Source organism: Mustela nigripes, chromosome 1 (assembly GCF_022355385.1).
Source record: "Mustela nigripes isolate SB6536 chromosome 1, MUSNIG.SB6536, whole genome shotgun sequence".
Lineage (NCBI taxonomy): Eukaryota > Metazoa > Chordata > Mammalia > Carnivora > Mustelidae > Mustela > Mustela nigripes.
In genome coordinates, this window is record NC_081557.1 from 205,278,768 (window position 1) to 205,348,636 (window position 69,869).

At 57.6% G+C, this 69,869-nt stretch overlaps 1 protein-coding gene and 1 pseudogene across 5 annotated transcripts; one reads left to right on the forward strand and one right to left on the reverse strand.

Annotated features, from left to right (window-relative positions):
• Positions 1-3,386: 3,386 nt before the first annotated feature.
• Positions 3,387-51,606, reverse strand: SH3TC1 (SH3 domain and tetratricopeptide repeats 1). 5 transcript variants are annotated; one of them, XM_059380142.1, is made up of 18 exons: positions 51,473-51,606; positions 32,023-32,235; positions 31,043-31,117; positions 29,042-29,169; positions 27,769-27,874; positions 26,892-27,038; positions 26,088-26,298; positions 25,214-25,290; positions 24,354-24,549; positions 22,528-22,661; positions 20,660-20,701; positions 17,425-19,089; positions 15,223-15,403; positions 14,142-14,292; positions 12,928-13,050; positions 12,093-12,243; positions 11,689-11,885; positions 3,387-4,565 (listed from the first exon to the last, which is right to left on the reverse strand). In XM_059380142.1, exons 2-18 carry the CDS (start codon positions 32,186-32,188, stop codon positions 4,308-4,310), a joined length of 4,008 nt encoding a protein of 1,335 aa, XP_059236125.1. In that variant the 5' UTR covers positions 32,189-32,235; positions 51,473-51,606; the 3' UTR covers positions 3,387-4,307. The 5 variants fall into 5 exon arrangements, 4 of the variants coding, with proteins under 4 accessions (XP_059236125.1, XP_059236116.1, XP_059236132.1 ...); XM_059380133.1 differs by lacking the exon at positions 51,473-51,606 and adding an exon at positions 37,349-37,528; XR_009400415.1 differs by lacking the exons at positions 12,093-12,243; positions 15,223-15,403; positions 51,473-51,606 and adding an exon at positions 37,349-37,528 and having other exon boundaries at positions 4,476-4,565.
• Positions 51,607-54,048: 2,442 nt separating this feature from the next.
• On the forward strand, positions 54,049-54,850 carry LOC132008181 (non-histone chromosomal protein HMG-17-like; annotated as a pseudogene).
• The last annotated feature ends 15,019 nt before the right edge of the window (positions 54,851-69,869 follow it).

Below are 69,869 nucleotides of genomic sequence, written 5' to 3' on the forward strand. Positions count from 1 at the left end.
TTTCCCGCATAGAAACGCAGGAAATACTGGGTTAGGCCTATTCCCCGATATCTGTGTATATTCTTGATACTGTGAACTGCAGGGGTTTTAAAGTGCATTTCCCAGCTCAGTGCTGCGGGTCTGTAAGATCGGGGTTCAGCAGGACCATTTGCTGGGAAGCCTTCCTGTTCATCCCAGAGGCTGCGGGGACTGGGGATTTCTGTGCTAGTGATCGGACCATCTGCGGATAACGTCTGCTCCTTTCTTCTTTATCAACCCTTTGAACCTGTCTTTTTTCCTTGGTTTGCTGCTTTTCCAGGACCTTCAGGATCATGTGGACGGGAAGTGGGGGGCCCCGCCCAGCCCCCTCCTCGGACTCACAGGGACCCTGCTCGGGCTCCACGGTGGGCAAAAAGCCCTTGTCCACTGAGGCGGGTCTGTTCCTCACTTGCTGGGAATGTTTATCCCCGATGTCCATGGGAGGGCGCGGAGGCCTCCCCACATCTACTCCGTGGGCCTTGGGGTTCTCTTTGGGTCTGCCCCATGGTGTCGGCGGAGATCGGGGTGCAGACACATGAGCGGCTGAGCTCACAGCACTTCGCCCTCCCAGCAGGACCCTCCTGGCACAGGGTGGCCTGTGCCCCAGTACCCAGCCGAGATGGGAGAGGACCCTCTGGGCATGTCCAGGAATGCAGACGTCCTTTCAGTTGGGGCCCGTCCAACCTCTCACTGAGCTCCAGGATCCAGGCCGGGTAGGGAACGGGTGTGTCTGCCGTGCTGGACAGAGAAGCCCGGGGTGCACCAAAGGGGGCGACACCCTGCAGAGTCCTCCGTGCTGGCCCGCAGGCCTCGGGCCTGGGTAGGAGCTGGCTCAGAGCACGCTGCATGCGGGAGCTGCCCCACGGGGTGGGGGCTGGGTGGGATGTGAGGAGAGGGGCCTGCTTCCGGCCTGGCCAGTCCTGGAAAGAGATCTGCCGCCCCCGCCCTCCTTCCCCAGGGGTGGGGCCCATTCCCGAGCCTGACACAGCATCGTATCCCTCCCTTGGACTTCTTTGGAAGCCCAGCCCTGTCCTCCCCTAGCCTCACCACCTCCCCAAATTGATAGGTCCCCAGAGATGTCTCCCCCACCCTGCAGACAGCAAGGCCAGACCCATCACAGACACGGAGCCCACCCTGTGTGTTCTGGAAGGGACATGCTCTTTCCCGGAGACACCCCTAGCGCCACATTCCCTCTTCCCGGGAGGCTGTGTGAACGCTGACCAAAGCCACAGAGGTTGTGAAATGTTTCTGGTTCTGGCTGGAGGTGAGGGCTGGCCTGGGGAGCCCAGCAGTGAATAGAAGAGGGAACGAGGCTCTGCAGAGCTGCCCAGGGATGCAAACCCGTCCAGGAGATTGCCCTCTGCTAGGGAAGGGAAAACCTGCAGCTGTGCAGGAGGCTGGCCCAGAGTCTAGGCTCCTGATGTCTGGATTTCCCTCTCTCCATCCTCCCACATGCCAGGAAACCGAGCGCACAGGGGACAAGGCCCAGTGGCACAGGAAGGGAGTCCTCGCACTGAAGAGGGCCATGCCTGGAGAGAGCCCAGCTTCCCAACAGGCACACCTATGTCTTGCGCCCCTGCCCGCCCCCCTTTTGGAGGCCGTGGGGCTACTGGTGCTCCATGGAGGTGATGGGGACACATGCTGAGCATCCTTGGGACCATCACCATCCCTCTCTCTGCATTTCCTTGTCCAAAGCCGGAGGCCAACCTGGACTTGGGTGAACATTTGTCACTCGTATGAAGCTTGTGCAGAGAAAGTGGTCTCCAAGGAGGGTGGAGACAGCCATGCTGGGGTGGAGCTCCAGCACCCTGACGTTAGGAAGTGGGGCTGTGTGACCCTGGGCAGGTCACTTTCCTTCTCTGTTTGGGGAGGCAGATGAGAGAGACTCCAGGGACCCCCGAGAAGGGTCAGGGGCTCATCCTAGAGGGTCCATTCCCCCCTCCCCACATGGCTCAGGCCTAAGCAGAGTCTGCAGTGGTTAACGGAGTAAGTGAATAGTTCTGCTCCACTGGGGTCAGGTGAGCCTGCATGGCCTGCATGGCCAGGTTACCTGATGGGCCCAATAGGGCCGCCTTCTACAGCAAGGGCCATGGGGCTCCTAGGCTGAGCCTATGCCTGTTTGGCGCATAGGAGCCAGGCACCGGCCCATTCCACACCCACTCTGCTGACAGGGGCTGTTGCCTAGGGCTCGGCCCACCCCCTCCTTGCCTTGGCCACAATGAAGGGAGTGACTGCCTGATTCTGTGAGCTCCCCCCCACCCCATTCCTGGTACATTGTCGCTCCTCCTTCTCAGGACCCTGAGGTGGGTTTTGTCTCTGGTTACAGATGAAGAAGAGACTGAGGGTCTGAGAAGCTGGGCTACTTGAGCAGATGATTCAGCCTTCAGAGCTCTGCAGCCTGTGGCTGCTGGCGCTCTTCCGCAGTATGAAGTACATCGTCAGAAGCAAATAGGCGAGTCTCAGCCCTGATCTGGCTCTGAGGCCTCTGCTTTGCGGACCTTCACTCCACACCCCCGCACCGGGGTCATCAGTCGCATTTAAATGCTGACCACACTGGAGCTCAGAGAAATGGACTCACCCCAGGTCCCCAGGGTGGGGATGACCGCAACTCCCCTCAGACTGCCGGGTCTGCTGCCCCGGAGCCCTAGGTCACAGCCGGTGGGGGGTGGGGGCAGGAGCCCTGGGCAGGAGCAGTGGGGGTGACAGCTCCAGGAAGGTCAGGGAAGGTGTGAATTCCCAGGCAGGCGGTGGGCCCCAATTGGCCTGGCCAGCAGGTCCCACCCGTCACGGGGTGGCTACAGGCCCAGGCCCAGGCACTGCCCAGCGGTCAGTGACCTCAGAGATCTGTTCTGGGGTCACTGTGCCGGCCATGGCCTCCACACCAGCGTGGGTAATCATATTGTCCTGTTTTCAATTACCTTGAAGCCTCCCCCTCTGCGCCCAGCCCAAGAGGGCAGGTTGGGGTCATGACTGAGCCAGCTTTTGGGAGGCTCTCTGCTGCACCCTGGCGGGAGTGGCCAGGATGAGGCCTGCAGGCCACCTCTGAGCAGGGCAGGAGCTGGGGGCTCCCTGGACCCCAAGGGCAGGAAGGCCGGTAGAGAACCCCTGTGCCCCCTTCCTTGGGGCCTTCCAGGGTCTGTTGTCTCTCCTGGGCCTGGAGCCAAACCCAGAGCTCTGCGCCCCCACCAGCCAGTCCCTCTGCTGGCCTCAGTTTCCCCTTCTGCTGCTGGAGGGTCTCACAGAGGGGGAATGGGGAGTGATGTTTTTGGGGCACAGGTTTCCATGGGGAAGTGAGGAGGTTTCCCAAACAGGCAGAGGGGGAAGTTGCTCTTCACCGTAAATACACAAAATGCCGCTGTACAGTCCACTTTAAATGGCTAATATTATGTGTATTCCACCTTACTTAACAAAATAAATAAAGGAAAAAAAGAGGAGATTGAAATAACGCCGTGTGGGTGACAGGCATCCAGGAGCTCCATGGCCTGTTTGAGTTTCCTGCGTGTAAATCAAAGATTCCTGGTGCTTGGCGACCCCAATGACCTGGAAACAGGCTCAGCAGCAGACCCCTCACAGACCTGGTGGGGCGGGCCAGCAGACACTCAGGTCGGGGAGCGCTGGGACCACCTTCCCCCTGCCCTGTTTCTGTTGCCTTCGGGACACAGACAAGGGGTGGAGGGTCACTGACGTCTTAACACCCTCTTCTCGGACCCACCCTTTGTGTAGACCCTCTGTGTCCCACCGTGGACACATCCCTCGAGGCAGGCGGCCCATGATGCTCTCTGCCCCACCTACAGGTGGTGTGATAGTGGGCTGGGCACCTACCCTCTCTGTGCCTCCATCTCCTCCACTGAAATGGAGACACTAACAGTCCCAACCGTGCAGCCCCTGAGAGGTCAGCCTGAGGACTAGAGGCAGAGCCAGAGCCGGACACATGGTGACAGCAAGGGCAAGGGAGAAAATGCCCAGAGAATCCCACAGCTGGCTTCTGCTTTGATGCAGGGGAACTGGGGTGTTGGGCCAGCAGAGGGCCCTGGCCCGGGTCAGTCCTTCCAGTTCATGGCCACGGACGAGGTGTAGCAGCAGGGGGGGTTCCCGGGACGGGGCCTGGTCCCTGGACTCTGCCCTGGAGGCGGAGCAGGGGACGGGGCCTTGCAGGTACGAGCACGCTCCCGTAAAATAATGGACACAGAGTACTGCGACCCCCGGCTCTGTGCCTCCATTTCCCAGAAAAGGAACCTCACAGAGATACTAGGAGAGGCAGGCAGCCCACTCTCATGGAGACAGGGACCTCAGGGTGGGGGGCCAGAGACCAGCCAGGGTGCTCGCCCCCAGCACCGCGCTGGGGCCAGGTTGACTCTGCGGACATTGAGCTCAGTGGCAAAGGTCCTGGCCTTCTGGTAGAAGAAGAGGGACTTCTCTCGGTCCAGCAGAAAGTTGTGGTAGATGATGGCCAGGCGCGTGTAGATCTTCATCTGGGCCTTCTTGTTGCCCAGGTCCACAGCTGCTGCCAGCGCCAGCTGGTAGTACCCGGCTGCATCGAAGGGGTCCTAAAGGAGAGAAGGCGTTTAGCCACACTCCACACTAATGCACAGCTGGGTGCGGGTAGGGGAGTGCGAGTCTGCGCCCCGCCTCCCCGGCTGGCCCACCCCAGACCTTCTCCAGGAACCACTCTGAAACCCAGACCCTACCCTTCCCTCCAACCCTTGAGATGGCTCCCGGAACAGAGGACAAGCCCAATGTTGGCAGCCCTGGCTCCTCACTGCCTTGCACGGAGAGGATTCAGGAAAAAATCAAAGCAGGTATACGTAGTGATTCGTCAAACACTCCCAATCTCCCACCAGACACTGGACCCTGTGCAGGGCGGGAACCATGGCTGAGTCTTGGGGCGACATTGACCACTGGGTGACCAGCAGCCTGTGGGAGCACCAGGAGGCTCCTGAGTCAGCCTGGGAAATAATGGAGGGCTTCCTGGAGGAGGGGACACCCCAACAAAGGAACTGGCCACAGCAGGCAGCTGGATAGTGGTGTGTACTTGTGTACATATGTGTGCATGTCTGCTCCATACAGGGGTGCAGGAAAGACCTTCTTTCCTTCCTGGGTGTCTGCTGGAGGTGATGAAGTCGACCCGTGGCCCCCTAAGACTGGCTCATGGTGAAGACAGACATGGTGCTGATGGAAGTCATGGCACTGAGAAGCCCCTTGACCCCAGCTTCCTGGGCCCAGAGACCTTTCCTTCCTGCCCCATGAGACCGTAGAAGGTTAAGGTCCCCAGAATGCCCCCAGAACCTGGGCATGAGGTCAGGTACTTCTGGGCCTGGCTCCCTGACTCTCATCTTGGACAAGCTTATTCACCTCCCCAGCCTCAGTTCCCCATTCTTCCGCAGAGTTACTTAGTCATTAATCACAGAGAACCTGGTGTTCTAATCTCTGTGTGGTTCCTTCCTCAGATGACCCATGGGTCAGGAGGACAAATCACAGATCACTGCGGGTTCTGGGTATAAGGAGTGCAGGTGAGGTGGGCCACAGTCATGCCAGACCCCAGCCTCTGCAGCTCCTATTCGGGGAAAGGTCCAGCTCAGAGCCTAGCCTGGGACAGCATGCAAAGACATGGAGCATGCAGGATCCCTGGGTCAGAGGGGATTGTAGGTTCCAGGATCCCAGATAAGAGCCCAGATCAAACAGAGCATGGGCCACATAGAGCCTGAATCACCCACAGCCTAGATCACACAGAGCCTGGATCACACTGAGCCTGAATCACCCAGAACCTGAATCACCTAGCTCCACAATCACATAGAATCTAGATGGCAGAGATCCTGGATGTCATTGAAACCAGATAAAACAGAGTCAAGATGTCACAGAGAAGGGATTGCACAGAGCCTGTTTGTCATAGACCCTAGGTCACACAGAATCTGGATCACACAGAGCCTGCATCACAGAGTCTAGACATCAAAGAGCCCGGATCACCCAGGGCTTAGATCAAATCAAGCCTGAATCACCTAGATCCTGGATCACACAGAGCCAATATGTCACAGAGCCAGGATCACAGAGAACATAGATGGCACAGAGCCTAGAACATACATAGTTGAGATGCAACAGAACCTACATCACATAGAGCCCAGATGTCACAGAGCTTGGATCACACAGACCCTGAATCACTCAGAGACTGAATCATCCAGAGCCTAGATCACACACAGTCTGGATCACACAAACCCTGAATCACCCAGAGCCTGGATCACACAGAACCTAGATCACACACAGCCTCAACGTCACACAGCCTGGATCACACAGACCCTGAATCTCCAGAGACTGAGTAACTCAGAGCCTAGATCACACAAAGTCTGGATAACTCAAATCCTGAATCACCCAGAGCCTGGATCACACAGAACCTGGATGACACAGAACCTGGATGAAATAGAGCCTGAGTCACCCAGAGCCTCGATCACACAGAACTTGGATGGCACAGAGCCTGGAACACAGAAAACCTGTATGGAGCAGAGCCTGGATCATGCAGAGTCTGGATGTCACAAAGTCTGAATCACACCAAGCCTGGATGTCACAGAGACTGTATTGTACAGAGACTGCATGTCACAAAGCATGGATCATGAATAGCTTGTATATCACAGACCCTGGAAGTCACAGAGCCTGGATCACACAGAGTCTGATGTCACAGTGCCTGGATGACACAGAGTATGCATGTTAAAGAGCCAGGATCATACAAAGTCTCAATCACACAGACTATGATGTCACAGAGCCTGGATCACACAGTACCTGCATGTCACAGAACCTGGATCACTAAAAGTCTGAAATCAAAGAGGCCATTTGTCACATAGCCTGGATGACACAGAGCATGTTTGGGACAAACCCTGGTTTGCGCAGTCCCTGATTCACACAGAGCTTGGAACGAACGCACAGAGCCTAGATCATACAAAGCCTGGATCACACTGAGCCCGCATCAAACAGAGCCAAGATGTCACAAAGAAGGGAAAGCACAGAGCCTGGATATCACAGAACCTGGGCCACATGGAATCTGGATCAAACAGAGCCTGCATCATACACAGCCTGGGTGTTATAAAACCTGGATTACACAGACTTTGGATCTCATCCAGCCTGGGTCAACCAAAGCCTAAATCATACAAAACTGGAATCACACAGAGCCAAGATTTCATAGAGCTTGGATCACACATACCCTGAATCACCCAGAGACTGAATCTCCCAGCACCTAAATCACACACAAGCTGTATCACACGAAGCCTGAATCACCCAGAGCCTGGATCACACAGAACCTGCATCAAAAACAGCCTAGGTCACCCAGAGTCAATCATACAGAATCTAGGTAGCATAGAACCTGGATCACACAGGCCTGTATGGAACAGAGTCTGGATCACACAAAATCTGGATGTCACAGAGACTGTATCACACAGAAACTGGATTTCACAAGCCTGGATACAAATAGCTTAGATATCAACAGACCCTGGATGTCACAGTGCCTGGATCACTCAGGCCATGGATTGGACAGAGTCTGATGTCACAGAGCCTGGTTGACACAGGGCCTGCATGTCACAGAACCTGGATCACTAAGAGTCTGAAATCAAAGAGGCTGTTTGTCACATAGCCTGGATGACACAGGGCATGTTTGGGACAGACACTGGTTCGCACAGAACCTGATTCACACAGAGCCTGGATCAAACCAGCTTCAGTCACCAGGAGCCTCAATCACATAGAACCTGGATGGTCTAGAGCCTGGATCACACAGAACCTGCATGGAACAGAGTCTGAAACACAAAGAGCCTTGATGTCACAGAGCTGCATGTCACAAAATCTGGATCATATTGAGCCTGGATGTCACAGAGACTGTATCGCACAGACTAGATGTCACAAACCCTGGATTCAAAGAGCCTAGATAGAACAGATTCTGGATGTCACAGTTCATGGAGCACTAAGACCATGCATCACACAGAGTCTGATGTCACCGATCCTGGATGACACACAGTCTGCATGTCACAGAGCCAGGATCACACACTGATTGTACAGAGCCTGGATCACACTATACCTGCATGTCACAGAACCTAGTTCACTAAGAGTCCAACATGAAAAATGCTAGTTGTCACATAGCCTAGAGGGCACAGAGCATGTTTGAGACAGACACTGGTTTGAACAAAGCCTGATTCACACACTGATTGTACAGAGCCTGGATCACACTGTACCTGCATGTCACAGAACCTAGTTCTCTAAGAGTCCAAAATGAAAAATACTGGCTCTCATATAGCTTAGAGGGCACAGAGCAAGTTTGAGACTGACACTGGCTTGAACAGAGCCTGATCCACATAGAGCCTGGATTGCACAGAGCTAGATCAAACAGAGCCTGGATCACACTGAGCCTGCATCATATGGAGCCAGGATGTCACAAAGAAGGGATCGCAGAGAGCCTGGATATCACATTGACTGAGTCTCTCAGAATCTGGATGGCACAGAGCCTGCTGAATATACAGCATTGATGTCAAAGAGCCTGGATCACCCAGAGCCTGGATCACATTGAGCCTGGGTCACCCAAAACCTAAATCACCCAGAGCCTGGATCACACAAAAGCTGGATCACACAGAGCCCAGATGCCACAGAGCATGGATCACACAGATCCTGAATAACCCAGAGACTGATTCACACAGAACCTACATGACACACAGTCTGAATCACATGAAGCCTGTATCACCCAGATCCTGGATCATACAGAACTTGAATGTCACAGATCCCTGATATCACACAGAGCCTGGATCACACAGAGCCTGAATCACCAGAGACTGAATCACCCAAAATCTACATCACACAGTCTGGATCACTCAAAGTCTGATCCACCCAGAACCTGGATCACACAGATCCCGGATCAAACAGAGCCTGGATCACGCAGAACCTGGGTCAAACAAAGCCTGAGTCATCCAGAGCCTTGAACACACAGAACCTGGATGGCATAGAGCCTGGATCACACAGAGCCTATATGGTGAACAGAGCCTGCAGGCCACAAAGATGGCATCACACTGAGCCTGGATTTCACAGAGACTGTATTGCATATAGAGACTGGATCACTCAGTACCTGCATGTCACAAATCTTGGATCACCAAGAATCTGAAATCAAAGAGGCTATTTGTCACATAGCCTGGATGACACAGGGTATATTTGGGACAGATGCTGGTTTGCACAGAGCCTGATCACACAGAACCTGGATCTCACAGAGCCTAAATCAAACAGAGCCTGGATCATACTGAGTCCACATCAAACAGAGCCAAGATATTACAAAGAAGGGATTGCAGAGAACCTGGGTATCACAGAGCCTGCATCACCACAATCTAGATCACAAAGAGCCTGCCTCATACACAGCTTGGATATCACAGAGCCTGGATCACCCTGAGCCTGGATCACATCAAGCCTAGACTACCCAAAGCCTGAATCACCCAGAGCCTGAATCACACAGAACCTGTATGGCACAGATCCCTAATATCACAGAGCCTGGATCACACAGAGCCTGAATCACCGAAGACTGAATCACCCAGAATCTACATCATATAGTCTGGATCATTTAAAGCCTGAATCACCTAGAACCTGGATCACACAGAGCCTGGATGTCACAGAGACTGCATTGCACAGAGACTGGATGTCACAAAGCCTGAATCACAAATAGCTTGGATATCGCACAAAAGCCCATATATCTGGATGTTACAGAGCCTGGATCACTCAGGCTGTGGATCACAGAGTCTGATGTCACAGTGCCTGGATGACACAGAGCCTGCATGTCACAAAGACTACTTCACACAGGATCTGGATAATACAGAGCCCAGATATCACAGAGCCTGGATCACACAGAGCCTGAATCACCTAGAATCTGTATCACACAGTCTGGATCACTCAAAGCCTGAATCACCTAGAACCTGGATCACACAGAACCTGGATGGCACAGAGCCTGGATCACACAGAAGTGGATCACACAGAGCCCATATGTCACAGAGTTTGTATCACAGAAAGCTTGGAAATAACAGAATCTTGATGTCACAGAGCCTCGACTGCACAGAGTCTAGATCACACAAAGCCCATATATCACAGAGCCTGGATCACACAGAACTCACTGACACATAGCCCCTATGGCAGACAGCCCGGATATCACAGATCCTGTATCACACAAAGCCCAGATCACACAGTTCCTGGATGTCCACATGTCCCAGAGCTTGGGTTACACAGATTTTGTATCACACATAGCCTGCATCACACACAGCCTGGATCACATCGAGGTGGATGTCACAGAGCCTGGATCACACAAAATGTGGATGTCACAGGTCATGCATGGCAGAAAGCCTGGATCACACAAGAATCTGGATTCACAGAGCCTGGATGTCCCAGAGGCTGTATGTCCCAGAGTCTGGACCCCATAGGTCCTGGTTCACAAAGAGCCTGGACCACACGGAGCCTGGATTGCACAGAGCCTGGATCGCACAGAATCTGAATTTCAAAGAATCTGAATCGCAGAAAGCCTGGATGATAAAGAGCCTGGACATCACAGAGCCTAGAAGGCACAGAGCCTGGATGTCAGAGCTTGGATCACACAGATTCTGGATCGCACAGAGCCTGGATCACTAGAGCTTGGATTGCACAGAGCCTGGAACACACAAAGCCTGGATCACACAGAGCCTTAATCATGCAGACTGGAAGGCAGTGAGTCTAAGTTGCAGTACACACCACTGCCCACAGGCTCCCCAAGAACTATGGGACTCTAACAGTGACTCTAACCGCAGTGACCACCTCTGACCACAAGGTGACACTAGTGCATAGCCAAGGCTGTCCCAGGCAGGGAGTTACCGGTCTTCAACTGGCTGGGGTCTTCCAAAGGCACCCAGCTCCTCGTTGCCATTCAGCAGGGAGGGGGAGGGGAAAAAGTCAGCCCTGAGCTGGGGTGCCCCCCACTTCAGCAAACACGGAGCAGGGACACTGTGCAGTGCAGTGCTGTATCCAGGGTGGGGCGATAGGGCAGCAGCCTGTGTAGGGGAGCAAGGGAGACCCCTCCAGGCTCTGGTCTACGTCCATTGCTAGGAGCAGATGGGAAAGGGCCCAGCTCCAGCTCCTCCAGCTCCGACAGGGCAGGGACTAAGCCAAACCCCACAGGTTGTACCCCGTCCCCAGCCCATTTCCCTCTCTGGGATTCAGGATTCCAAGAAGGAATTGCTCTGCCCATAAGGGCAGGCTTCCCGGAGGAGGTGCCAGGATTTGGGTAGCACCTTTCAGCGTGGGTCTCTGGGGATAGCACTGACTTCTGCCCGACGCCTTGGGATGTCCCTCTCTCCCTCCTGCTTTAGGGGGTTAACTCTGACTTGATGCTAAGACTTAACTTTGCATTGCCTCCTCCAGGAGGCTCCCCTGATTACATGCTTTTTTGTTTTGACCCCATGGTGGCCAAAGTCTGTTCACAGATCAGCACCCCAGGGACGCTGAGCTCTGGAGGACAGGGCCTGGCCGGTATGGGAGTTCAGACAGTGTCTGCTGACCGTGCCTGCTCCTCTCCGCCTTGCCTGAGCTCGGGGACACACTGGGGCCAGCTCTAGTGGAGGGCAGGACCCTGTCCTGGGGGTCTGGGCTTGAGTCCATGCCAAGAGGGACCCCAGTGCCTAAGCCTACCACCCGACCCCCACCCACCTTCAGCTCGTAGAAGAGGATGTCACCAAGCACCAGATACACCTTCACGTAGTACAGGGTTTCCTCATCGAACTGCAGGGGTGAGCCGCACAGCGACAGCGCCTTGAGGTAGAAGTGCTCCGCCAACTCGCTGTGGCCCAACCGCTGGTGCAGGACAGCCAGCCGGTGGTAGGCCACACGCTCGTTCAGCCGGTCCCCTAGGGACGCAGGGGAGAGGGCACATGTGAGAAACCCAAAGCTTCCCCCTGGGGCGGATTCGGGGCCAGTCAGCCCAGCCCCCCCGCAGGGGAGAGGAAGGCTACAGCCCCAAGCAGCTCTACAGGCTTCCCGAGCTGTCCCCTTCTGCTCCCACCCTGCAGGGGTCTGAGGCCAAGGCCCCGCTGGGTCAGGGATGCAGGGCTCACCCCGGGTGATGCTGAGTGCCAGGGCCATGTGGGCAAACTCCAGGCCCTCGTGGGGCAACTCCAGCTCAGCCAGCAGGGCCACCAGCTTGTTGCACAGCCGCAGTTCCGCCTCCTGGTTCCCCGTGGTCACGGCCAATGGCAGCGCCCGATCCTGCCACACAGGCAGCGGGTCAGGCCTCACCCACTGCAGCCAGCCCCAGCCCAGAATCCCCAGAGAGCCCCCGACGTGCACAGGGAGCTCCCACCCCATCATCCTGCTGCATCTTATTCAGCTCCGGTCCCTGGAAGAAAAGTCAGCTTGGAGTGGCCCTGATGGCCCCAGGGCTTCTGGGACATTAGTAAGCTGTGGTGCAACCCACCGCCCATCTTGGGAACCTCAGCCCAGCTCCCCACCCCTGGGCGATGAGAGTCTGACTGGGAGGATCCAACACCCACCCCCTACCGAGATCTAAAAATGCGTTTTTCTGTCCCCAGGGCAGAGCTGCACGCCAGGAGCTGGGCGGGTAGGGAGAAGCCGGCCTCTTTGGGAGGCTCCTACAGTTCAGAGCCCTGGGGCCGGTGCCCCCACTGACAGTGCTGTCCTGTGCCTCCCTTAGCTTTGACTTCCTCATCGGCAAGATGGAGCAGGGTTCACCTCCCAGCTGTTTGAGGGCCTGGAAGCCTAGAGCTGTGTCTGTCTTTCAGATGGTCCCTCCTTTCTCTGTTCCTCCCAGGTTGGGGGTGGAGGGGTGGTCAATATCACCCCAGGCAAAGGCACCCAGAAATGAAGCCCCACTCCTAGGCCCCAGCCTGTGGGGGGCCATGCCCCAGAGCCAGTCCTCATCACCCAGCTCACCCGGTAGAAGGACACGGCTTTCTCCCGCTCCCAGGTCCCATTGAAGAAGATGTCCCCGGCTGCCTCAAACAGCTCCAGCCCCAGGTTGGGGTCCCCCGTGTACAGGGCCGCATTCTGTGCCACCTGTGGGCATGGAGAAACTCTCATGAGACCACAGTGATCGGTTGCAAGCTCACGGCCTCCCTAGCCCGCCCCCAGACCCTCAAGGGCATGCCGAGGATGCACTGGGTATCTCCTTTCTCACACCTCTGTCCCTCAGCGGGGACTGGCCTGGTTCCAGACCCTGTGCAACTGGAGACATCAGCCCACAATATCCTGGGGGAGCACCATCCAGCTAGGGCCCTGAGTCTGAGACTCTGCGACTGAGCTCAGAGGGGGCTCTGAGTCCTGCCAACCGCTCCCAGACCCTGGCATGCTCCCTTCCATCTTCCTCCACTGCCCTTGGCAACACCTGCCCACGCACGCCTCCCGTCTCTCCCATCCTGTCACTCCCCTTGCTCAGGATGTCGCTTCTCTGCTGGGCCCAGCAAGGTGCTCAGCAAATACCATGTGAGCAGACAACAGTGGACTAGGCGCCGTGGGCAGTCCAGACCTGTCACTCCCATGCATGTCTGGCTTTTGCCCCTGTGTTTCCCACCACTGGGAGCCCCTCCTCCCAGGTGGGCACTAGCCCCACTCACCCTGCTACAGAAAGCAGCCTCTGTTCACCCTCCCTGTGACCCCTGTCTGCACCACCACACCGCTGCCCACACCCCCGAGCCACAAGCTGTCAAAACTGCCGCCCTCTCTTAGCCGCCAGCTGCCGACTTGCAATCCTGGACCCCTGTCCCAGGGAAGTACACAGCAGGTGCTCAAAAATGAAAACATTCATGAGCCTCATGAGCCTCCCAGTTTACTCCAAATCATGTCATGTGTGGGAACGTGGCTCGAAACAGAGCTCCCATGATAAATGCATTTTTTAAGAAGATGGGCCACATGCTGCCGACGCAAGTTCTTCTGTGTGTCAATCAAGGGAACGCATCACTTGTGCATCTAGGAAGCACCTGCTGTATACCAAAACGGTGGCGGGCAAGCAGATGAGGGCTGGGATTATTGTGGAAGATGCTGGGTGCTGGGGGCCCAGGGCGGGGATGGCAGAGGTGGGCTGGCACACAGCAGGTGCCCACAGCGGGTCGGGGATGGAGGGTGAGTGAACGCATGCCCCACCCCGGCACCTGGATGTAGAGGTCCACCAGCTCGTTCTGCTGGAGGATGTAGTAGATCTTCCCTGCCTGCAGCCAGGCGTGCGCCTCCTTTTCCTTCCTCTGCAGGTCGATGAAGATCCCCAGACTGCGCTTGGTGTAGTCCAGTGCGGACTTGTAGGCCCTGGAAGCAGAGCCAGCCGCTCAGAGCATGCTCCCAGGCCAGGGCGGCTCCTCCCAGCGCCTGAGTGGGGACCAGGCTCTCTGCAGGGCATACGGAGGGGGAGCGGGCCACCCTGTCTCTGCACCCCCCTCGCTAGACATGGGCATGCGAGCTCTCCGCCCATAGCTGGGACCCTTAGCAGCAGGCGGAGACTCAGCAAACATCTAGCCAGTGGTTCTCACACTCGGCCATGATAGTACGGCCTTGCTCTCAGTGGGTCTGGGCTGGGGCCTGAGAAGGTACGTTCTCGGGAGACTCCCCTGGGATGCAGCTGCTGCTGGTCTGGGGACCCCGCTTTGAGACATATCGATCAAGGTCACTGTCCATTATACCTGCCATGAAACTGAGGCCCAAGGGTGTGGGGTGGAGGCCGAGATCAGCGGAGAGGCTCCTTCCCTGCCTCTCAGGGAGTCCCCAGCTACAGGGGGTATGGTCAGAGGTCTCCCCGGGCCATCCTGTCACCCCACCTGCTCAGGATGCTCAGTGTGGGTGTCATCCAGGACACGTGACCCTGGAACTCTGCCCACAGGAAGGTGGGCCAGCCAGCTACCTCTTCAGGGATAAGAATCCTTCAGGTCCACATGGCCACCGTCCTGACATCTGGAGGGGGTACTGCTGGGGACAGGCTGTCTGGCTCAGAGGCGTGCTGGCCAGAGGAGACTCAGGGCAGGCAGCAGTCAGCTTATAAAAGCCATCAGGACGTGAAGAATGGCCCAGAAATTCACTCTTCCTCCACTGGGAGGTCAGGAGGTATGTGGGCAAAGGACATCTGTCCCGGGACCTGTGAGCCATGACAACCCCCCAGGCCTACTGGCTCACAGCCTGACTGACACTAGGAATGAAACAGTCCCCCAGGAGAGGCTGCCCCATGATCGGGGCTGGCATCCTCACCGCTCAGTGCCCAGAGACAGGTAGAGCTGGCTGATGGTCTCCAGGAGCTGGCCCTCCAGCACCTTGTCGGCCACCCTGCGGGCCAGCGAAAGCTGGAACTCATGGTAGACAACACACTGGGCCTCTCTGGGCATGACGGTCCTATAGAAATGACATAGCCGCTGGACGGCTCGCAGCTGGCCTGGGCGGGGAAGACAGGAAGAGGACATCACTGTCCTACACTGCAGTGACATGGGATGTTTGCTGAGCTCAAAGGTCCCTGCTCTGTGCCTGCTCCTTCTGCGCCTCCAGCTGGGGTCACAGCAGATGGGGAATCTGAGTCCAGACATGTGAGGCCACCTGCTCAAGGTCACACACTGTGATAAGCCTGGGCAGGACCTGCCATAGACACGTTGCCAACCACTTCTACAATTCTTAGGCCTGGGGGTCCTGGCCTGCCTTTCTCTGCTTCCCAAAACCCCTCCTGGCCAGACAGGGGCTGTCTTCACACCATGCTGACCAGGCAGGGATCACTGGCCTCCCCATGCAGCAGGCAGGCACATGGAGTCCGAAGCAGAGTTCCGAGTCTGGGGCACACAGCACATGGCCGGGCTGGGACTCTGACCCAGCTTCCAGCTCCTTCACGAAGCCAGGATCCAAGCCCACAGCCTTACTTGCCTTGCCTGAACTGGGGGCTGAGAACCGTCAAGCGCTTTCCCGACTAAACTGATCCAGACATGGAAAAGGACACAGATGACCAGAACAACCCCGTGGCCATGCGATCTTGTGCGTCCTGTTGTCCGGATCCCAGCGCCACTCTCAAGACTTGTGAAGGGACAGACGTCTTATATAAAGCATGGAATGAGACCAGGAATCAGTAGGAAGAAAGTTCGGGAAATTCCCAAATAGGCGGGCATGAAGAATGGGCTCCTGGGCAGCCCACGGCCGGCAGAAGGCACCACAACAGGAATCGAAGGGTTTTGGACATGAGTGGAGATATAAGGACAACATACCCAAACTTACAGGATGCAGGATGGCAGCGTTTAAAGGGACTTTATAGCTATAAACGCCTATGTTAAAAAGGAAGAAAAAAAAATTTCAGATAAAAAATGTCCACCTTAGGGAACAAGAAAAAGAGGGGGTTACTAGACCCAAAAGGAAGGAACAACAGAGGCCCCAGAGCAAAGATAAATTAGTAACAGGGAGAATAGAAAAACCGAGAGAAAATGAAAGAAACCGAGCAATGAATCTTTGGGAAGATGGGCAAAGTGGGCTTCTCTTTAGCCAGACCAGAAGTAAAGCTGTCAATTGTTAGAATCAGCAGTGAAAGGGGGACCTCAGCATCAATCTTACAGAAATGAAAGGATCACAGAAGAAATGGGCGATCGATGCTGACAAAGGTCAACCTCGATAAAACAGACAAGCCTCAGGAGACACAGGCTACTGAAACCAGCTCACAGAGGATTCAGCGTGACTCTCAGTGTCCCCGAGGTTCAGGGGGGACAGAAGCCTTGTGAGCATGGCCAGGACCTGCCTGAGGCTGCAGGGCACATCTGGGGACCCAGCTCTTGGTTCCTCCTAGGTCCTGAGGGTCCCCTTCCAGGCTCAGTGAGAATCCTGTATCCCTCAATGGCTTCCCAGTGCTCTTGGGGAAAATTCCAGGCCACAGTCTGGGTTTCCTGGCCCCTGCCTAACCCTCAGCCAAGGTTCACATCACCCACCATCCAACACACCCATCCCAAACACTGTATTCCCCTACATGGCCCAGCCTACTCACCCCAGAGCCTTTGCACAGATGGCACCTTCTGCCTGCCCTCCACCCCATGTGTGGCTCAACCCTCAGGTCCCAGAGTCAGGGCCAGGAGCCTCCTGTCATCACAGGGAGTACCCCCCATTGTGCCTCCTGTGACCTGGGCATCAGGTTCCCACACTTGGCCACCAGCCCATGTGGGTGCCCTTTCTGGCAGAGCTGGCATGGAGCCTGGCATACTCTGAGAGCCGCCGCCCAGTCAGCCTCACAGCAGCTGCAAACATCTGCAGGTTTCCATCAGTCAACACCCTGGATGGTGGAGAAAACCACCGCTTGCCTCTGGGTCGCAAACCCCGGGAGGGTGTGCTCCAGGCAGCAATGGGAAGAAAACACGTTATCTCCCAGGACACCAGCGTGCACAGTCAGGACCTGGGGAAGCGTGGGGCCAGGAGCCAGGTATGGCGGACGCTTACCCTCCACGTGGTCTGTCTCCACAGCAACCAGGAAGGCCCACTCGTAGCAGCACTTGGCCTGCCGGGCGAGGGCCCGGCGGGTGTACAGGTGGCCCAGCCGCAGAAGCACCCAGGTGAGGTCCGGGCCGCACTCTCTGCTGGGCAGCCGTGCAAACAGCGTCACAGATTCCCGGTGGTAGTGCTGGGCCAGGCTCTCTGCGCCGGCCTGCAGGCACAGGGCCCCGAAGTTGGCTAGGACCACCGCCTGGTTCTGCAGCTGGCCCTGGGCCCGGGCCACCCGCAGGGCACGGTAGTAGCCCTCAGCCGCCTGCCGGATCCTGCCTGTCCTCCGCAGGGCCACGGCCACCATGTTAGCGATCACGCCCTCCTGGTCCATGCTGGCCACGGCCATGTCCAGGACGGACTCAAGGATGTCCAGGGCCACCATGCTCTGGCCACAAAGCACATACAGCCAGGCCAGCGCCACTATGTAGTCCACGGCCAGGTGGCTGCCAGCCCCCATGGCCACGTCCACGGCCTGCATCATGAAGGAGATGGCTGTGTCCTGCTGCCCATGGCGGCTGTGCAGCTGGGCCAGACTGGCACAGAGCAGGCCACGCAGCGCCCAGCTCGGGCTGGGGGCCACAGAGGCCAGCGCCTGCCTGAGGTAGAGTGCCGTCTGGGCGGGTGGCCGGTGCAGCCGGGGCGAGTTTCGGAGGACCAGGTCCACACTCCGGAGTGCGCTGCCCGGTGAGCCCCGGGCCCGCAGCGAGGCCCCCCGGACGCAGCCGAGTGCCAGATGCGGCAGGCACTGGCGGCTGTAAATGTCTGCCAGGAGCAGGTAGCAGTCCACGGGCCATGTGGCCTCTGGAGTGCCCATGGCCCCGTGCAGCAGTAGCAGCCTCTCCAGGAAGGGCAGGGCCTCCTCCAGCTGCTTGAGGCGGGTGTGGTGCTTGGCCAGCAGGAAGCAGGCCCGGGCCTCAGCCTGGGGGCTATGGCAGAGGATGGCCCGCCGCAGGGCGAGCCTTAGGAGCGGCGACTCTGCCTCAGAGCTGCACAGGTGGCTGGGCGTCCCCAGGAGCAAGGCCAAGGCCTTGGGGACCACCTGGGCACACCTGTCCCTGTTCTTCTGTTTGAGATGGACGGTGGCTAGGTTGGCATACACGGCCACCACGAGGAAGAGGTCGCCAAAGTGACCACCCAGCGCCCCCAGGGCCTCCTCGAAGTATACGCGGGCCTGGGACAGCTTGAGCCTGCGCACGCACAGCCTCCCCAGGAGGAAGCAGAGCCTGGCCAGAGCCATGGGGAAGCCGGCCTTCTTGGCCGCCCCCCGGGCCTGTGCCAGGTGCTCAGCCAGCTCCTCCTCGTCGGTGAAGCCCGGGAACAGGGTGCTCAGCCCCGGCAGGGAGAGGTCATATAGGCCACGGAAGCAGGCCTCATACCCAGGCGCATCCAGGAACAGCAGCAGTGAGCCCAGCACCTCTGGGTGGGCCCAGTCAGCCCCCGAGTCCAAGCAGAAGGAGGGCTCCTCACTGTGCGGGGAACCTGTACCACTGGACGCCATGCACAGACCCCAGGACACTGGCTCCTCGGGGCAGCCCTGGCCGGACTTGCATTGTTCTAGAACATTCTTCACCTTCTGGAGGGTCTCACATGGATCTGGGTGCAGGCCAGGCAGAGGCATTTCTGCAAAGCACCAAAACCCCCAGATGGATTAGAGTCTGGGTCTAGGCTGGGGTAGAGACAGCCCTCTGAGCCTCAGGATCCCTATCAGGTATTGCCTGAGTCTCCCCTACCCAGGAATCGAAATTTACATGAAGGGTTGAGCCCAGAGCCCAGCACCCAATGCTCAGTGGGAATTCAGTCATGGTTACAAGAATAGGGATCCCTCTGGCTAAGCTTTATACCCAGTGAACTCCTTCCTATGCTTCTCATTTGAAAGCACTCTGAGTGATCACTCAGAGTTCTTTTCCCTCCAGAAAGAATTAAAGCCACTTAACGGACAGAGATGTCCACCTTCCCAGCTACAGCTGCCTCTGAGGGACTTCCCAGTGCTTGGGGTGGGGGGGTGACTCTTGTCAGGTGCAGGACCCCCATGTAATCATTACCAGCCAGTCAGAGCAATAGGTCAGCACATGTTCAAAAGCCACCCACAGAATGGATGAAACCCGTACCGCTGGAGGACAGTGACATCTGTGTCCCTCTGTCCCACTGGCGCCTGGGACCATGTCTGGCAGGAAGGTTGAGGAATGGCTCCCAGACACCCCAGTGTTCCCCCTGGCTGGTTTGAGAATATGAAGCCCACAGCTACTAAAGGGATGAAGTGCTGGAGAATCTGGGGGCACCCGCTGCCTCCAGTGCCCCCCTGCCAGACTGGTGGCCTTGGATGGAGCCAGTGCCCGGAGGCATTTCCAGGGCCCAGGAGCTCAGAGCTAAGCTTCCTGCTGCGAAAACACGAGCTTAAAGGGGAGTATGTTTGCGAAGAAGGAACCAGCATCGAAACACTCTTCTCTTTCACATTCACTTACAAAAAATATGTTCAGAATTAATTATCTTAGTTAAAATAGAATTGAATGAATAAAATAGAACTAAACGAGTAAGAAAGAATTCAGTGTGGTTCAGGGGCAAATGTCTGACCCAACTACCTAAGGCGTGGCTGTGAATGCGACCCTAGCCCCCTCAATGCCACCGGGTCCTGCCTCCCCTCACTCAGCCAGCCCCAAGCTGCAGGGGGTGCCAGGAACAGCCCAGGAATATCCAGAACATTCCTTGTCCATTACCCAAAGTGGCCCTTCCCTGTTTCCATCTCAGTGGACCCCATGCCCAGGGAACCCCAGTGGGGCCTCAGGCATTCAAGTCCCCAGGATCTCACTGATCAGACCGTCTGGGGAAGGAGGGGGATGGGATGGAGGTGTGGAGGGAGGAGGGGTTCTCCCTTAACCAGCTCCCAGGGGAAGAAGAGGCGGGTCCTAGAGGGGTTTCTGCAGCTCAAAGCTCCAAATCCAGGCCCTACGCCCCTTACCCTCTCCAAATAGAGATTTCAACTGGTCTAGGTTTCAAGAAAGGAACCCCTGGTCAGGCATGGGCTCAGGCAATGGAGGGGATGCCCCACCTGACCATCCTCCCCCACGGAGGTGTGAGGTCCCTGCCCAGCACCCCATTCAAACCCAGCTCTGCATCTCTGCCTTCATCATTCGGGGAAGCCCTGCCCCATCCCCATGGGGACACAGGACTCTGCCCTGTGGGAAGAACTTACCTTGATCTCCCAGCTGTTCAAACTCGGCTTCTTCTAATCTGTCTGAAATTGGAGAGAAGAAAAGCGTCACCCTTGGCTAGCACCCCAGGAGAGGCCATGTCAGGAGGAAGCAGTGACTCAGGGACAGGAACACTGCAGCAGCCTGAGGGACTGTGGGGCTGGAGCCTCCCCTGGATGAGGGGATGAGAATCCCCAACTAGCAGGCTCTGCCGGCCCCTACCCTCCCCCGAGACTGCGTGCTTCTGCGGCCACTGCTCTGGGAACAGGGGCGCGCTCTCCATCACAGGCAGCCCTCAGCCTCATGGGCTCTCCCTAGGAACCGGGGGAGCTCCACCTACATCTCCATCCTCCTCGTGCCAGGGCCAGGCCTTCCCGAAGCCTTGTTTTCCACCTCCTGAAAATGGGCTGATGCTAGCAGTTGGCTGGGAAACGTCCTATGAAGTGTGACATCAGCTATGACAAATGTGCATGCTCACGGGAAGCTCTGTGGCCCCCTGCAGAAAAGGTCCTCTCCCCCAGTGCGCCCCCCCCACCAACTGACTGGTGCCGAAGGCCTTCCTGAGAGAAGAAGACATCATACGCCGGCCTTACATGCTCAGCTGAGATCTGAGTTTGCCTTTCAAGGAAGAGAAACCAGTCCGTGGGAACCCAGAAAGGTTAACTCGGCTGTTGGTGGAGAAGTTCCCACGGCGCACGTCAGCATGCACACCGTGAGAAGTGTGTGTGTAAATGTGCATTGCGATGTGTGGTGTGTGTGTACGCATGTGTGTTTGCACATGTATGTGCACGCATGTGCGTGCATGGTATAGAGGTGTGGTGTGTGCATGTGTGCACGTATGATGTGTAGGTGCGTGTGTATGTGTGTGATGTGCAGGCATGTGCACATGCGTTTGCACACATGCTGTGTTGGTGTGTGCATGGATATGCATGCACGGTGGACAGGTGTGTGATGTGTGTGCGTGTGTTTGCACAAGTGATGTGTAGGTGTGTGCACCTGTGTGTGTGTGTGTGTGTGTGTGTGAGCACACATGTACTCCCCTCCATCTGCGGGATGAAGGAACCGGTGACCACAGCACCCCGGCCATCGACCAGCGAGTTTGCTCTGGCGCCATTTCCCCTGTTGCTGCTGACGTGCTCCCCACCTCACCCACAGCCATGGCTCCCCTGAGGACAGGGTGGTGTGGTCAAAGGGAGAAGCATTATCTTCAAGGGATGGCAGCCCTGGGGTCCAGCCCTGGCCCCCGCAGAGGTCAGGCAACCCTGCCAGACCCCAGCCATACGAGCCCAGGCCTGCCCTGTTGCAATGGGAGAACGGTCGCTCCCACAGAGACCATGGGAAGGGAGGCCTGTGGGCAGTGGGCCACCCCCAGGCCTGCATTCTACCCCCCGCCCCCGCAGAGGGATAGTAGCTCCTAGGTCATGCTCCTCAGGCAGCAAGGAGCCTCAGGGTCACTTGGAGGCATCTCCGGGCCCCTTTCTCTGTCCCTCTCTCTGTGTCTGGTCTGTCTACTGCCCCAGAAGCCCCACAGGCAGCAAGAGCATCTGTTGGTCACTTTTAAGTGCCCAGAGGTTGGCATTCATGCACTCTATGGACCAACGGAGGAAGCTGGGCCTCCTGGAAAGGGAACGGATACGGGGGTTACCGTGAACAGTGCACAGAAGCCAGAACAATCCCACTCCACTGAGGGGACAGGGGGACGCCCATATCTGGGGCTGGGGCGCTAGGGCTGGAGGCCACCAGCCAGTGAGGCCCTATGGGAAAGCAGTCTGGCTCCAAACCCTCCCCTGTCCTTCTGGGAATCTTCCCACAGAAACCGACCTGGGCACCTGGCTGGAGGGGGCGGCTGGCTGCAGGTCTTGTGACCTACCCAAGCTGTACACTGTGCAGATGTCCATACCAGAAACCCTCCTCAGCAGCTGCCTGGCGTCTTCCTCAGAAAAGCGCCCTTCACTGCTGAAGAATGACTTTTCTTCCTCATTCAGAAAAATCACATTTTCCAGACTGGAAAAAAAGAAGGCGCTTTACTTAAAATGGCACATTTCCTAAGGAAGACCCATTTCCACTCTCTAGTGAGCTTCTAGGCAGCCTGCAAGGTCCCACTTCAATTGCCCCTTCCCCTGCCAGGCGGGTGGTTGACAGCTGTGGACAGAATCAGTCCCTCCCCATCCTGAGCTCCTGCGGCTCCAATTACGGCCTGTGTGGGTGCTCCCTACGGCACCCCACACAAACACCAGGCACGAGCCTGCTCCAAGTCAGAGAGACAGAAAACGGGAAGCAGAGCAAGGAGAGAAGGAAGAGGCGATCTGCACCTTATAGGACTGAATTAGCAGCATAGTATGAAACTCTGAAAAGCACTTTGAGACTGGAAGGAGCTATTTTGAGATGCTGCAGAAAATCTCATAGCAGCGTCTGAACACCCAACCAAACACCAGGCCTGTATTCCTCAGGGGCGGGCGTCCCGAAGGACAAGGAGATGAAGGACCTGTCTCTGATTCAAGAGAGCCTGGTGCCACGTGGTCTGGAACTTTCTCTGGGTTTAGAGGGCAAGGACTGGGATGCTGGCACAATCTCAGCGTGGTCCGCAGAGAGCAGCTCTGCAGCAGGGTCATCTCCCGATTGTGGGGACACAGCAGAGTGCCCCGGTGTTGGGGATATGCCACCCCACTCACCAGGAAAAGAGGCAGCATGTTAGAGCCAACTTGCGTGGGGTTCATACGCAAGGAAATGGGGGAAACTGTCATTAACACACTCATATCTGGGCAATCTGGCTGAAGAGATGAATTCCCTGCCCTCTTTGCAACTTTACCCTAAGTCTGAAATAATGCATGAGAGTGGGGGAAAGCTCGGCCACCAGTTTGCTCACTGAACAAAGGATGAAAACGCAGGGTCTGGAATAGACAGGATGGATATTCTGTCAACACATGCTGAGCGAACAACAACGTGCCGGGCTCTCCACCAGCCCCATCACCCTGCAGTCAGGGAGGGAACAGACGAGCTCATCCAGCTCAGAGCCTGGACAAGGTCAGGGTGGGTTTAAGCCATGCAGAACCCAGCCATCAATGCAGAAGTTGTGCAACCCCCGCCCCCCCACCCAGAGACGTGACAGGAATCGTCTAGACCCAGGGTCCCCAGGCAGGACTCCAAGGAATGCCAGCTGTGAGGGCTGGCAGAGAGAGGGTCCTGAAGGTGAAGTTAGTGCAGAAACACATTTCAACAGAGAGAGGAGGTCAGACTTTGCCGCACCTTCCTGGTGCTGGGAGTCCCCGTGGATGGCCAGCCAGGCTCCCTGTCTGAGGCCTTCACCATAGAAGCTCAAGGCCAAGGGAACAGAAAGGCACCACAGAGGGGCGCAGCAGTGCTCGTGGATCGCTCTCCAGGATGCCCCTGCTGCTGCCTGGGGCCACACAGTGGGGACAAGCAGAATTCAATAAAGGGTCTTTGCAGGTGTAATTAGCTAGGATGAGGTCACACTGGAGGAGGGAGGCCCTGAGCCAGTGCCTCATGTCCTTCTAGGAAGACCCAAGGCGGGGGTGGGGGGCACAGGAGGATGGAGCAGAGAACTGGGCCAGAAGAGCTCTCTACGTTCTCAGCCCTGACAGTCACGGCAGCACGAACACAATGGGATTTCAGGGAGCAGCCCCCCACCAGGGCACAAGGGCGGGCTTAGGAGGGGGCAGAGCCTCAGCTACTCACTCAGATACTTGGCCCTGCACACTGATGAGACTCGTCCGCACAAACCCGACCTGGCCTGAGGCCGTGTGCCGGCCCAGGCACCAGGGCAGGCCGGGCACCTGGGCGCCCAGGACCTCGATGACGTCGCCGCTGCAGAAGGTCATTTCTTCAGGCCCGGAGCCCTGGTCGTCTGCCACCGCTGTGGCCAGGCCTGTGGCTGCGGGGGGAGGGGAAGGGGATGGGGAGGGTCACACGGTCAGCGCTGGGGGCAGACCCAGGGGGCTCTCTCCCAGGAATGGGTGATCAAGGTTGCGATGAAGCATGGCCTCTGCACCCAAGGGGCTGGGCCTCTAGTGGTCCCTGGAGGGGGCACTTGATCCCTACACTGAGGAAAAGAAACTGAGGCCCAAGGGTGCCCCCCCCCACCATGGTCAGGGATTTCTCCTCTGTCCTATGCTGGTGAGGTCAGGCCAGGAAACCCCCCAGGGCAGATGCAATAAACATAGGTCCCTCTTCCATGGGGCATTATATTCACTGAGCAGGTACACAAGGCCATCCCTGCAGCAGCCAGCTTGGGGCAGAGCAGAGAGCACTGGACCAGGAGCCCCAAGCCAAGGGCCCATGCTGTCTTTTCAAGAGAAAACCTAAGAAGCAAGCCAGGGACCTGCCCTGGCTTCACTGTACCACGTAACATGAATTTAGACCAACCCATGGGATCTCTCTGAGCCTTAGCTGTTGCAGCACCAACTGGACAGGAGTCTAACCACCTCCTCCAGCTTATGGAGGATTCAGGGTGAACACAGAAGCTTCCAGAATGCTGGTGCCTGCCCCAAGTCGACCACCCCTTTTCCCAGGGCAGAAAGGCCAGTGAAAGCATTTACCCATCAGTGAGATATCTGATGTCACAGGTCCACTCACAGAGTCGTCGATGGGGTCCCAGGGGACCCTAAGAGCCCACCTGGAGAGGGACAAGAAAGGATTTCAGGGAAAGTTCAAACTGTGTCAACTGCTCAGATCAGCCGCCCCCAGGGACCCGAGCAAATTCCACTACCTGACCGATTAAACACACACACACGTCAGGCCCATGCATGCAGCACAACCTGCAGGGATCCCTGTGCTGTCCCACTCAGGTGCCTCCTGCCGCCCCCCCCCCCGGCTGGCATCCTGGGGGCCCTCCCTTCATTCACCCAGGACAGGAGCTGAGCCACTGCCTCTTAGTTCACAGCTTCTGAACTTCAGGTCATCGAGTTTCTCTCTTTGCTTTGGCTGCCAGGAAGCTCCAAGCCCTGTTAACACCCCACATTCAGCATGTGAGGAGTGTCTGTGCTACCCGTCCTCACCCTCCCCAGACTATCTGCCTTGTGTCTACACATTACGCAGCTAATTCCCTCAGAAGCTTTCTAGAACAAGCCAGAGTAGGGGTACTGGGGGGCTCCAAAGGGCTAAGCGTCTAGCTCTGGATTTCGGCTCAGGGCTTGATCTCAGCGTCATGAGTTCAAGCCCCGCATGGGGCTCCATGCTGGGCATGAAGCCGACTACTTAGAAAAATAATAATAATGAGCCAGAATATGAAGCAAAAGCTCTGTACGGTATCCTCCTGCCCACACAGCTCCATCTGGGAACAACAGCCTCCTCATGCAGGTAGGAGCCCACAGCCACACAGTAGGAGCCACAGAACAGGAGCATACATGGGTCTCCATGAGCCAGCAACCCGTGGGATGGGCAGGAAGCAGAGAAACAAAGGTCGGTACCTACTGATGAAATGGAATCAAAGTTTCTGGAGCAGCTGCCGCTGCCATGTCCTCAGAGGACGTGCTGGAGCCAGGAGCAGAAGGGTCCACTGCCGGGGCTGCCTCTCCCTGGAGAACCCTCGAGCCTCGCCTGAGTGCCTGGGGGCCGCTCCCTGCACCCTGGGGGCTGGTCTTCACCCGCACGCGGTGGTCAGGACACAAGACGAAGAAAGGACCTTTAGAGGGACGGAGACCGTCCTTCAGTGTGGCTGGACAGTCCTCCAAGTGGGACCCGCCAGTCCTGTCAGGTGACATGTGTGAAGGAAGCCCTGCTTCGGGTCTCCCCGGCCCCAGGCTCTGCTCATTCCTGCTCCGCATGCCTCCCCCAGCCTCAGACCCTCAGGGCCTCAGTTTCCCCGTCTGAAGGGCCCGACCTGCGATCTCAGGGATCCTGTGTGTGTGGACCTCTGCTGAGAGCCTGGCCTCCTCTCCTCTCTGAGGCCAGGCTAAGACAGGCAGCTCTGGGCTCCATCTGCTGCTGAATCACACCCAAGGATGAGGCCACCTTGGCACTCAAAGCAGTTTCAGGTCAGGACCTCGGGGTGGGCATGCCTCTTCAGAAGCACTTTCACTATTATTTCCCCGGGAGCCTGATCAGGTCGTCACAGCAGAATGACGAGGCCTGGGGTCGCCCATAATTACTTCTCCCTGCATGATAAGGCCCCATCAGTCTTCCCAGGTGCGCCACAGCCTCCAGGGCCCTTCCCCACCGGGCATCCCCCGCAGAGCATGGAGCCAGCCGATGTCTCCGTCTCCATGCGGCGCTCACCTTCCTGGGCGAGGAGGCTCTCGTGCGTCCGTGTCAAGGCCTCCTGGTCCACGTGGACGTGGACAGCTGTCTCCTCGTCCTCACTAGGCGAGAGCAGCCAGAAGACCTGGTCCACAAGCAGGTTTTCTAGGCAGTGATGAGTGAAGCCTGGGGGGCCAGATGGACCAGGTCACCAGCAGGCTCCAAAGCAAGGCTTGGGGAGCCCTGTTCTGCCTTGGGACTCACGGGACATCTACAACCCAGACAGGCCCCTGGTCTGACCGTCAGGGCTGTGTGAGACAGCCTGGACTTCCCTGTGTCCTGGCAAGTGTGGACAAGGACAAGTCACCTGAATGACCCTCAGTCTCCTCACCCACAAGATGGGGCAGGAGCATTCAAGGCGAGCACATGCGCCGGGGGTTGGCACGGGCCCAGCACAAGACACTCAAGACACTGTCACTCTTATTTTCCAGTCTCCCAGCCTCGGACCGAGGTATTGGAGCAGTTCCCCAGAGGACGCAGCCAGACCCCACAGACGCCGCCCAATGGACAGAACTGCTTTAGAAAGAAAGCTCTTTGGGCTGAAAACCACCATGTCTGTGCTCAGCGGGTCTGAGCTCAGCCTCCCTCGGGGTCTGGCTATGCAAAGTCCTGCACCCAGCTCAGCCCGAGAAGGACTCGGAAGGCGGCCCACCTTCTGGCACAGATTCTGCACGCCCCCGCCTCCCATCACACCACCGCTCCCCAAGCAGGTGCGCATGGACTCCCGAGTCCCACTGCTCCGTGTGAGCCATCCCTGGCTAAAGCCCGATTTACTACAGTAATCGCCTGGTCAGTGTGTGACAAGTGTCCTCTGAGTGGAGTTCCCACAACTGCTCTGAGAGGGGTCCCACTTTACCAAGAGCGTGGTAGGTGGAGAACTTCCAGATTTCCTCAAAAGTCTTAAAGGTCACCACGATCCGTGCCTGGTCACTGTGGATAGATAGCAGCCTGGCTGACAACTCCTAAGGGGAAAAAACAGTCCCGAGTAGGGGTGTTTGGGCATCTGATCACCCAGAGGACAGAGCCACACAACAGAAACATTTTGCACAGGTGACCAGGCGGGGGTGGAAGTCCAGAGCCAATTCCTTTACGACCCGAGGGGGGCTCTCAAGCCAGCCATGGCTCCCCAGTGCCTGTGCCATGCCCTGCTCCTTCCTGGAGCCCCTGGGGGCTCCATGCTCCACCCCACCCTCCATGACAAGCAGGTTCTCCCAGCAGGCTGGACTCTTAGCCCTACGCAACCCAACCCTGCCTCCCAGCCCTTCCCACAGCACTGATGCGGGGACTGTCCGAACTCCAGCGCCCCCTCCTCTGACTCCCATCCCATGAACGCCCAGGGGGCGATCGGGCATGAACTGAACACCAGCATTTAGAAGGCACAGGGTACTTGTGCGAGGGAAGGGTGCTAGTCTGGGGTCTGCTTGACAGACCGGAAACTAAGGCCACGTTTCTTATCTGGGGTCTGACCCTTAGTACATGGCACAGCTGCGGTTCTGCCCCTGGCCTGGCGTCACTCAGGGCGGCCCCGCGGCAGAGCACTGGGCTGAGATTCCCGGCCGTTTGCAGGATCCACACCTCACCAAATATCCCTGACGGGTGGCTGGGGAAACTGGGTTTACAGAGGCCAAGGTCAGGCAGGCTTACTACAAGGTCACCTGGTGGCTGCCCAGCCCAGCGCCCTCGTGGGCCATGGTCCTGCCTGAAAGTCCACTGTGCAGAGGCCAACAGGGGCCTGGCCCCCTCATCAGAGTAAGATCAGCACACGCCAGTCCCTTCCGTTCCCCATGACAGAGACATTAAGAATCTCAGCAGGGTCGGGAGCACGGAGAAAGAGAGGAGACCCTGGGAGCACCATGGGCCACATGTGGCTGGATCTGCAGGTGTGATCAGTGGCTCCCTGACCCAGACATCCAGGAGAATAGCCAGGGACAATCACAGTGCCACCACGTGGTGAGTTCTAGGGGCGTCTTCCCTTTTTGTGGCCTTGGCCCCTCAGCAACAGAGAGCTGAACATCAAGAGCCCTCCTCCTAGGTCCACCCCGTCCTCTGTCCCCCTTCTCAGCTTTGGAGCCCCTCCAAGGGGCCCCACCCCCTCCAACCTCCCAGGCCCCCCGGGAAGCCGCACTCACCCCCAGTGCACGGGCCACCTCCCGGCTATCATTTTCCAGCAGGCGGAGCCGGCTCCTCACGGTCTGCTGCAGGCCGGGGTCCAGCAGCCCCGTCTTCCTCCGCACGGCCAATAGCTGCAAGGTCAGGTCTGGGAAGGGCAGCACGGAGCTAGCACTCAGCAAAGCCACCAGAGTCACTGTGACCTCCAGCCCCGACCTCCCCACCACACCAGACAGGGGCCTTCAAGCACCAGAAGATCACCCACAGGCGTCCCAGGACTCACCATCTTGTCCTCTAAGCCAACCCCAACCCCACCCTGTCGTTCCCATTTCCAAAGGGGGCCCCAGCCCCCACCTGGTTCAGACCAAGGACACCTCCCTGCACCACATAGCACCTGAGTCCCCCCATGAACTGCAAAACCAGGTGAACCCACAGTGGGCCCCCTCTCTGTGGCCCAGGTCCTATAGGTCTGCCCCAGGCAGCTGTCCAGGCCCTGCCCTCCCACCACGCAGTCCTCTGATCCACGGAGAACCCCAGGGCCCCCTGACAGGGAGCTCTGGCTGGCTGCACGCCCTGCTCTCAACCCTCCCAGGCCACCTCCAGCCATGTCGAGCCTTTGAGCTCTGGAAATATGGCCAGTGCAACTGTGGCAATCAGATTTTTCATTTTATTTAAGTTAAATGAAAATATAAACTGTGTGGCTCCCATACTGGGCGGCATGGATGCAGGCTTTTCCTGCTCAGGGATAGTAAGATGCAAGCTCTTTCTACCTTCCTACCAGCACAGCCTCAAGCCTCTGGCTCTACTCTGCCCCCATCACTTCTTCTCTCCCTCCCCTCTACGCTGGGGCCGCTCCAGGCTCTCTAGGACATCCCTCCCCCTAAGACACACACTGCCCCAGGGCCTTTGCACATGGTCCATGTGGAGCACTCTTTCCAAAACAAATCTTGGCCTCCAACAAGGCTGCTCTACAGTTCACATCTACGCCCCTTGCCCGCCTGCATCCCTGCCCCCTAAGAGGACCCCCCAACTGTGTTTCTGAGAGCCCCAGAGCATGAGCTACTCCAAAGGGGTGGAGGGGACATGGGAGAAGGGAGTGGGAGCAGGAGAAGGGAAAGGGGAGGAGAGAGATGGGAAGGGAGAGAGGAGGGGGGAGAAAGAGACCAAGGAGGAGGGGGAGGAAGAGGAGAGCAGTATGGAGACCTCTGGAGTCTAGAATCAGACTCACTCCCCCAGCAGGAAGCAAGCCCAACATTTCACAATTGGTTCTGAGACATGATGCCTCCTTCTCCCGTAAGAGGGCGGGCAGCATTTTCAGACCCAAAATAATCTGCTGCTTGCTCAATACCCCCTGGTCATCGTGAGTGGACCACAGGCAGCACCGGGTCCCCGGAAGGAAGTGGGAAGACAGGCGGGTGTCAACACCAAGGTGAACCGCCAGCAACAGTGGGGTTTCTAGGCCACCCCCACTGGGGGCCGCAAGTGGGCTCTCAGGGTCCGGGGGCTTCTAACCGCCCCATCTTCCTTTACCACACAGGGCTGCCTCCCCTCGTGTGCGCCATACAGAAATCCTGCCAATCCTCGGAGCCCCCTCCCCAGATGCTGTCCTGGCCACCTCTCCCAGGGGCCCTGCCCCTCCCTTTGCACCCCCCACAGCCCGCCCACAGCACAGTGAGCTGGTTGGTCTGGTTTTCCCACACGTCCCACATGCGACCCCTCTCCAGAGTCTCGCCCCTTCATGTGGCCCAGCCTCTGGGGCAATGGACTCAGCCTTCAGGCCCCCAGTGGAAGTGCAGTCCTGGGCCCTATCTCGCAGCAAGGCCAAATCGGAACCTGGGCGCGGGACCTGGCCATCTTCATGTTAGCATCCTCCCCTCCCCCACAGTGATCCCCAGTTTGGGGGTCTGGGGACTAGACATTCCTGAACCTGCAGTGGGAAGGGGGCACACCCAGGGAGCCCACATTCACGGCTCCACCCGGACTAAACCCTGCCACACTCTGTGGTGCCCACGCAGGTCTACCTGTGGGGTAGGTGCCCATCTGGACTGGAGGGGTCCCAGAAGCCAGCCCGGAGCCACCAGGGGGAGGAGTGGCATCTGTAACAGAGCACAGTGGGGTCAAGATCAGAACAGGCAACTCTGGGCTGTGAGGGCATAATGCCCCTGGTAATCTGGAAGAAACAAGGTGTGTCCACACCAGTACAAACCCCCACCCCTCACGTCCCTGCCCCTAGGTCACAAAGGCCCAAGGAGGACACAGGGGGTGTGAGGCTCTCCCTGGCTCTAACAGACGACGCTTGGAGGCCTCTGAAAACAAACCAGTGTGTTGTGTTGCTGGGCTGGATTCGGGAACCATCTCACTGGCTAAAACCAAAGCATGAGCAGAGCTGGTACCTCCTGGAGGCTCCGTGGGGAGAGCATGTCCCCAGCTCCCAGGGGAGTCGGCCTGCACCCTTGGCCTGTGGCTCTGATTCTACCTTCCAAGCCAGAAGCCAGGCCAACGTCAAGGTCTCCAATTCGGACCCCGGGCTTACCTTCCCATCTTCAGGTTCTCACTTAACACCACCCGCAAAATCACTTTTGCTACATATTTGGGGACAGAGATGTGGACTTGCTCAGGGGATACTGTCCTGCTGTTGACCGTCTGCTGACCGTCTGCTGACCACAGACAGAAGGGGGCAGCCCAAAAGGAACCCTGGCTTTCGGGCTGACAGGGCTGTGTCTCAGCCCTTCTGAAGCTGTCACTCACCGAGGAGTCACGTGCCCTCTTGGCCTGGGGTGGGGGGGCGCCGTTCCAGAACTTTCTGGACCCTCCCCCTTTGACGTGCCGGTTTTCTGATCACTGACACACTTGTGTTCCTGGAGAAACACTATTGGGGCCCTCGTCCCTCACGGTGACTCACTGGGCACAGGCATCTGTCCCCACACACCCACTGACCGTGCAGACCCTGTGCCATTCATGGGCTGTGGGACAATGGGCAGACGGCGTGCACTATACTCACCACCTCCGACCATAGCCTTGGCCTCCTTGGGCCCTGCTCGCTCCCAGACGACGGATGCACTCATGGCCACTCTCGGGACCTTGTGGCCACCACCACCGCTGCCTCCCGAAGGTGCCGCTGTGGGCCCTCTCCCCTCCGGGGCTGGCTCCTCCACTGGGCCCTCCATGCCCGGCAGTGGCCTTAGCACCGGGGGCTCCGCATGCTCCCTGGCCGCTGAGGGAAGAGGAAAGGGTGCTGGTCAGCAGGGAGTCCTCCCCGGGAACACAGGCAGGTGCCCGAGAACACTGCCACAAGGGCTGGGGTCAGGAGGAGAGATGCCCTCCCCTTCGCCGGGCCGCCCTCTGCACATCTGTCAGAGCTCTGCCGTGAGTCTGTTGCTGCTTCTCCAGCAACGATGAGCCCCCGCCTCAGGCTATCTCTGAGACACGGGCCAGTGTGGCCCAGGTGCAGTGGCTGGGAGCCATGCAGGCCGGTCACCCACGAACCCCAGGAAGCAGCTCAGAGCCTGACTTGTTACGGCTGCTCAAACATTCCCACCAATGCAGGACAGACATGGGAACCGAGCAGAAGTCCTCGGGGGACACCCAGGTGCCTCGGACAGGAGCAGGCCCACCACACGTCCCGTCCTGCTCCGGCCGGAACAGATACCCCCCACCCCCGGAGACTCCCACCTAGTTCCGCTTCCCACAAGCCCCAGTTCTGCTGTGATCTGGTCTCGGGTTCCCAGGAGGTCCCGTTGCTCCCTATAACACCATCCCCGGGGTTCAGCTGGCTCAAGAGGGCTCTGCCTCACCCACCGGAAGAGGCCTGGGCTCCAGAAGGGCCCCGGAACACTGTCCCATGCCACGGGTCAGGAAGGAAGGGCCGTCCAGGGAGGGAAGGAAGCAGGAGGCGGACGGCAGTGAAGAAGGAAGTGGCCGAGGCAGAATGAGGCAGAACGGGCAATGGCTCCCCACTCCAGGGTGCCCTCGCCACCCCCACCCCCCGCCCACTGCCAAGAGAGCGGTCATTATGCCTCACTCCTTCCTGGGGTCAGAGATGAGAGGCTGTTACAGATACACAGACTGTGCTCCTGGGTTGGGGCTTTGTCACCAATCAGGACACAGGACACTAAATCCCCTTTCAGATGGGACACGTGGGGGCGGGGGTGGAGGCAAAGTTGGCAAGAGGGGGGCCAGGGCTGGGGAAGGCAGGGGCAGACCTCCCGCTGCAGCCACAGAGACAGGAGAAGCCTCGAGGACAGAGAAGACAAGGGATGGTCCTGTTGGCTTGCCCAGAACATTGCCAAGAGTACAGCTAGATCTCACAAGCAAGGGAACCCCCTCATTGTGGGCCCCCCAAGCCCTGATACTGAGCTCTCAGATTTCAAACCAAACCCAGGACAGCCCGGCAGGGATTCCCTCTGCACGGAGCACCCGGGGACAGGAAGGCACCCTCCGGTCCCCTCTCCAGGGACAACAATGCCAACCCAGAAGCAAATCAGGCTTCCTCCTGGCCACCCCCCATCCTGGTGGATGGTGGGGAGCCGGACCCCCAAGATGGGCACAGTTCAAGACAGAGCCTGGACAGCCCCCACCAGGCCTTGGTCCTGTTCCCACCTCCCTCCAGACCTCCCCCAAGAACTGGACATGGACCAGGTCCCCAGAGAGCCTCAGACACAGGGGTTCGTCACCTCCTGTATGTGCCATTGCTAGTCCAGGGCGAGTTCTGTGATGGGCAACACTGGAGGAGAGGGGAGGGGGCTGGGCAGTCAGCAAGGCCCCTGGGGGCCATGGAGACCATGTGCAGAGGGCCTGACAGGTGGCCATCCTCACTGCCACAAGAATGGGGGTGGGGGTGGGGTGGGCAGAGCCAGCCAGAGACCCGAGGTCACCTTGGCTCCGACTGTTCCAAGGGCTCAGAATTGACCAAGCAAAGCACGGGTGGCCCAAGCAGCCACATAGCTGGGCAGCTGCAGAGCAACAATGGGTTCCCAGACCCCCAGACTCCCAATCCTTTGATCCCAGGGGAGCCAGCCAATCCCTCCTGCCGTCTGCTCCTCCCAAGCTGGACAGGACACACAGGGTCAGTAGCGAGGCCCCCTGCCCACCCTCCTTCCTGGTCCTTGGGGATTTGAGGTCAGAGGTCCCGTGGGAGCCACTGCCTGGCACCAGACACACCCAGTCCAGTCACCGGTGTCCTCCCGTCCCAAAAGCCTCTGTGCACCAGACCCCAGCAGGAGTCCCAGGGGCACCACTCAGCCCTTGAGTTCACCTCCTGGGTTCCCTGGACAGGACCTGGGGGAGCCTCAACCCACAGGGGCTTTGCTCAGTCGGTAGCCCCTTGCAGCCTCCCCTAAGTGTTTAGAATCATCACTGCTAGGGCTTGGCAAGGCCGGCCTTTCAGCCCATCACAACCCAGGATCACTTCTACAATCCAAATGAAAAAGACAAGAAGAGACAGAAAAGTTGGAGTGGCCCTGGGAGCTGCAAAAGCAGGACACCCCATGCTTCTAACCGAACTAATCTGGTGCCCCTCCCACGGCCTTGGTCCCAAACAGCCCCTCATTGCAGAGAAACTGGGGTGAAGCAGGCTGTCCAGACCCCTAGCAGCCCGAGGCCTCCAAGGCTTACAGAAGCCATGCCTCCAACAGTCCCTACCCCTACCCCCAACAGGACCTGAGTCTGATCTGGAACCCCCTCTGAGGGATGGGGCACAGCGTGGGGGGTGGGGAGAAGGCAGCACCTGACCACCGGGAGCACTCAGGGGATCCCACACACAGCTTGGCCAGCAGCTCCTCTCCAACGGAGCTGCTTGGCCCAGGGAGCAGCGGGCAAGGCGGCTGCTCCCTGTTCCAGGGGAAGAAGGCCTGTCGGAACCGCAGATGCCCAGAACCTTCTTCACATAGCATTGTCAAAGGGCTTACATGTCACTCTGGCCCTGGCACCCCACACGCCCTGGTCCCTGGGTTGTCTCCATGTTCCTAAAGCACTGAAGACCCCCACCACCTTTCGGGACACAGCTCTGTGTGCTGGCCGCCCTCCCCGGACCCCAGGAGAGCCCAACCTGGTGGTGCTTTCCCTCCTGGCTTCACCCACTGGGATCCCGGACCTCGCGGCTCTTGCACATAGCCAGCCACAGTCAGGAGTCGGGGCCAGGACGCACAAGGGCTGGGAGGCCAGCCTGCCCTCTCTCTTCTCTTCCCTTCCGAAGCCCACACAGGGCATTTGAGCTTCCCACCCTGCCAGGCCACATCCCCCCAGCAGCTAGCCAGGCATCTCCCAGGATCCTGCCCCATCCTGTGGCAACTGCTCGTCCTGCCCGCCTCCCCCCTGGGTCAGGACTGGCCCATTAGTGCCTGAGTCCCACCTGCGGGCCTGCTCCCCACTGCCTCACAGACAGCTTCCTGAGGAAAGGGAAGGCTTCCCCGGCTCGAAGACCCTCCCACCTGCCCAGCGATGATGGGCCTGAGCAGGCCAGGCCCCAGCAACAATCTCAGTATGGGACTTCCTAGTCCCCGGCGAGATGAGGAAGTGGGCCCAATCTGTGCAGGATAGTCCCCTCCCCGCCGGTTCCTGTAACCGCCTGGCCTGGCCTCCCAGGCCCCAGGTCCTGGGACCTCAGGAGCACCGAGCTGCGTGCTCCTACAGATCTGGGAGAGCTCTCTCTGCCTCACTCTGCCTCTCCACCCCCACCAGGAGCGTGAGAGCAAACACGCCTGCCCCATGACGAGGTCGACAGACTACACTGAAGGCACTCCAGATCACAGCTGGGACTGAACATGTGTGGGTTCCACAAAGGGAGAGGCAGTACTGTTCCAGCCCTGAGCAGGTCTGGGGGCAGGGGTTCTGATTGGAGCCCTCACAGGGCTCATACAGAACCAATACCTCATGGGCCCATGGAGGCCTTGTCTACTTCACCAAGAAGCACCTCTAGGGGGTTGTCTGGTCATCCCTGGTTGGGCCTGAATGGTATCGCCGCAGATCCTGGTACCTTGGAACATGGCCTTACTTGGAAATGGGGTCTTTGCAGATCTGACTCATTAGGATGAGGTCACGCTGCACCGGTGGGGAGGGGGTCCTAATCCAGTGTCGATGTCTTGTGAGAGGAGGGACGCAGACAGACACAGGGCGGGGGGCCCACAGGACCACAGAGGCCAGATGGAGGGGTGTGGGCAGGAGCCCAGGACGCCTAGAGCCCCAGGACCCAGAAGAGGAGAGAAGGACCCTCCCCTGCAGCCAATTCCCATCACCGTGAGCCCCCCAGCGTGCCGAGCCCAGGGACACTTGTTCACCTGCGACCCCCGTGCCTTCTCTTTCTCTGCAGGGCAGTGGGGACGCAGTGCAGGTGGACCTCACCTACATAGCGCATCCTGTGAGAATCATGGGCACACAACGCACCATACATCATGCGTCCTGGTCCCCGACAGTGGCCCTGACCGTCACCGGACAGCCGCCACCCTCAGGTGCTAACTGAGCATGTCCATCTCATCTTCCTGATGACCTGTGGGCGGGGACAGCACTGTGCCCATTTCCCAGGCTCAGTGAGCTGCTCCAGGGACACAGCCTGCCAGGGGGCTCAGATGGGCTTCCAACACAGGCTGGAGGGCCTGCCCTCACCCTGCAGGCACCCCGCCTTGGCCCCACCTGGCCTCCCACCAGGAGTTCAGCCATAGCTCCCAGCACCAGCCAGTTCCACCTACTCCCTGCAATGCTGCTTTGCCACAGACAGAGCTGGCCAGTGGCAGGGGCAGGGTGGGGGGGGGCGCTGGAAGCCAAGAGAGGGTCTCAGTGGTGTTCTGGGAGCACGTACACAGCACAGGACCTGGCATGACAAGTCCTGGGTCCATATCCTCCCCCACACCCATCTGGTTGGTGCCCCTGCATCCCCACAGCAGACGGAAAAGAGGCCCTGGGGTGGTGACCTCAGACCGGCCAGGTCAGAGCTGCAGAGCTGCCCTGGGATGTCTCGTGCTGTCCGTTGGGGTGTCTGCCCCATGTGGCAACCTCCTCAAGGTGGGGGCCCACTCCCTTCTTGCTGGCTAGGCTCTGCGCCTCATCCAGACCCTGGCACGCGCTGAGTGCCCACGGGAAGGGGGGATGTCAAGCCAGATCACAGAAGCAAGGGGCTCTGTCGGCTGGCTACGGTCTCCTCCCAGGCACCCACAGCCTTCCGGACTCCCCAGACTTCAGCTCTGCTCCCCACCATCCCAAGAAGCAGAAGAGTCTTCAAGAAAGTGAAAGTGGAAGGCTAGTCTTCGAACCCCCCTTGTGCAGCAGCCCCCAGCTCCACGGACCATGCCTGCCCAGACCATCCTCGTCCCACCTGCCCCAGCGCCCCCTGGTACCTGCTTCCCACTCCCCAGAGGCAGCTCCCGGCTGGGTGGGAGGTAGCAGGATGGCAAGCCCCCGGGGGGCCGCTCCCGGCTCCTGGCTGGCTGGCCCTGCGGGCTGTCTCTGGCGGCCAGGACAGGCGGCGGCCGCCCACGGCCCGGCTGGCTGCGCAGCGGCCACCACCACCCCCTGCTTCCTGCCACACTTCCTCCCTGCACCGCACCGCAGCTGGGGCTGGTGGTGAGAGGCAGGCCCAGGGCGCCTCCTGCGGATCCTGAGCTCCTCCCTGGACTGGCTCCAGGCCTCGTCCCACCCACCGCCCAGCCCCCACCAGCTAGGAGACAGAGGCCAGGGAACACCCCGGCTCCTGCCCCAGTCCCCAGGATTGGGGAAGTGCCCAGCTGCCCGCCCCATGGCCCAGCCACCCTCAGCTCTACTCTGTTCCTCTTCCACTCGGTGCACACACATACGACACACGGGCACACACACACACACAACACAACTCATGCACGACACACGTGTATACACATTCACGACACACAACACATGTGTGCACACATGCCACACATAGCATTGCTAAGTGATACGCATATACACATGTGTGTGACATGGGACTTGTGTGCACACGCAACATTCATACCTGACACATGTACTACATACACGATACAACACGTGTGCACACACAAAGATGCCCACATGCACGCACACTTGCACACACACACCAAACATGTGCGCGCACACACAGACACATGTGCACCCCCTTCCCTTGTCCAGGTGTTGCCCCCGCCTACTGGCCCACCAGGGACAGAAGCCTCTCAGATCACAGACTCCCACCACCACCACCACCACCCCACCCCGCTTTGCTGACCTCCCACTGGGCCTGGGACCCCCTCCCCCCCCCCACGCCGGGGCTCTGGGCTCCAGGGAGTTGGGACAAGCAGGAAATGAACTGCGGGCAGCCTCACACCCTCCCTGAGGCAGGGGCCCAGCTCCGACCCAGCTCCAGGGATCGGGAGCAGGACAGTGACCTCCTCCTCCATCCTGTGTGAGACAGACCAGGCATACACACACAGCCTGGATTAACACCAGGAAAAATCTCTAATTCTAATTCAGGTGACTGCTTTGCAGACATGAAACCGAGGTCAGAGAGGTCGTGGGAAATGCCCAAGGCCAGTGATGACTAGAAGGGCCCAGAACCAAGTCTGACAGACACTGAGCCCTCAGGCCAGGGTACTAAGGGTGCCACCACTGACACATGGGTGATGCCTCTTTGTCAGGGTGGAGGGGCTGCTGTGCACACTTGGGACCCAGCTGCATCTCTGGTCTCGCCCACTAGATGCCAGTCTGCCCCAGGCCACCCCCCAGACCCCACCCATGACAACCAGACACCCCTCCAGGTAAAAGTCACCAGGAATGATGCGGGGCCAAACACTGCTCCAGGCTGAGCTGCCTCCAGGTGACACAACGCTGCCCATCCTGGGGTCATGCGCTGCTGCCCCAAAGTCCTGAAGTCCCCTCCCTCCCCACAGGGCTGGAGCCCAGGCATTTCACTGGGCAGAGTGGGCCATGGAGGCCAAGAGCAGGCAAGCCACTCACCTCGGGGGTGGGACAGCAGGTCACCCGCAGAGCCAGGCCTAACACCTGAGCCCCCAGCACACCCAGCCCGGCCAGGTCCCACTGCATGGAGACCACACAGAGGGATGGGGAGGACTTTTTCACCGACCCCATAACGGTGAGCTGACTAACAGGGCCAATCGGAAGCTACCCAGTGGGTTCCAGAGACCGGGGACGGCAGCTCCCACTGGCAGCTCCTCCTTTCCACTGGGAGGTATGGCCACTCAAAGCTGGGCTGTCCCCTCCATGGAGTGGGAGCAGTTGTCTCTCTGAAGGACAGCAGTGACCATCATTGTGACAATGCCCTGAGGCGACCAGGACAAACCTCCCCGGACTGGGAGCCTTAAAGTCACCCAGGCCTAATCCCTCCCAGTCTGGAGGCCAGAATTCTAAACCAAGATGCAGGCCAGGCAGTGCTTCCTCTGGGTGTTCTGGGAGGGTCCTTCCCGCCTCTTCCAGCCTCCAGGGCCCCAGGGCACTCCTGGGCTCCTGGCCACATCACTCCGTCTCCCGCATCAGCAGCCAGCCACCTTCCCTGTGGCTTTTCTCCTTCGTATTCTATCTGGGGCCCACATCGTCTCAAGACCCTTACCTTAATTATATCCACAGAGACCCTTTTCCCAAACAAGATCATGTCTAGAGGTTCCCATGGATACAACTGTGGGGCCACCATCCCGCCCCGTACTCCCAGATGCCAATGGGCACAGGAAGTGGGTGGAGGACAGGGCGGCTTGTGAATGCTGCTGTCCACCTGCCTGCCCACCCATCACGGCTCCCCTCGGCCTCAGCGACCTGCTGGCCTTCAGGAGGCCCTGTTCTCCTGCCCACCTTTAGGGTCCGGGGCGGGGGCAAATGAGGTCCAGGTACCCTGTCCTGAAGCTCCTCTGGAGGGGTAAGTCCTCATCACCCCTTCCGGGAAGACACCTGCCTCTCCCTCTCCCCTCTCCTCTCCAGTCCTGTTCTGCCTCCAGCCTTGTGCAGCCCGCTCCCTGAGCCTCTGTCTTCACAGCCATGGAAACAGTGATGCCCTACCCCTCGCAAGGACCAGAAGTTGGATTTCTTGCATGTTCTCTGGAGGGTGGGTGCTTCCCCGCTGGGGGCATTCTCCTGGGCGAGCCTGCCTCCTCTCTCCAGACACAGGTGCCCCGGGCCCCCTTGTCACTGGCACCTGGGACCTGCAGATGGGCCCACAGCCTCCCCCAGCCCCCGATTCCACCACCCTCTGGGCAGCTCACTGGAGGGAAGAGCTCAGGCTGCAGCATGGGGTGGGAGGTGGGCACCTGCGTCCAGGCACAGCACCTTGCCGGACAGCTTTGCTGTGCTGGCCACAGGACCTTGGGGTTTTGGTTTCTCAGCCCTGGGGCGGGGCAGGACCCGGGGGGCCATAGGCGGAAGCTGGACAAGGGCACCTCTCCAACCCACTGCAGGAGGGAGGAGCCCCTGCTCCTCTCAGCCTCCGTCCCTTATCTGTGAGCTGGGACCTTCAGCCCACGTTCAGAATCCCACAATGTGCAAAACACGAGATGCCTGGCTTCTTCTCTGTTTTTCTGGAAATTATACTGAAAGAAGTCCCAGATGAGCTCCACATCCATAAAAGGGCCTGGACACATTTCCTCTCTTGGCCATTGTCCCCTGCTGGGGGCCCAGGACCCTGTATCCTGTTTGTCTCCACAGCTGTGCTCTTGGCCGCAGGCCGGGGGTAGTTTCCAAGGGCTTCCCCAACTGTGCCCAGCACTGACTCTGCACATCGCACCCCAAATCCACACAGCACACCCCAAGTCAGGGTCTTGACTCTGCACTGTGCACCCAATTCCAGGGCATACCCACATTCTGCAAGTGTACCCCAAGAGCCTTCTGGAGGAAGAACATGTGCTTTCTAGGCCACGGGACTTTCCAAACCAGGGTCCCCACTACAGGGTAGGCATGGGGCAGGCCCGCACAGCCTGGTCCTAAGTCCCTCTAGGAAAGCCCATCACTCCCTGGGCCTCACTCTGCCCCGTGCAGACGGCGGAATCAGGTTTGGAGGACTCTGAGTGCCTCCCAACACCTGCAACACCTCTGGGGCCTGGCACAACTGTTGTAATAAATTCCAATCGTCACTTGCCAAGGAGATGCTGGATCCAGGGGTTACAGCCCTCCCAGTGTGAGTCTTACCGCCATCCGCTGGACCGAGGCAGATGGGTATGGAGGCGGCCACTGTCCAGGGTCACCCGCCGAGGGCAATGCCAGCAGCTGGGGTCTCAGGTCCACCCCCCCACCCCGCGGCACCTGCACACAGCTGGGGTCTCAGGTTCTCCTGGCGCCAGAGGAGATGCCCCGAGTCTCTAAGGCCTGAGACAAGCAGCGTGAGAAACCACAGCCCAATTCCCAGGAGCTCTGGTGAGCAAGTCCCATCCGAGTCTGGAGTATTCGCTGTAATCAGATCCTTGTGTCTTCCAGCACCAAACCCTGATTTTAATTCTCTTCAGGCAGCAATTCAGAGAGAGAGAGAACTCGCCTTGGTCTCTTTCCCATCACAGGGATGGGTGACGTCTCACTGAACTGTAGGGTGTGCGGGCACGTGTGGGTGCTGCCCGGCTGTCCACAGCCTCAGCGTCTCCAGAGCTCTCCGCTCATGCCCTCCTCCTCGGCAGCCTCTCCGTCCCCCTGAGGGCGCTGCAGAGGAAGCCACCAAATCACCCCAGGGAGGCTCTTTCCCTGGCCAAGGAACAGGCACCTTTGGGGAAGAGGGATGGCTTCCCAGGACAAAGGCAAGAGACACATTTTCTAGCCAGTGTGGACACCGCGGGCATGCCTACCACCACAGGGAAAGCACGTGTGTCTGCGGAGGCCCAGGGACTGATGGCGGCTGCATGCCCCAAGCTAGAGCCCAGGGCAGGAGGCTGGCCTGGCCACCTCCTCCCTGCAGCCTCAGGGCGTCACGCACGGAAACGGAGGTTTGGAGAGCCACACCGACAAGGATCCCCTGGCAAGGCCTCCTCAAGGGGGGACCCGGCACTCTGCGCTCCCTTAAACCCACACTGCCACTCTGGGTCCCTGTCTCCTCAGCATCTTTTGCATGGAAGACGGTTAAAGGCTTCCTTCAAGATGAATGCGCCCCAGGAAGCACTGGAAAGTCCCCAAACTGGTTCTGAGTCCCCCCCTTGGGAAAGTCTGCACCTCGGGAGGGGTACAGCCCTGAAGCCCTCAGCCAAGCCTTCTGCAGGATCTTCTAGGGCATTCTCCGAGTGTTCATAGGGGCCCCTCCTTCTCCCTAAATCTAGTCCTTGACAGGCAGACATTCTCCTCCTCAGAGTCCTGAGGCAACTCCTGCCAGAAACTAGGACCACAGACATGGATCCAGACCCCGGCTCAGACTCTGGACACCAGCTCAGACCCTGACCTCAGCTTGGACCCTGGACCCCAGCTTGGACCCTGACCCTGGCTCAAACCCAGACCCCGGCTCAGACCCTGGATCCTGGCTCAGACCTTGGCTCAGACCCTGGCCTCTGCTCAGACCCGGGGCCCTAGACACTGGTTCAGACCCATACCTTGGCTCAGAACCAGGCCACAGCTGAGACTCTGCTCCCGGCTCAGATCCAGACCTGGACCCCAGCTCAGACCCAGACCCCAGCTGAGACCCTGGCCCTGGCTTGGACCTGGACCCCAGCTCGGATCCAGACCCTGGCTCGGACCCTCACCCCAGTCACTGGCTCAGACCCATACCTTAGATGAGACCCTGACCCCAGCTTGGACCCCGACCCTGGCTCAGACCTGGACACCAGCTCAGACCTGGACGCCAACTCAGTAGGGACAGAGCCCTAGGATGAGATGCAGGGGCCAGATGTAGGGGCTGAGAAATACCTTCCTCCCTCTGCTTATTTTTATTGTTTACGTCAAGGGGGAGGTAGCAAGCAGTGGAGACAAATGAAGACAAAAGGCACTTCTGAACTTGTCGTGTCCTCTTAAAGCACCCCTGATTCTCTGTGACAACCCAGGCATCCCTGACACCCAGCTGGGATCCCCCAACGGCCTCCCTGGCACATGGCTCAGGCTCCTCCTGGTCCCACACCTTGAGATAGCTCTGCTCTCTGGGGTTCGGACCTCTCCCCACCACCCACGATCTTGGTTCCATTGTCTGAGCTCTGCCTTCCAGGTCCCCACCCATGCAGGACTTGCAGACAAGTTGAGGAGACAGACCTGGAAACAGACTGGGATGATGTAGCTCGATCCTTGCAGTGGCAAAGGGAAGCCTGGGATGGAAAGGAGAGGAGGATGAAATCAAGGAAGGCTTCCTGGAGGTGGACGCCTCTGGGCCAAGTCTCAGAGGAAGAGGACCTAGACAAAGAGGGGGTGTAAAGGTCTTCCCAGGGTCAGGGCTGGACAGAAGAGCACGTAAACCCCACCTCCACCTAGATAATCCTGCTCCACCATGGAAGCTGGAGGGGCTGGGTCACACTCTTGCCCTAAGGGTTAATCCACAACAGGCCAGATCTCTGACTCTCAGGAATGTGCAGACCCTCAGGGTGGGGGGCGGGGTGGGCTATGTGACTACTCCCCACTCACCTGGGGCCCTGGGCAGTAGAAACAAGCCAAGCGAGGGCCACACGGGCAAGTGTAGAGCCCAGTGGCTACGCTTTCTGTAAAGGGCTGTTGGGTGGGTCCCGGATACCTTGAACAGACAAGGCCAAGGAGGCAGCAGTCCCCAAAACGATCAACAAGCAGGGGCTCGGTGTGTTGATAAAATCTTATTGACAAACCCAGGCTGGGTTCAGCCCTCTAGTGGGTCCTGCTCTAGAGAATGGGTGGGGTGGGGATTTGTGGGAAGCATCTCAGGATTCACCCACCAAAGCAGGAGGGAGTCAGCTCAAAGGCATTCCCTGCTGCAAAGGGACTGGGATATACAGAGGTTCAGGCAGAGGAGGTGGAGGCCAGCCCTGGTGCCAGGGACGGGAACGGGCTTGAGGCTAGCACAGGATAGACTGCATGGAGCTGGGTCCTGCTGACCACCCTGCTTACGACAGTCACTGCACACACAGACAGCTAACTTGTCACGGATCAGCAAGACCCAGCACTTAGAGCACAGGAGATGACCACGACATAAAGATGGGTGATTGGGTAACAGGCTTACAGATGGGGAACCAAGATGCGGGAAGGGAAGGCCCTTCCCCCAGGGTTGCAGGAAAGCGGGTCCCCATGTCCACATGGTCCACGCTAAGCAACACCCCATCGTCTGTCCTGGTCTCCGGTTCCACATCTGCGAGATACCGATGTGACCCAGCCTAGTGCCGGCTCCCAGACAGGCAAACATGCAAAGAACCACCTCAGACCTTCCACGGTGCATGCGCACTTCCCTGAACCCTGCCTGGGTCTACAGAACCGGGAAGGTGGGGCTAGAGATGCCTGTCCTTAGCATGCCGGGGTCTGGGGACAGAGACAGAGGTCACCAGCCTGGGGCCTGGCACCCAGCTGCCCCAAGACACACAGAAAGGGCTAGAACAGGGGGCCGTACTCAGCGAGACTCAGCCCGTGTTTGTTATTTTTTGCCTTAGTGGCTGAAACCACCCCGAAGACAAGTAAAGCTCTAATCCCTGAGATTTCAGGAACTACACTTTGCAAAACAAAGATATTGGGACCAAACAGGCTTCTGATGACAGACGGTCACCCCGGGCCGGGGCACTGGGCTGCAGGAAGCTGTCAGCAGTTCCCAAGCTCCACCAGGACTGAAGACACCCACACCCTCGCCATGGCCCGGGTCATGGTCATCCGACCCCATCAGGACAGGCGGCGCCCTCAAGCCAGGGACCCGCTGACTCGGCGGTGCAGCAGCTCCTCCTTAGCCAGGCAGGGCCGGCCCAAGAGCTGGCCAGGTGCCCGGGCGTATCCGCCGGGCAGTCCTCCAAACTGTGCTCCTTCATCTGACCTGGCCAGAAACAGAGCCTTCAGAGGAGGGGTGTCCCTTCTCAGCATCCCCAATAAGGCACCTTGGGTCCTCAGAGGAAGCTGGTCAGAAATGCATAAAGGCTGTCTTCACGGCCCATCCGGGGAGCAAGGCCCTGGGAGCGTGTCCTCCCATCACACCGCAGGGGGGCCCTCCTCTACTATAGGGGAGTGGCCAGTCTCAGGAGCACCCGAGTTTCTCCCTTTGAGGGACAGGCACATCCAGCCCCCTGGACTGTTTGGCTGTGAGTCATGGGGTGACCCAGAGGGCGCAGCATGGAGGATATGGGGTAGAGAGGTCTCAGCCACCCCTGCTCACAGATGAAACCCCAGGGACACCCCGATCCCGCAGAACCTCAGTCCCCAGAGCACCAGCATTACTGACTCTGGGTGGGCCCCCAGGTGGAATTCTGGGCTGGAATTCTGGACATTCTCCGCAGCGCGGTCACCAGGAGGTGGATCTGGAACCAGGCTTATGCAAACATTAACCCAACCCCAGCCTCCCGGGGCACGCAAGTCCTCCCAGCCAGGACCCATCTCCCTGGAAACCAGGCCCAGGTCAAGGGAGGCAGCTGGGTGGAGGTCTGAGGTGGGAATTTCCGTAGGCCCCTTGGAAGTTCCCCTCGCGCGGTGCTGAGGCGGAGAAGGGGGACACTGTCACCCCCCAGGTCACTGAGAACATTCAGGCGGTCTGTTTGGCTGCTTCCCATTTCTCAGCTCCCCTCTTGGCAACACCTCCTCATTCCCTCCTCAGCCTGGCCTCACCCACCCATGGCCCCTCAAAACCGGCCTCGTCCACACAGCCAGTTCCCTCATGTTTCACCTCCAGCGGCCCTCTCCTCCCAGGTTCCTCAGCCCAGCTGACCTCAGCACCCCACTGCATACCTCCTCCCCCTTCCTGGTGTTCCTCTTCCTGCGCCTGCTCCTCCTCTCTGTCTACACTGGCCCTGGGAGCTCCCGCCGGTCAGGACTTCTAGAACCTCCTGTCTGCGTGCATCAGCCCAGGGTGCCGTCTATCTCAGACCTGGCGGCAGAGCTGGAGCCACAGGGCATTCCCCTGGGAGGGGAACTGGACACCTGCCCCCCCACTGCCCACAGCTCCCCCACCTTCCCCTGAGCCACAGTCACCAGAACCAGCAGCCCCCTCTTCCTGTTGACAACGGAGCCTCCAGCCTTGGCCGCATCCGCATGTCCCTCTTCCCGGTCACCTGCTCCACCAGGCTCTGACCCCCACTCCCCACAGTCTCCCTCAGCACTGCCTCCTCCCAGCCTCGCCCTGAGCACACAAGCCCACCCTCCTGCAATCCTGGAGTGTCCGGAGCCCGTGACGCTGTGACTGGGGTCCCTGTAGACACCGTCACCTAGTTAGCACAGAGGGAGCACCTCTGCGGAGCACCTTTGGGAGCACCTGGGGGCATAGCCTTACACAAATGTGCTTAATGACAGAGACACAGGGTCAATAAAGGGGGTGGGGGCGGGCCACACCCCACAGGACACTGAACACCAGCCCGCAGGCACAGGGCCACCTGTCTAAAGGCACAAAAGGGGCAGACCCCTGAGCAACACACCTCTGATGCGGTAAGTTGGACCGATGCTGACTTTTCCAGCTGCCCACTCTCCAGGTGCTGGCCTTCTTCCCAGCTCTCCGGGGAGGCTGCCGGGCCGGAGGGAAGCACTCAGGCCTGGAGCCGGGCACGGCTGCCAGTGAGCTTCCTAGCCTTGGCTGGTGAGACCTGGAGCACCTGGGAAGGCGCCTGGCAGGACTGGGACACAGCACTCTTGCCCTCTGACCCACATGGGAGAGGTAGGGTCAGGGTCTCCTTCTCCTCCCCGCGGCCCCCTGCCCCGTGGGCTCTTCCCTGCTGCCCCTTGCCCGCGGACATCCCACCTGCAACCTTCCCATGCCAGCTGCCCAGCTGCGAGGATTCACAGGCCGAGACACTGCTCTGGCAGCAGCCCGGGGTGCCAGCCCTGGGGTCCCCCTCACTCACTGTGGGATGGGCATGTCCTCCACTCCCTCTCCCTAGCAGAGCCCTCCTGCATTCACAGAGGGCAGCTCTGCTGTCCAGCCACCCCGCATGCCCGCCCTGTGAATTCCCACGCTGGCCACGTGCTACCATGCAGGGGTACTGAAGGGCAAAATTTCAAGGGCTCTAGCCTCTCCTGGCGTGCAGAGGGGGGTCGCACAAAGTAGAGCACTACTGTCACTGCTGCTCAATGAGGGCAGGAGTGGGGGACTAGCCACATTGCCCATCCTGAATTTACCAGCCCCGCGCACTGGGGCAAGCACACGTCAGACGGCCCTGCCCCCAGAGCGCTCAGCCTACAGGTAACCACAGCCCATAAAATGGATGGAAACCAGACAGCACCAGAGAGCCAGGGGCCACCAGACAACCGGGATCCTGCCTGGAGACAGCTGGGAAGACTGCCTGGAGGAGGGGGCTCTGAGCTGGACCCTGGCATGTGACATACACTCCCCTCGGGACTAAACACCAAGCCTGGAGCATCTTGTAGTGCCACCTTGTAGGAGGTGGGAGGGAGGGTGGGTAAGTGACAGATGGATGGATAGACCCCCACAATGATGGGACACAGAAGCCAGTGAAGAGCTCCCAGTGGCCAAAGCTAGAGGCTCAGAGCACAGAAAGAGAGTAGTATTAGGTTATAACTTGAAATACAGAAGAGACACCCAGAAGTCCGTATTAGTGTAAGTAAGCGATTGATATCTAAGTAAATGGAGGGGAGACAAATATTCCCAGCAGAAAAACTCCAGCTAACGAACGCTGCCTCTCCATCCTCCAGTGGGGAGCACAACCCCCAGCCCCAGGAGCGCCGTGAGGACCTGCAGGAAAGCCTCGTTCTCTGTGGGGCCTGACAAACACCAGCTCGGCCTGGCGATCAGGGCGACGCCAGCAGCCACTGGCCCCATCCTTGCTGTGACGTGATGAGGATGGCACGTCACCCCTACGCTCGCTCTTCCTCCCTGAGCTAAAGCCCAGCGTCAACACGAGAAAGGCATGAGACAAACACGAACTGAGTGTGGAAGGGTCGGGGAAGGCAGACGGCACGGCAGGCCAGGCAATGATGGCGTCACGCTCCTGTGGCACGTTTATCACACTCGGTGCACAACACGGACCCATCCTTATGCACCAAGGTCCACGCTTCGTGCAAGTGCGTCTGTGTTTCCCTCCTGTCTGTCCCCGGAGCATGGAGGCATCACCCCCCATCTGAATGTCCTTGTTTCTCGGGACCTTACTTTCGAGGAGCCCCAGCCAGGTCCGTTTTTGGAGCACATTCTTCCGTTGGGATCTGTCTGGTGCTTGCCCCAGCCCCCTTTCCTTCGAATTTTCAACCAACAAAACATGTCACTGATTTTGGGTCAGAGCTGGGCTGGGCCCGGGTCCCCTCCCCAACGGCATTTTTTAGCGAAATGGCCCCTGAGAAGCTAGCCCCAGTCAACGCGGCCCTACTCCGTGCCAGAGAGGACCCAGCACTCCACAGAGAAGGAGTGAGGACCCAGGATATGAAGAGGTGAAATTGTGCTCACTCTCCCCGCAGTGAGAAATGCAGAATGAGCCCCAGGAGCCTCCGTCTCCTCCCGGGTCAGCCACACTCAGCCTCTGTCCGCACACTCGTGGTGGACTGAGGAGGGCAGGTGCAAGGGGGTGACCTGAGGGCTGCGGAGCCACCAGGGCCTAGAAAACCACATCCTTGACCTGCAGCCCCGCCTCCTGAGCCCGGGACCGCCCACTACAAGGGGTCCCAGCTCCTCTTAATAGCAGCACCTGGAAAACACCCAGCTGTCACCTGGGGGTGGGGGTGCCCGCTGGCCGGCTGCACAAAAGGCTGAGTAGGGGAAGTGCGGGCGTTATGCAGGCAGTGAACCGGTCACGGGAACAGTGGCAGCGGCTACATGACGTCACATATGTGTCAAGGACCATGGCAGCATGCAGCACGCGGCACAAAGCCTCGTGGGTGCAGGAGGTCAGGGGACGCTGGGATGCAGGCCGCGTGACATGACGAGGACCATGTTACCCACACATGAACAGCCAAAAGGAACCATGCGTTTGCACTGGGCTCCAGCTGGTCATCTGGCTCCCCACGGGGCAGGGGGACGAATTCTTACACTCCCCATGCGTGAGGAGCAACAGGAGTCTGAACAACCAAGTAGATGGAGGGCAGATGTGTAAGCCAAGTTTCTCAGGGCCAGAAGAAATGAAGGAGAGGGGACCGGAATGGTCCCCATGGGGACGGATGAGATGTGGAGACACATTTTACCTGGGGAAGTGCTTAGACCTGCGCACCCAAACCAGATGCACACAGCCACCAACTTAGAGATGCACACACATAGGTTAGTATACTCATAGATCGGTGTCCAAAAGACCCAGGTAGCAACAGGTACACTCAGAGCACACACAGATCTCGCTTCCTAAGACCATTCTTCGACTAAAGGAACCAGGACCCTTGGAAGGATGGCTGACTCCAGGACTAGGCCAGCAAAGGTACACAATAGGCCTGGCTTGTGGCGCCAGCAAGTAATGAAGTGAATAAATGAACGAACGAATGAATGAATGAATGAAATCACACACATGGGGTGTGCCAAAGGACAGAGGAGCCAGTGAAAGAGCTCCCAATGACCAAGGCTAGAAACATCGGAGCAACTAAATTAATCAGTACTAGATTATAACCCATAGTATAAAATTAGTATGTGAGTCTATCCAACATAAATAAATGACCAAATAAATGAGGGAGAAGGGATAAATGTCCTGAGCAGGAGAGCTCCCAGTGACCCTCAAGAGGACCCCCCCAGTCCCCAGGTGTGTGCGGGTCACGGTAACCTCCCCGCTAAGGGCACAGTGTGGGAGAGCCGGCAGGGGGACTAGGGGACAGGCAAACCTGGCAAAGCCCACCTTAACCAGGGGGTCAAAGTCACCATCGTTGTGACAGGTCACATTGATGGCATGTGCCCTTGACCTGATGGGACGGGCGGGCACTGCACCCTGGGGTCTCCCCCCCACCCCCTGCCGAGAACCCATAATCCCCCACGGATCATGAGAAATAACCAGACCAGTCCTCACGGAAGGATGCCACATGGACCACCTGCCAGGACTCCTCACGAAAGTCATCGCAAACCAGGGACATCTGAGAAACTGTCGCCGCCCAGGTGAGCCTGGGGAGATGGGACGGCTGCATGTCACTTGATGTCCCCAACAGGATCTTGGGATGGGGGAGGAGACACTGGATGAAGACTAAGGGAATCTGAACCACGTGTGGGCTTTAGCTGATAGTAATGGATCAATATTGGTTCCTCGGTTGTGACGAAAGTACCCATCTAATATAAGATGTCAGCAGTCAAAGGAGACTGGGTAGGAGGGGTTATGAGAACTCCGTGCTATCTTGGCAATTGTTTTGTAAATCTAAAACTGTCCTAAAACAACCAAACAGTCCCAGCAAGCCGAAACACTCACAAGGTGTGTGGAGAGAGAAACTTTACGGCCGGAAGATTCCACAGGTGCAGCCAGGCCTGGACCCGACGGCCCCGGGGCGAAGTTCCCTGTCCTCAGGCTGTGGCCTTGGGCCAGCCAGGGAGCCTCCCTCAGCGGGGCTCGGAGGACACAGGGGCGGGGGGTGGGCAGAGCCAAAGATCTGGGTTCACCCAGGCGGGCCTTGGGAGGACCACTCTAGTCACCACTCTAGTCCAGCGGCTACCCTTGGGCAGGGTGTGCGACCCACAGCCTCGGCCTCTCTGTGAATCAAGGACCAGGACCCCTCCACCGGTCCCCTGAGAAGCCTGCAACCACTGTGGAAGGGGCAGTCACGAGGCTTCTTGTGCACGCCCAGGAATGGAGGCGTGGAGAGGAGCCGCACCTGGCCCCGGGCTCCCAGAGAGGCCCCTCACCCTGTCAGCCTGTGCAAACTCCCCCACGGGGTGGGGGGACCGTAGGGGCAGAGCCTCCCCTCTGTCCCTCCCATATCAGGCCCCGTCCCTCTCCTGCTGCCCCTCCGCTATTCCCTGAAGGAAGGAGCCACTGTCCCTAGGGCTGCTAGGACTCCGGCCCCTGGGGGCTAGGATGGAGGCTGGAGGAGAAAGGGTGCAGAGACCCCGGTGCTGAAGTATACAGAGGAGCAGGGCAGCATCAGGGCAAGGGTAAACTGTAAACTTGCCCCCCACCGCCAGCCACAGCTCCTGCTCTGCTCCAGGTCAAAAGCACTGGAGAGCGGCCGCTGACCAAGTGCAGACCTGTGCTGGGCCCCTGGGACGCTCTCACCCTACAGACAGGGAAACTGAGGCACAGAGATAGAGAACCACTTGCTCCCAGGTGCTCAGCCAGGATCAGAGCCCCTGGGGTGACAGCCTCCTGAACCCCGCAGAGGCCCCCACAGGTGGGGAGGCACAACCCCATCTCACCATGGCTACCGTGACGACACCCAGCTTCACCCGCCCAGCTCTCCGCCCCTTTCTTGGACGTGGGGACATCAGGATACCCTCCTGTGGCCGCCTGAACCCCAGCCTGACCAGGACCCACCTGGGAGTGGCCCCAAGCGTGGGACTGGGGGTTGCAGTGCAGGGGCGTCTCCTCCTGGCAGGGAGGGCCCCTAGAACTTACCCGGCCAGGGAGGGAGGGAGGCTCCCTGGGGCTGCCACCAAGCCTCTGGTGGCCGTCTGGGGCTCTCAGGAAGGCCGGCCACTTGGCGCAGGCGGGACAGGAAGGCGCACGTTTTCAGCCCGCCAGGCCCTCCAGGCCCCAGTCAGGTGGCCAGAGCAGTCAGCCCAGGTCATTGGTCACGCCCACAGCGGCAGCAGCCCGCCCTGCCTGGAAGGGGCCCAGTCTCCTCCCTGACCTTCCTCTGGCGTATCTGTATAGGAAGTCCCGGGTCAGAATTCCAAAGCTGGGAGGAGAAGAGCAGCCTGGGGCGGGTGGGAGAGGGCGATGTAGGATCCCAGAGGCTCTCACCTCCCCCCACACCCCCCAACGCGGGGGTGCAGGTGCTTTGGGAAGCCTCTGGGAGGGCCCTGCCTTCACTGAGCCGAGGAGAGCTCCCCACTCTCTGGGGCCTGGTTTCTGTAGCTGGGCCTGGGGGCAGCTGGCTGGGGAACTCCGCCAACACTTATTGAGTACCTACTGTGTGCCAGGCTCCAGTGTAACGCCGGCAGCGGGTCAGTAAAGACCGGCAGCGTCTCCTGTGACCCATATTTGTTCATCGTAAGTCACTTGGGCTGTCCTTAAAATCAGATTCTAGACTCCAAACCTGCCACATCAGGATCTCCCAGGTCAGGCCCAGAAATATGTTTTTTTTTTTTTTTTTTTTTTAATATTTTATTTATTTATTTATTTGACAGACAGAGATCACAAGTAGGCGGAGAGGCAGGCAGAGAGAGAGGCAGGGGGGAAGTAGGCTCCCTGCTGAGCAGAGAGCTTGATGCGGGGCTCGATCCCACCACCCTGGGATCATGACCTGAGCTGAAGGCAGAGGCCTTAATCCACTGAGCCACCCAGGTGCCCCAGAAATATGGATTTTTAAACAAGTTCCCAAGTGACCTGGGTCCTCAGGTGAGTCTGAGTAGCATCCCAGTCCCAAAGGGCACGTCTTTCTTCAGATAATCAGGCCATGAGCAGAGTCACCTCACAGCATCCCCACCAGGGCCACTGCGTCCTCATCTGGCAAGTTTTTTTTTTAACCTTTTTGTGCTTCTGTCCCGTTCTTCAGACAGAGGGAGGCAGACACTCAGCTTATCAGTGTTTGGGAGCATAAACAGGTTAGCAAGTGTGGGGGCCCCAAGCCAGTGCCCGTCCACACCCCCGATGTGTATTCTCACCAGGCATCCTGGTGACTGCCTCTCAGCCACAGGGGTGGATGTGCTGGGGGCTGGGGGCCACTGCTGGCTCCATGGAGGGGGCAGGACGGGCCCAGCCTGGGGGCTGGGTGCCCACTTCCCGTTACAGCGTTGGATGGGCTTCTGCTGGCCGACAGCCCTGACACCATCCCTCTATCTAGAGACCTAGGCTGGCTTTGTGCAGAGCCTCATGGGCTTGCTGTGTGTCTGGTCCCAGGACGCGGCTTCTTCCAGGCAGAAGGCCAGGGTTTGGAGCTCCCAGCTCCCATCCCCTACGGTGAGCACCACCCACCATCAGCTGCCCTCCACCCACACAGCTTTGAGAGTCTCTGAATCCCTTTCCACAATTCAAGGGGTAGAGACGCCACAAGTAAGCCAAATATCCTGCTCTTCCGGAAAATCCCGGAGCCTGGCTACACAGGGCAGCGTTCCCACCTGGCCCACTTGGCAGGGGGAGCCCGGGCAGCTCCATGGGCTCACTAGTCGGCGTCCTGCAGGGACAGAGCTGTGACCTGGCTTCCCCCGGGGCCAGTCCCCAGGGACCTGCCCAGCGTTCTGGGGCTCCCAGGGACTCTCCAAGCTCTTGGACAATGCCGCAGGCCTGCACTGACCTGCAGGGCGCCATCCACGCCCAGGGGAGTGTGCGGGTCCCCAGGCTGGGGCTTCAAGGTCGTGGAGGGTCTGCAGGGGTTCAGCCCCTCACTCAGGCTTCCCCTGCCTGCACCTTTGATTGCAAAGGCTTTGACCAACCAGCCGGGTCAGCCCTGGCCCTGCACCCAGGTGGGATGACAAAGGTCCCAGGCCCCACAGCACTGTGGACACTGTCTGACCCTGAGAGTTCCCAGGCTGGGGGGTTCTACTGTGGGATTTCCCACCACAGGAATGTTGGGGCCTAGAAGCTCTGTTCCCCCGGCCTGGTAGCTTCTCTCAGGATAGAGCTGGGTCAGGGCCCCCGTGTTCTTAATCCCAGCTCCATTGCAGACAATACACACTTGTCTCTGGGCTTCAGTTCCCCTGTGTGAGCTAGAAGTGTCTGGGCTAGGAGCTCTGCAGGTCATGGTCATAGAGCTGGGGCTCGCCCAGCTGCCAGACAGCCCCCTGCGGGATCATGCCCTCCCCCCACATCTCCATGCGTGGTCCCGAGAACTCGCTCAGTGACACAGCACTCCCACACCTCCGTCTCCAACCCATTGTCAATGGGCTGAGAATCAGGACAAGACACACCAGGGTTTCCTTGGCGTGGATGAGATGGTTGGCGCTTTCCCCACGGAGTCCAGAATTCACTTAAAAACAAAGCACCTGAGAAGAAGACGACCCCCGGACCGGCCAAAGCTCACACGCCGCTACATGCTACATCCCCGTGTCCAGCGCTTACGTCCCGCCGCTGTCGCCACCGTGCCCAAGAGAAAGGCTGAGGGGGATGCTAGAGGAGATAAAGCCAAGGTGAAGGACGAGCTGCAGAGAAGATCTGCAGGGTTATCTGCGTAACCTGCTCCTCCAAAGCCAGAGCCCAAGCCTAGAAAGGCCCCAGCAAACAAGGGAGAGAAGGTACCTAAAGGGAAAAAAGGGGAAAGCTGATGCCAACAAGGATGGGAATAACCCAGCAGAAAACGGAGATGCCAAAACAGACCAGGCACAGAAAGCTGAAGGTGCTGGAGATGCCAAGGGAAGGGTGTGCGTTTTTGGTAACTGTGTACTTCTGGTGACTGTACAGTTCGAAATACTATTTTTTTTTATCAAGTTTTATAAAAATGCAGAATTTTGTTTTACTTTTTTTTTTTTTAAGCTATGTTGTTAACACACAAAACACTTCATTGTTGTTTTGGGGGAAGGGCATATGTCACTAATAGAATATCTCTGAAGCTAGATTGACACACGGGGAAAAACACCTTTCCCTCCTAGTTTTGAGAAACTTCCTCTTGGCTCCCAGGAGGAGGGGGTCCTTGATGTTGACACCCATGAGCCGCCTGGGTACAAATCCCTTGGTGGCGTGGAAAAAACTAAAATTCAGTTTTTATGTCCTCTTCTCCCTCTCTGCCTTCAACATAGACTCGACTCCCTTAAACCCAGAGACCTGTTGGAACCTGACCCCCAAGACATGGTTCCCAGTACGTCAGGCAATCTGGACTTGACAGAGTGTCACCACTGAGATGGCGTCCCTCAAAGGAGGTCCTTTTTTAGCTCGTGGATCTTCAGATGGATAATCCTGCCATTTTCATTTCATCTCCTGAAAGTCAGGGTCGGCTTGTGAAAAGTTGTTAAACAACATGCTAAATGTGAACTGTCCGCCCTCACTCTAAACATCCCTGCTCCGAGCATCACATGAAGACTGCATTGGGTTTTATAGTGGCTTTCTGATTTTGGTAGTCCATTGACGAAGGGAGTTTGAAAGTTGTTGTATACCATTAACGATTGTCTGCCCATGTCCTGCCTGAAATGCCATGGTTGTTTATGAAAAATATCTTTAATAAAGCTGGATACAGTTTGGCTTGGGGAAAAAAACAAAAAAAGCACCTGAGTCCTAAATGTATTGTCTTCATCTTTTAGAGACCATATTAGAAATCTTGCTTAAAAAAAAAAAAAAATAAAAAATAAAGCCAAGTGCACCTTCCTTTCAGCAGCCGTGACCTGAAAAGGCTGACCTCACCACCTGTCACCCGAGGAGACACAACTGGACATGGCTGGACAGGGCCGTTTGCAAGACAAGGTTTGTGCCTCGTGGGGGAGCCCTGAGGGCACACATGGCCAAGTGCAGAGGACCCACGGAGTCTAGGAGATCCAGAATGTGAGCAGGTGTGTGCAGAAAGGACCGTTGGGTCCTGTTCTCTCTGGGATACACAGCACTGCCTGCGGCCGGAGTGAAACATCAGCAGGCGGGGACCAGGGATGACCCGGGTGCCTCCAGCAGCTGCCATCCCAGCTCTCCACACGAAGGGGGGGGTCACACACACCCCACGGCCATGGACTTGAGCTTGCTTCTTCTGACTGGGGCACAGGGCTGTCCTCATCACACCCCCGACACGTGGCCTGGAGTCCCTCAGGGGATCCGTGGTCCCAGCGTGGGGGTGCTAGGAGGGGCTGGGTCCTGGCAGGACCGTGACTGAGCACATGAAGATATTCTCAACGCAGCCTCCAGAGTGGGGTGGGGGTTCACACACCACAGATCACTGGAGCCCCAGTCTGCTTTTGAAAATGTTCTTCTTTAGAGAAGCAAAATCAAACGGAGGGGAAAAGGATGTTCACGGTGGTCGTCAAAGTGACAGTGTAGGCGACAAACCATTCATGACACTCCGTGGCTTCGGTGTGGATTGCTTTCATAACCTGAAGGTGATATTTCTGTAATCAGAAAAAATGCCATCGATGTGATAATAAAAACCATCCTTTGGATGCAAGTGTAGGAACAAAGGCTTTTCTGAGCAGGAGGGTGGGCAGCAGACCCTTGAAATTCAGGCTCCTGGAGTTGATGACACCAGTGGTTCCAGGCTCGAGATCCTCTGACACCCCCCCCCCCCCCCAGATTATGGTTCCTTAAGGAGTCACCTGCCTCTGGTGTCTCTGCCCACATGCCCCATTACAAACAAGCCCACAGATGAGCCCAGGGAGTCTGGGGCGGGGGTGGCATTCTCTCCTTGTGTGGCTTTGAGCAAGTCCCCAACCCCAACAACTGGGCCTCAGTTTCCCCCATCCAGACCAAGGCATCCTGCCAGCTCCCTGCCCCACACAGGTCCAAACCTGGAGTGATGGCTCCCGCCCAACACCGCCCTCTAGTGGAAAACTAGAGCCAGAGCACAAAGGCCACCTTGATCCTTGCTCTGGGTGGGTCTCACACCTAGGGGGGTGCCCGAGGCCCTGCTGTTCTAACCACCCTTCCATTGATGAAAGCCACGACTCAGCCAGCAGGTGGTGAGCTGGGGTTCACCTGGCTCTCGTCCTACCCCGGATCCCCCCTTGATCATGCAATGGCACGACCAACTCAATGATGGGTGAGGCTACAGCTCCCTTGCAGTGATCTGGCATGGTCCCCAGCCTGTGCCCACTGTGCTTGCCGCTCACATGGGTCACCTCCCCTGACCACACAGCTCCCCCACCCCCCACCCCCGAAGGTGGGCTTCTGGCCACACCGTCCTAAGAGTGAGGAGTGCAGGGGGGTGCAGCGAACCTGAGCTCACACTGCGGTGAGTGGAGCCAGCACGCCGACAGCCAGGCCCCACCAGCAGGACTCGGGATTAGCCACAGTGTGGCTCATGCCCGTGGTGTGCTTTTCAGGATGAGGTCATCGGCTCACTGCCTCCAGATAGGGCCCTGCGCTAGCTTTCGGCTGCTGCAGACAGGCAGGGGAGTGATGGAGAAGAGAGTAAGGACTTCAGCTGCACATCTGTCTCCAGTCCCACCTGCATCAGACACCAGGCCAATGTCCCCTCCTGGTGTAAGTAAGGGACATGTGTGAAGTCAGGGCAGGAACCAGTCATGCCAGGCCATGCCAGGACTCAGCAGAGCCACATTTATGGAATGGTGGCACTTGTCGTCAGAGAGAGAGCAGGTGTCCTTCCGACCTGGACAGGCATGTGCTGCCCCTCAGCCGGACCCACCTGGCAGAGGAGGCAGGTGGGCGGTGGAACGAGGCCAATCAATGCACCTGCCTCTGACCCCTTAGGCGATATTTCAGTCGGACCCCTAACCCCGCTAAGCTTCTGTTTTCTATCTCAAAAATGGGGCTCGTATGTGAGCAAGCTCAGAAGCCCTCTCCCCTGACAGACCTTGGAGGGGACCACAGTCCCAGCGACAGCCTGACTACAGCCCCACGGGAACCCCTGAACCATAGAAACTGTGATAAATGTGTGTTTCACAAGACACTAAAAATCACAGCCCCGCACACACACACCCCAGAAGGGTGTTCAAATGCAGGAAAGAACAGAACATGCTCCAGACCACGGCAGTGGCACCCAGCCACTTGAGGTCCACATATCTACAGACTCTGCCACGTGCTGGCTTCCAGCTGACCCAGGCAGGGGAGGGCACACCTTCCCTGAGCCTCAGTTTTCTCGTCTCCAGAGTGAAGCCAGCGACCTCAGGGTGGCCGACAGGGAGCAGTGCCCTCGGTGATGGGGGCCATCCACTCCCTTCCCCCTGGCACCCTGGAAAGTCAGCTCCTCCTTTGTCGAGAGAAACACAGGACTGCCGCGGGGCTGTTTGCACCTGGGTAGAGCAAATGAGAAATGGGACCTGATTTTCTGGAAGAACAAGGAAGAGAGTGACCTCACACATGATCTGGCAGGCCCCTTACAATCCACTAAAAAAGCACAGGGGAGTAGAAATCCCTTGATCTTGGTGATGTTCCCGGTTCTGCTGACGGCTGGCTGTGTGGCCTCCAGCAGGGTGCTCACCCTCTCTGAGCCTAGGTGTCCCCAGCTCTGTCCTAGCGTTCTCCTCCCCACCCCTGCCTGTCCCTTTGAGTCCATCTGGGAGCCCTAGGGGTCCCTCATCTACCTGTTCATTTGAGTTCCAGTCTTTTTAAATCAATCAATCAATCAATTATATAAAACTCATAGGTCCTGGTCATCAGGGCAGGTCCTGCCTGATTGCTCAGGCCCCTGTAGCTCTCCCTTCTTCTTGTCTTATTCTCCCTCAACCATCCTGTTATCATCCCCGTTTTACAGGTGGGTAAACTGAGGCTCTGAAGGATCAGGAAGCTCATCTGGGTCTGGCAGCACAACAGGGCCCTACAGGGGCTGAGCCCAGCTCTCTGGTGCCCCCAAGTGCTGCCTCTTGCAGGGACTCAGGAAAGACAGCACAGCAAGGCCACAGGTGAGGCAGGGGCCCAGGAGAACCCAAGAAAGGCATGGTGTGGGGGTGGGGACACCCCCAGGGGAAGGTTGGCCACTGTCTTACCTCGCTCTGGTACGAACCCTTGGGCTACCTTTGCCAGGCCCCCTGGGACCACTGGTCTCTGCCTTCAGCTCAGAGGGCTCATCACACAGAGTTAGGGCTGGAGCACAAGTCAAAGCCTGTGTGCCCAGCACAGGGGGCGTGTTTGCTGTAACTTTTATTATTTTTTTTACAGACTTTACACACAGAAAACAATTCCTTTGCCTTGGTGTGCAGTTCTCCAAATTTTCACATGCACATGGCCCCATCACATCTCCGAACCAGGTTCTTCAACCATGAGCTCAGTGCCTGTGCCAGGGAGGTGGGCAGCTGAGGCCAGGTCTGCACTGCCGGGCTGGTCCATGCAGCCTGCGGCCCCCAGCCCGTGCTGTTCTGATCCGACCCCAGGGTGCGCGGTGAGGACTCTCCTTCACCAAACCATAGCCAGGCTCCTCCAAGTCCTTACTCGACCAGGCCCATCTTAGAGCCGTGTCTCAGGAGCCAGAGCCCTGCTAAGTCAGTCAATTTCCTCGTCCTCCCGGACCCCAGTGATGTGTGCCCCACACCTGCCTCCAGCAAGGAGACTGTCAGGTCCCTCCACCCAGAGTGCCCCATATCTGTTCTCAGCGCTGCCCACTGCAGAGCCCCCCTCCTCAGACCTGAGCTCAGGGTTGCCCACTCTGTCCCTCTGTCTCTGTCTCTGAGTCTGTCTCCATCTCTCTATGTCTCTGTGTCTCTCTCTGTCCTTCTCTCTATCTCTGTGTGTCTCTCTTACTCTGTCTCGGTCTCTCTCTGTGTCTGTCTCTCTGTCTCTCTTCGTCTCTCTCCCACTGAGTGCAGGAAAGCAGAGGGCTTGCTGTCTAGAGGGTAGGTCAGGTTGCACACTTGAGTTCCCTGAGGCTCTCCCATTCCCCCCATTCTTCCCATTCTTCGACCATAGCCTCTGGTGGGCCCGGGAACAAGCTGCAGCTCAAATGTCGCAGAGATCATTTGTCCCCGGATGTCACCATCCCCTCTGCCCGCCCTGGACCAGGACCGCCAGGCCAGCCAAGCCCGCAGAGCTGGCAGCCCACACTACATGGAAGTTGCCCAGAAGGAGCAGCAGGGACCGGTCACGCTTCTGCCCCCTGTCTTGGGCCCCATGTGCCACCTGTTGGCTCAGGGCACATACTACATCCTGGATAAAGGGAACACCGTGGACGATCCCACACCAATCCTTGGATGGGCCATTCTATCAGCTGGAGAGATGTAGTTAGAGGCAGAAAAAGTGGATCCCATGGTCTAGGGTTCAGTGTCACCTTCCTTGCTACAAAATGGAACCCCTGGTCTGAGCTCTTCCTCAGGAGCCTATATGGATGCTGTGGTCAATTATTCATAAATTGAACGTAGACTGTGGTATGTATGATTTTCTACCCACCCCATTGGGTGGAAAATTGGGAACCCAGGGAGCACCCCCGTGACATGTATCTCCTTTCTTTTCTCAGTGAGCTGAATTCTAAGGGGTTTCCCTGACATGTGGGAGATAGCTTTTTCTCCTTGAGTCTTGTCTGGAGTAGAGTCGAGTGGTGTCACTCTTCTTCACAGCTCTGACAAGGGGTCAGGTAAGCCATAGGCTCCCTGGAATTCCCCAAGCATGGCAGGTGAGCAGTGAGGGCCCCTCAGATGATTCTGCTGCTTAAGTCAGAAGCAATCTAAACAACGTGCCATCTGGAGGGAGAGCCTGTCACCATTCTAAACCTGTTTGTTTTGGTGATGTCACAAACACTGATGACTCAGGGGCTTGAAGGTATTATAAACAACAACAAACTCAAATCCAAGTGGCTCAAACGAAAGGTTTTCCTTGGTTCTTGGACCTGGACATCCAGAAGTACGTGGGCCTCAGGATTGGCTTGATCCAGGAACTCTGGCCCCACTTCTCCACAGCTGCATCTGGCTAAATTCCTGTGTGGGGACAAAATTGCAACATCTGTCACTGGTGTACATCTACCACCACAACATCCACACCAGGAGAGGGGGGTCTCCGGGAGATCTGTCCTCAAGGTCAGGAACATCTTTTCCACCATTCCTCAGCAAGGCACTGCTCACCTGCCAGTGGTCTGAGCTGTGTTGTGTTCCATTCCTAGAAAAAGTCCAGTGTCCAGGGAGTCCTCAGTGCTGATTGGTGTATCTGTATCTGAACTTTGTCAATCTTAGACCCTTCAGGACCTTCTGAGCAAGGGCCAGCTGCTGGGAAGTCTGTGGGCTGCATTGGGGAGGAATGGTGGCCTCTGAACAGAAATTCAGACACTGTGAGAGAGTGACAGCGAGGGAAATGGGAGTTAGATAAGCAGCAGTCAGGAAGCAGAGACCAAGGAGCCCCCGATGGACTATTGCACTCTACACGCTCACAAGCTTCATCAGATCATGATCACAAACTGTCCAGTCTCTGAAGCCAGGGCCTCAACTATCACGAAAGGGTGCGATATGGTTAAAGGCCCTGCGTGAAACTGTCCCTTCCTATCTGACCCTTCGTGGTGCGTGAAAGCTAAAGGCGCCTGGGTATGCTTTGCTGAGACATTGTCTGTCCCCCTCTGTGGGCTGGAGGAATTCAGGGCTCCCTGCTGGTGTGCCTGTAATTTGAGGACTCCGCCATGCGGGGAGGGGGAGAGAGCAAAGGGACTGATGGGCCTTGAAACAGTAAGGCTTCCCTCAGAACAGTATCCTGGGAAGCGGATGCTAGAGTGAAAACTAATAGAAGGAAATCTTTATAAGAGGTTTGGGAGCCCTGAACCGGGAGCTCCCAGCCCTATCATTCCTGGTCAATTGCATACCCAACAGAAAGAGATGTACCTTGGACCAGGAAGGTTTCCTCCTTCCTCAGCAATAGTCTAGCCAATGAGACACTGCCACAGCCCAGCCAATGAGCGATAGCTACAGTCCAGACACTGACTCTGCCCAGCCAATGAGACATCACAGCTCAGCCAATGAGAGACTGCTACAGTCCAGCCAGCTAGACACTGCCACAGCCCAGCCAATGAGACTGTCACAGCCCACCAACGAGAAAGAGAGTCACCACCCAGCCAATGAGGCACTGCCATAGCCTAGCCAATGAGAGAGAGCCATAGCCCAGGCAATGAGAGAGAGCCACATCCAGACACTGACACTGCCCAACCAATGAGACATCACAGCTTAGCCAATGAGACACTGCTACAGTCCAGACACTGCCACAACCCAGCCAATGAGAAACCAGTATGCTTTGTACTTCCAGTTTCATCCACTAGACTTTCTGTTAGAACAGCTCTCCCACCCCCCTTTTCCTCCATAAAAGAGCTTCCCGTCTTTTGTTCCCCAGAATCTCATATGGCTTTGTCTTACATTCTCGATTCTCCCTTGCAATTCTCTGCTATTCCCAAATAAACCCATTTTTGCTGGTGATATAACCGGTAGTGTGTTTTGTTTTGTTTTGTTTTGTTTTTTTAAGGTTATCAGTAGCATTTTTTCCCCCATGAAATTATGTGTCACTTTTCTGTTACAAAATATGCCTCTTCATGAACCCAGCTAAGTTCCTTCTGGGAAACACTTGCTCATCACTCACCGCGGGCCAGGCCTTCCGTGTGCCGGCCCACAGTCCGGCCCAGGCCTCTGTGGCTAGCCCCACAAAGGGGCAGGAAGGGAGGGATGGTGTGGTTTGCTGTGGGGTGTGGGTGAAGTCAGGCTCCTCACCCCATGGGATCTGGAAGGACAGGACAGCCACACCTCTTCTCAGCAACTGTTTATAATCCTGTGGACAGAGAGCGTCATGGAACAGACCGCTTCCACTCTCTGCTGGGGCTCAGGTGGGGCTGCCCTCTGCTGGAGTCCCCACCCAGGACAGGGGTCAGGGGCAGGACCTCAGCTCCAATTTCCGTCTATTCTTTACCTAGTTTCCCTTAACCCCACTTTCTTACTCACTGTTTTCGAATCTTTCTCTATTAAAGTTTATCCTGAAAGACACCCCCAGTACTCTCCAGAACAAGTTAGGACTCCAGGAACTGGAGTTAAAATAAATCAAACACCATCCCCTACCAGGACTGTCTGGCCCCATCCTTTACCTGTCCTTCCTGGTCCTTGAGATCCCAGTCTTTCTCTGAGGCTCTCACAACATTCAAAGCTCACCATCTTGTGCGGGACATAAGGACACTCATCAGCAATCTCATGTGAGCAGACTGGTAATCAGGCAGTCTCAGCACTCGTGGGAACCCAGAGGACTACCCAGCTCAGCCCAGTGGTCAGAGAGGGCTTCCTGCAGGTGATGCCTGGACCAAAGCTTATGGATTGGTGGGAGTTGGCCAAACAGAAGGGGAGAGGGAAGCTTTCAGTGGAGCAATGGGACCTAGGTCCAGAGGTGGGAGACAGTGGGATGGGAACAGGGCTGGCAGGTGAAGGGGATGAGGAGAGGAGCATTTGGAGAGCCATGACCTACTGAAGCCTGAGGCAAAGGGGTGGCCCACCAGAGGGATTAGGCATGCTGCTCCTCAGGAATACAGCCAAGTCCTTTCCCTGCCTGCCCTCCATGATGGTGACAAAATGTTCCTTCCCTGTCACTAGCCTGTCCTGGTGACATCCTGAGCTGTCACAACTCCTCCACCCACACCCTCATTGCTTTTATAAGCTTTGGCCCCTTGATCACTCAGAAAGTATTCATTAAGCACCAACTATGTGCCAAACATTGGGTTTCTGGCTATAAATGCAACAAACAGGATACACAGTCCCTGTCCTCATGGAACTCGCAGTCTGATGGAGGAAGAGGGGTCACACACAGGTGTGCACACATGCAGACACATGCACAAATGCACACACAGGCATACACAAAGATATGTATGGTCAGTGGGACCAGGAAGGGTAAAGGGCAGGAGAAGAAATTATGATGGGGGAATCTAATTTAGATAGGGGTGTGGGGTCCTGCAGAGTGTCTCTAAGTAAACAGCAATCATCTGATATCTTAAAGAACAGGGCATTTCCAGGTGAAGGATGAGGCCAGAGAGTCCAAGCAAGGGAACAGATGTGGCAAGGCTGAGGCAAGAGTGAGCTGCCTGAATTCAAGTGTCGGAAGCAGGCAGGGCGGCTGAAATGGAGGGAGCCCAGTGGGGGAAACTGGATGGCAAAGATGCACCAGGGCAGCCATGGAAAGGGTACCAAGGATGCTATAATAAGATCAATAGGAAGCCACAAGTAGAGGCATCCCCAGAGGCCTTAGCTGCAGGGGAAGGAATTGAGGGCTGGGAGTGGGAGTGGAAAGACCAGAAGGGGAAGACTGTAACTGTCCAGGTGAGAGAGGGCTTAGACCAGGATTCTGCAAGGAGCTGGGTATAAGTGGAAGGATTTGGAGGTAGGATGGATATGTGAAAAGCCAGGGAAAGAAGCCCTCAGAAGGATTCGTGGGTGTCAGAGAGAGCAATGGCATAGCTGGAGGCACTATTTCTGGAGGTGCGAGGAGGAGGGAGATACTGAGGACCAAGCTGAGCTTGGGGCCTGAAGTTGAGGTACCTGGAGCCCCAGAGCTGTCATAGTCAGAGGTTGTATCAGTCTGGGTTCTCCAAAGAGAACAAACAGAGATGGATGGATGGATGGGTGGATGGCTGGATGGATGGATTGATGATGAATGGATGGATAAAAGGATACATGGATGAAAGGATGCATGTATAGAAGGACAGGTGGGTGGACAATGGGTATGGACAGATGATAGGTGGGTGGATGCATGGGTGATGGAAAGATGGGTGTGTGAGTGGGTGGATAATGGATGGATGAGTGGGTTGATGGATTGATGAATGGGTGGATGGATGGATGATGAATGGATGGATAAAAGGATGCATGGATGAAAGGATGCATGGATAGATGGATGGGTGGGTGGACGATGGGTGGATGGATAGATGATGGATGGATGGATGGATGGATGGATGGATGGATTTTGGATGGATGGATGGATGGATGAGTGGGGTGATGGATGAATGGGTGGATGGACAGATGGGTGGGTGGGTTGGTGGATGATGGATGGATTGGTGGGTGGATGGACAGATGGATGGGTCAGTGGGTGGATGATACTAGGGACCACAGCCTGGCTGAACTGACCCATGAAACTGACCACCACAGAAGTAGGTGGGTGTGCTTTTGCCTGTCAAAGGAGGATGGGCATGGTGAGAAGGGGGTCTCCTGAGACCCTCCAAGAGGGGGTCAGGGAGGGATAAACCAGTGATGGGGACAGGGAGGAGAAACTGAGCAGGAGACAATGGAAGGTTCAGGAAAGGTGGCTGGTGTGGGATCTGCAGAGATAGCAGATCAGCTTCAGCAGAGACTTGTCCACTGGATGGAGCCCCAAGGGGGCCCTCAAGTGTGTGGCTGAGAGCAGCTGGGTGGTGGTGGGAGGTGATTTTTGAGTGAATGGGAGGTGAGGCAGTGCAGACAGCAAGCGTAGATGCTTCTTCCAAGAAATATGACTAAGAAGGTCATGCGAGGACAGGTAAGGTTAGTGTGGGGGGGCACTGTTTGCTTTTGTTTGTATTATGAAGATAACAGAATGTGCATCTTTCAGCATCCTCCACCAGTGGCTTTTGGCATTATCAGTGAACCACGAAGTCCAGTGTTTGCTCACAGCAGCTTGGTCAGAGCCCCCCCCCCCCAAATTCTAGCAGTGAGTGTCCTGTGATGGTCATTGGAGGAACCCATATCTGGCCTCAGTCAGGCCTGTCCTTGCTGCGTGGCTTCTGCACAACTCTTAGCCTCATGACCCAAGCCCCCCACTCCACCTCCGTGTGTAACACTGAGTGGTGCTCAATGTCAGGGCTGGAAAGGGGTGCTGGAGCAAGATGCTTGGTAACCCTGCAGGAGGTGAGGCAGTGACTAGTCTCCCTCAAAACCCTTCACCCACCCAAAACCTACACCCACACCCCTGGTGTTAGGTGGTGATGAGTGCCTGGCTCTGATGGGCCTGGGACCAAGAACGAGGAGGTGTCACACGAGGCTTCAAAGAGGAGACTTTCACCGCCTAGAACAAAAGCTGGTCTCCCCATCTGGGAGGGCTGCCCCTGCATCCTCTGCGTGTCCGGGTGTCCACCTTGTCATCAGCAAGCTGGGGACAGCAGGGGACTCCGGCCTGCTGGGACCTGGCTCCCGGGGTGACCTCATTCCTCTGAGTCCCAGGTTTCTCCACTCCTATTGGGATGCCTTAGACCTGAAGCTCTCTTCTCTGACCCTCATAGGGCATGACGCTGGGTGGGGTGGGGGTGGAAGCTAAGGAGATGCTGAAGCCCCCACCCTCAGGACCCGTGAGCTGAGCTTCTTTGGGAATAAGGTCATCACCGGTGTGACTTGATGAGGCCATGTGGGAGTTGGGCCCTAAACTCCAGGACTGGTGTCCTTACAGGAAGAGGAGGGACACACGGGGAGGAGAGATTGGAGCAGGGCTGCCACCAGCCCTGGGAGCTGGGAGAAGTGCAAGGAAGGACCCTCCCTGGGAATTGGGAGCATCTCAGACACCTGGCCTCCAGGACAGTGGGAGGACAAATCTCTCTTATTTATTTTTTAAAGATTTATTTATTTGTTTTGGGGGGTAGGGGGAGAATCTCAAGCAGACTGTCTCCCAGCTGAGCTCAGAGCCTGACCTGGGGCTCGATCTCAGGTCCCCAAGATCACCACCTGAGCTGAAATCAGGAGATAGATGCTTCACTGACAGAGCAACCCAGCGTCCCAAAATTTGTGCTGTTGAAAGGGCTGCTCCGTGTGCTTCGTTCCACAGCCAGAGTGTCCGGGCTTTCCATCTGCAGACTCCCATCACTCCCCATGGTCCAGACCAGCGCTTCTGATCTCTAGCCTCTTAAAAGGACCCAGTACACTAGGGGCTCATTCAACGTGTCACCCTGCCTCTGAGCTCGCTCTACCCTCTCACTCTCGTTCTCTCTCTCTCCTGACTCTCCTCATCCATGTCTGCTGCACATGCACATGACTTAATTAAAGAAAAGGCTTTCTGATCAGCAGGTCTTGCATGGAGTCCTTTCCAGCATTAGACCCACGTCTCCAACTTCCTTCCATCACCACGATCAGCCAGCTCTCGAGACTTTTCCATGATAGCTTCCTGGGCTACCAAAGCATGCAGAGTGAACCAGGCAGATTTAAGTGTGGGACAGCTCCCTGATGCAGACTAGAGGGCACCTGTGACCCACACCAGCACAAGTCCCCTCACCACCCGCCTGGGGAACTCTGGTGAGACATAGGTGTGTGATGGCGGGGTCGGGCTCTGGTTCAGGTGCGTGGATGTGCATTGGAGAGAGCAAGGCTCCAAGATGTGAGTCACATGTTATTTTTACTCTGGGTTTCATATGGCATGCTTTTAAATTATTGAGTGCTTGGAAGGAGCCCACAATGAAATCATATTTCATTTGTTTCCCCACTTGGCTGTGAAGGAAATCAATTCTCAGGCTGTACTTGGAGGTGGAGGAAGGACAGAAAACCCACAGCTTCGGCGAGAGCAGGGCTAGAGGGGCCTCATGGTCCTCCTGGGCCACTGGACTCAGTCTGTTTCCACCAGCCGGGTGACTTCAACTAGGGGGGTTTCTGCAAAGTTGGGTTCTCAGGGCAACACCTTTCTAGACCAGGCCCCAGGGGAGCTCAGCGCCCCTGTGCTGCTCTCTGTAGAAGTAATTTGTGGGAAGCCTGAGTAGACCCAGGGCAAGGTCAGGAATGTTGGGAAGGGGCTCAGGGGAGTATGACCTCTTTTCCCTTGCATATATTGGGTGAGAGGTCGCCAAGGAGATCACAGTGGGGAGCATCTTGATTCTATAGGTCAGTGGCTATTCACCTGTGTGCTGGAGACCCCAGGATGTTCTGTAGAACTTGAGATGGTCAGAACACCCTGGGTTTTTTCTGCAGACCCCAGGATGACCTAGTCATAGAGAAACCAGATGGCAAGACCAGGGAGTGATGTGGCCGTGACTGGCAAGGTCACGGGGAGCAGAGGTGGCCTCTGGCTTAGTCAGGGGGCTCCTCAAAGGAGGGAATTTCCACTGAAGTCCAGAGGGTAAGGATGTGCTATCCAGGTGAAGGTAGAAGCCTTTCCAGCAGCTCAGGGTGGGCAGTGGGCCTGGCGTGGCTTGGATCCAGAGGGGTCTGTTCCTTTGGGCCATGCACCCCATCCTTGGCCCAAGGTGCTCAGCCTTGTTACTTGGCCTCCCCAATGCCTCTTGGCAGTGATGCCAGACTTGGGGGCACTGTGCCAAGGCCCACAGCCTCTTCAAAAGGGCCTAGGTGTGCATCCCAGCTCTTCTGTTTCTCTGTCTACAAAATGAGGATGATGATGGGTCTGCTGGCACTGAGCTGTCCCAGGTCCTGACTGCTCGCCTCACCTGGCTTGGCCCTGGGCATTCTCGGGAGCAGATTCCACTGACTCTTGGCTCCTGGCACCTGAACAGGAGGCCGGCCCCCCTGGGGGTAAGACAGAACCCCTCCACCCAGGCTCTTCTCCATAAGAGTAGGCCCCTGGCCCATGGGTCGCTGGCCCCTCTCCCTCCCAGGTCCTCCTGGACTGACCTTAGAAACCCAACCCAAATCTCTACGTGATGAAGACTGCTGAGGTCAGCACTGCCACCCAGCCATGCCCAGGCCCACCCCACCGCTCAACATTCTGTACTTTCCAAGGCCCTGGTCTTCCGCAGAAGGGCAATGCACTCTCTCAGGACAAATGACCCTCACTTTGAAGCAGTTTGTAGGCCTGCGGAACAGTGACAGGTGTTTGCACTTGTCCCAGGAACATTTGTCATGAAAAGGAGAGAGTCTTTCCCCCGGGGGCACTTACAGTCCCCTCCCGGGCTCCTGTGCAACCTGGAACTGCCCGGCCCCATCATCTTGGCCCAGTTACATCGCCGATTTCTTTCCAGCACCACCACAAAGCAGTGTCCACACTCAAGAGCCTCCTCACCCCAAGGTGGCTGCAGCAGCACCCAAGGCCCATCCGGGAGGGACAGAGGCTGGTGCTCTGACCTAGTCTATAGGGCCCTTGTTAAGCTCGGCCCTTTACACGCTGCCCGAGTGAGGCCTGGCCAGGCTCTGTCCCCTCCCCAAGCCTCTAGGGTAGAGGACCACAGCCCTGCTTCAAGGGCTGTGGAAGGATTAAATTGAATGGACCGTGTGAATATTAGGTGGGACTGATGGGGCAAAGGCGTCTGTGGCAAAAGTGGGCATGGAGCTGGGTGGCGGGGGTGGGAGCGGACAGCAGGGCCACTGCCTGGGGCGCCCTCCTGGGAGGGGTTTGAAGGCATCCTCCCCCCCATGAAATGTTGAGGTGGGAGAAGCCCCCAAGGAGACCCCTACATTGCCTGCTGGGGGACGGGGGCATGAGGGTGTCCCTCTGTCTGCAGGAGGTGTAAGCCTAGCAGGAGGATGGCGGAGGAGGGCAAGCTCCTATCGCCTTAGTGCTCTTTCTGCATCCACACCCACCCAGGCCCAGGCTGTCCCTCTGAATGTACATGCTTTTAATACAGATCACACGGTCTTGGTTTGACTGTTAGTCTGTCTGGGACCTCTCTGTGTCATGGAGCCCCCTGAAGGCCCTCTGACACCCCCCCATCTTGGGCCTCAGGCCCCGGCTTTTTTTACAGTGAGACATGTGACTTGAGAAAAAAATCTTATTTTTGTTTTTCACTGGAACGGTGCCTGGTACACTAAAGGGTACACTAAATGTGGATGGGCAGGACACCAAGTGGCTGAGGCGTTTAAGCGTCTGCCTTCAGCTCAGGTCATGATCTCTGTGTCCTAGGATTGAGCTCCACATCAGGCTCCTGGCTCAGCAGGGAGTCTGTTTCTCCCTCTCCCCCTACTCTTCATGCTCTCTCTCAAATGAATAAATAAAATATTTTTAAAAAGTGTGGACACAAGGCCAGATGGATGGATGGATGATGGATCTGTGGATGTAAGAAATACACATAAAAAGAGAAAAAAGTCTCTGGGAGAAGTGATGGCACCTCCCTCTTCCAGGTCTGATTTAATAACGTATCAATAATGATAACGACCATCATTTATGGAGCCCTGACTTTTTGCCAGGTGTTTCTATTACTCCGCTATCCTTTAACAAGTCCTACTGGGGTTGAGGTAGTGCTTTGAAGGATAAGAAAAATGAAGCACAGAGAGCAAGCAGATTGCCCGAGGTCATACCTGGGCATAGCGCCAGGGAGGAGAACCAAAGCCTGGGTAAATCAGTGTCAGTGGGCTCTACGCTGGAGAGGACACACTAGCAGACCTGCCCCAGCGAGAGCGCCCCGGCTCAGGGACCCTCCGAGAGAGCCGAGGGTTGGTGGCAC

Coding starts and splice junctions, on each gene's coding strand:
- SH3TC1 (XM_059380142.1), bottom strand. CDS start 32,188: ATGGAGGGCCCAGTGGAGGAGCCAGCCCCGGAGGGGAGAGGGCCCACA. Junction 31,118..32,022: donor CAAGGCTATGGTCGGAGGTG/GTGAGTATAGTG, acceptor GCTCTGTTACAG/ATGCCACTCCTCCCCCTGGT. Junction 14,293..15,222: donor CTGTCTCTGGGCACTGAGCG/GTGAGGATGCCA, acceptor CTCTGCTTCCAG/GGCCTACAAGTCCGCACTGG.